This window comes from Salmo salar, chromosome 28, assembly GCF_965601325.2.
Source record: "Salmo salar chromosome 28, fSalSal1, whole genome shotgun sequence".
In the NCBI taxonomy this organism is placed as follows: domain Eukaryota; kingdom Metazoa; phylum Chordata; class Actinopteri; order Salmoniformes; family Salmonidae; genus Salmo; species Salmo salar.
In genome coordinates, this window is record NC_138318.1 from 18,652,541 (window position 1) to 18,724,629 (window position 72,089).

At 45.0% G+C, this 72,089-nt stretch overlaps 2 protein-coding genes across 6 annotated transcripts; one reads left to right on the top strand and one right to left on the bottom strand.

The window, feature by feature from the left end:
* The first annotated feature begins 19,272 nt into the window (after positions 1 to 19,272).
* Positions 19,273 to 48,968, top strand: LOC106589592 (putative sodium-coupled neutral amino acid transporter 10). Of its 5 annotated transcripts, none has more exons than XM_014179750.3 (17): positions 19,273 to 19,499; positions 19,699 to 19,971; positions 20,304 to 20,467; positions 20,618 to 20,711; positions 25,536 to 25,679; positions 27,981 to 28,105; positions 36,156 to 36,258; positions 36,441 to 36,623; positions 36,744 to 36,855; positions 37,962 to 38,068; positions 38,339 to 38,498; positions 41,197 to 41,391; positions 41,608 to 41,988; positions 42,096 to 42,206; positions 44,205 to 44,225; positions 46,190 to 46,327; positions 46,487 to 48,968. In XM_014179750.3, the coding sequence occupies exons 2-17, from the start codon at positions 19,876 to 19,878 to the stop codon at positions 47,620 to 47,622; spliced, it is 3,270 nt and encodes a 1,089-aa protein (XP_014035225.1). In that variant the 5' UTR covers positions 19,273 to 19,499; positions 19,699 to 19,875; the 3' UTR covers positions 47,623 to 48,968. The 5 variants fall into 5 exon arrangements, with proteins under 5 accessions (XP_014035225.1, XP_014035224.1, XP_014035227.1 ...); XM_014179749.3 differs by lacking the exon at positions 27,981 to 28,105 and adding an exon at positions 29,593 to 29,717; XM_014179752.3 differs by lacking the exon at positions 27,981 to 28,105 and adding an exon at positions 29,593 to 29,717 and having other exon boundaries at positions 41,200 to 41,391.
* A 145-nt stretch (positions 48,969 to 49,113) lies between these two features.
* On the bottom strand, positions 49,114 to 51,284 carry ndufaf8 (NADH:ubiquinone oxidoreductase complex assembly factor 8). The gene is made up of 3 exons (NM_001141580.2): positions 50,979 to 51,284; positions 49,769 to 49,879; positions 49,114 to 49,673 (listed from the first exon to the last, which is right to left on the bottom strand). Exons 1-3 carry the CDS (start codon positions 51,057 to 51,059, stop codon positions 49,653 to 49,655), a joined length of 213 nt encoding a protein of 70 aa, NP_001135052.1. The 5' UTR covers positions 51,060 to 51,284; the 3' UTR covers positions 49,114 to 49,652.
* Between the last annotated feature and the right edge of the window lie 20,805 nt (positions 51,285 to 72,089).

Sequence of the window (72,089 nt, forward strand, 5' to 3'; positions counted from 1 at the left end):
ACACAGGGCCTAACCTTAAATATATTAGGAAGAGAATATCAACATTTTCACGACATTGATCTCGTTTGAGTTAACATTGTCCCGTGTGGCTCAGTTGGTAGAGCATGGTGTTTGCAACGCTATGGATGTGGGTTCGATTCCCACAGGGGACCAGCACAAAAATGTATCCACTTACTACTGTAAATCGCTCTGGATAACAGCGTCTGCTACATTACGTAAATGAAGAAAACAAACTACAAGACAATGTCTTCAGAATTTCAATGTAGGCTATAGGACAAACCCTGAGTATCTTAAGAGTTGAGCTAGAGCTGGTTCTAATTTGTCTCTTTCCTGTGGCTCAGTTGGTAGAGCATGGTGTTTGCAACGCCAGGGTTGTGGGTTCGGTTCCCACGGGGGACAGTACAACAACAAAAAATGCATGAAATGTATGCATTCACTACTAAGTCGCCCTGGATAAGAGCGTCTGCTAAATGACTAAAATGTGAATGTTAAGACATATATTGTAGTTAGATGGTTATTGCATGACTCTTTAGGAGCATAAATGGTGCTTCGATGCTGTATGTTTTACTTTTGGATGGGGGCACTTTCCGTAGCGTTTAGCTAGCCAAACAAACTATTCAGTCCCCTTAGATAAGATTGTCAGTAACCATGGCTTATTTGTTGAAAGAAAAAAATATTATGAAAATTCCAGTAGGCCCAAATTCAGTGTAATATTAATAATAATATATAAATACAAAAATAAGTATAAATATTCATATTTATATAAAACGTAGGCCTACAGTAAATATAGTATATCACACATTTAGGTATGGCTGCAAGAACACCTTCCTGTTTAGAGAAATGTAGCCTACAATGTCCTTGATATAGACCAAGCTTTGAGAATTTTATTTGTATTTCGAGTATTCAAATACTTCCAAAATGTTACATTAGGAACATATTTTGTTGTGCGTAAAGATAAAACATTATCTCGAATTCGTTGTAGAATTCAAAACATACCTACATCTAATATGTGAGGGGAAGGGGCAATTATAGCGTTGAGTCCTGCAGAATCATGTAATGAGGTAGGGCTACTGATCAACAACTTGGACATGGGCAGGAAGCTATATCCTATAAGCCCCTGCATTTAACTTGCACTAATTTACTACAAAGGCTAATAGAATATGTTTCTAAACAACTACATTTGTTTCACGAGAAGCACCGGTGTGATGAAAACACTTCAAATCAGAAAGCAAGGACTATTCAGACTCCGTAGATGTAGGCTGTCCTTAAGGCTTGCGTTCCAAACCCCCATTTTGTACTCTGGCCCTTTACGCACGATGTTTTGTAAGCTGAACGCGTCTTAAATATTGAAGAAACCCACCAGCCTCCTGAAACATTATTTGTTCATCAGGGGATAGGCCAAGAGAGCCTTATTTTACACAGCTTGGGGATTTCTCCACAAATAGGCCTATGAGCTGCTTATATGGGCGTTATACCAGCTGGCTACCATCTCGCCTCATACAACTGCACCATGTTTTGTATCACGCACAAACTTTTGACTAGAGGTTATGTGATTTTAAAAAAATAGTGGAGATAGTGTGGTCCATAGTAGAGGATAGCAGCAGCCACGTCGAAGTAGTCAACCGATTTCAGTTCAGATCATTAAGTTGCCTTATTTGCATAGATAAATCATTAGGCTACCGTCTCTGATAATCTACAATACTTCCAGTAGGCCTACTTTGCCTTGGGGACTTGGCTGCATCAGAATGTATTTCTTATTTTTCTCGACGTAGATGATAGGCCTGTACAGTTTTCTTAGGCAAGACAGGCCAGAACTACCCGTGGTCAAAGATACAAGATGCCTTCCTTCGCTACCAGTTGATTGTTTGGTGGCCAGCAAGGCAGAGTAGCTGCCTGCCTGCAGCGGGGGAAGGGGCCTCCATCGCGGCGGGGGCTTCTCTCGCCACCCCGCTGAGTTGGGACGGGCAGAGAGCGAATCCTCACCCTAGGCATACTGCGCCCAGCTAAGAAATACAATACAACGTCAATTAAATGCAGTCTCCGCTGCGATTTACTGCAATGAATTATAAATTGGTAGTCTTTCTCACATACTAGGATCTTTCAAATTGCAATAATAGGCAAAATCGTTATGTAAAATATGCATACATTTACCACATTTAGTCTCGCTGGTAAACCATCTCTCGCTTTTGTTGCAAATTCCAGTCTAAATAACCAGGTTTGTTTCAAGGCGTCAGTGTTTAAGGTCAAATTGTTTTATTGCTAGATTGCTAGTTATCCTTTTTACCAGACGTTGGAAAATAAAAATGTACACATTTGCGAATAACAAAATAATTTCGTTGCTGTCGACCGTGAAATGAGAACAGGGAAAATATGGTTTAGCGGTAAACAGTGTAAACAATAATTACAAACAGAAGGGGGGGACGTGGCCTGACAGACAGACACGCAGAGCTTCTATCCCAGGTCTGCAGGCCATAGTGCTGAAAGAGAAGCAGGGGTCTGTCTACCTTCTAGACCTCAGGTATTTTAGAAGTAGACCTACATACGATATAAACTCGTACTTATTTAATGAAATAACTTCGATAATGGAACAGAATGACATGGTTTCATCATTCTGGTTTCAATCTTGTAAACTATGGATTTCACAAGCTGTTGTTGCAAGTAGGCTTCCATGGATCCAACCATGCACATTCAATAGCCGTTTCTTCTATGTGCGTATACATACTAGGCAACTATAAAGCATTCATTTGCAGATGTACCATGATATGTTCACGTACAAGCCTTACCCAATTACCTCGTCGGTGTAGAAAAATGTGATAAAACAACAACATCGATTCAATGTTTCCCTCCTTCAGCCTTTCATTTCGCAGACACATTCATGTTAACAGGGCGAGACGAGGCGTGTTGGGAACTGTGAAGAGAAATATTATTAAGGTACATTTATTGAGGTAGCTAGAATATAGGACAATTGCGCACGTGCGTCAGAAGCATATCTCCATCGTGGATCTTGGCACGTGAAGTCCATGCCTGGTCAAGTGATTTTACCTTCTATTTTAAAAGTAGGACTGTTTTATGATTCAATTTCAATGGGTCAAATGTCTGTTTTAATCGTGTATTTAGAGATAAAAATGTCGATTTATAGTTAAAGAAAAAAAAATCTGATTAAACAATCTAAAGTCACAGCAATAGCCTGCCACCTTTTCTATAATTTACATTCCTTAAATGAACAATGTTGATGTTGGTATGTACAAATTGATGCCCCTGTCAGTTTCAATGCCTTTTATGTTTTATTTTTTTTTGTACGATTTTTTAATCTGTATTTGAGCCAAATATGAATTCTTGATTTTATGATGTTTTCAATTTACATAATACAATTCATCAAATCTTTTACTAAAGTATGATGGGGACAGAAAGTAATTTAATGATAGTCTGGACATTTATATAGTAGCTAAGTCATTTCAGGATTTCCTATATAAACTGTAAATGGAATTGAATTTATTGAGGCTATGACAAATGTTTTGTCAGACTTGTACCTATGGACATGCCTCTTCTTCCCGATCTCTTTCTTTGCATTCCCTCTTTCTTTCTTTCTTTCTTTCTTTCTTTCTTTCTTTCTTTCTTTCTTTCTTTCTTTCTTTCTTTCTTTCTTTCTTTCTTTCTTTCTTTCTTTCTTTCTTTCTTTCTTTCTTTCTTTCTTTCTTTCTTTCTTTCTTTCTTTCTCTCAATCTCCCCCTCAGCGGTATGGGCCATGGATGAGAGGCGTTTTATACCTCTCCTCTCCTCCACCCTCCATCCTGTATTAAATCCCACTACAAATGTTTTGACAGCAATAAAAATCATTTTAAAAAGATCAGCACACGCAAATCCTCTGTTGCTGAACCTTTAGCTCTCTGTCTCTATCCTGCTCTCCCGTCTCTCTCTCTCTCCCTCCTCCCTCCCTCTCTCTTTCTCCAGGGTGTAGGAGAGTCGGGTGTGGGGTTGTAGGGAGAAGAGCAGTGGTGCTTATTTAATTAGTTGTGGACCTCCCAGAGTTTCAGTATTTCCAGTGAATGGTTAGAACCCCCTCTGATAACTATTCTATGCTGATCTATTATAATGTACGGTTTGAATTGAAATGTGCCAACTTCTCATGTCATTTTGTGCTGTTGTGTTACAATGTAATGTACAATGTTATCATAATATCCAATAATAAAGAGATGAACTCACATTTGGCATTGTACTCATTGCCTTTCTTTGCACTGACACATATGTAGGCCTACACACACCAACAGACAGAAGCAGACATAAACGTTTTCTATCCTAGTGGGGACCTACAATCTTCCCTAACCTTAATCCTAAACCTAACCATAACCCTAAACCAAAACCTAATTTTAGCCCTAACCCCTAAACTTAAAATAGTCTTTGTCCTCGTGGGGATGTGGGAAATGTCCCCACAAGCGAGAATTTTCCTTGTTTTACTGTCCTTGTGGGGACTTCTGCAGATTTCAGGTCCACAGGAGGATAGAAGAACAAGACCACACACACACACACACACACACACACACACACACACACACACACACACACACACACACACACACACACACACACACACACACACACACACACACACACACACACACACACACACACACACACACACACACACACCACCAGGGGGCAGTGTCAGATGTTAAGGTCATGGGGGACCTTAACACACCTACCTATCACACACCTACCTATCCCAGGCACCAGACCCCAGGCAGGGATAACCAGACCCCAGCCAGCAGCAATGCAAGCCAGGGCCCATGGCTGAGACTGACAGGCCAGAGGACCACTGGGGTAGACGAAGGGGGCAGGTGTTCTGCTTTCAGAGGAAGGAAGGAGACAGGGGAGGTCAGCAGGGCCAGCAGAGGAAGAGAGGAGGGAGATGGCTGGGGAAGAATAAACGAGGGGAGAGAGAAGAGGTGAAGACAAAAGGGAGAGAGAGGGAGAGAAAATAAGAAAAAGATAGGAGAGAGTGAGGGAATGGTAGGGGGTCTTCCCTAATGTGTGTATCCGGTGTGGGATAGTCCATTTATTACCCTCACGTGCTGGGGGTTTACTTTGCCAATGATCGAGAGTGGAGAGACCAGAACACTACGGGGAGAATTAATGTGTGTGTGTATGTAGAGGGGGGAGGGGAATGGTCTGGGCCCCCTCGAACAGAGACACAGACATTCAAGTTCGAGTTGCGTCTTCTTTTGTACAGGGGTGCAGTCAGTGTGGCTAGCTCTGTTGGACCACATCCCTCCCTCCCTACCAAAACTAACCCCCCCCCCCCTTGCCTGCCTAACGGCTAGGCGCACAACTGCATTACCGTGGTGGAAACAGGGCGCTTGTTGCTAGCCTTCTGTCTCAGTATGCTGAGTGCTTGACCATGGGATGTTTTTTTAATACGCAGACAATGAAAATAAATACAAATTCCTCCCTCCTGTCTGTTGTCACTTTTTAAAAGCTCTGCCCTTCTACATTTCCCTCTTTTTTTCTTCACACTTTCTTCAGCTTTATTCAACCCGCTTGAATCTTATGGCACAGCTGAAAACATTTCATGGCATTTGGCATTGAAAAAGTTAGCACTGAAAAGTTTAGTGTTGAAATTTGAGTATTTTTCCCTAGTTTGACATCAACCAAAATGATTGTGCAAAGGTTAAGGTTGTCATTATACTTGAATGTTTTTTTTCTGATGACTAGCTTGAAAAGCTGATGCAACAGTGTATGTATCATTCATGGCTTCATTATAACCTATACAGCAAGACTTCTAATTCTCTAATAGAAACAGTGCTGCCAATCTGCTTTTAATTGTTTAACAGTGTTCTTTTACCTCCAACAATGTGTGTAGGTTGCGGTCGTGGGGGGTTTAAGATGGATCTTCCCTATGAAACCGGACACTTAATAAGTCCTATTTAGTATTAATATTTGTAACTTCACAGTTAGTGTTTGCGAGGGGTGAGGAGAAAGCGATTAGGAGAAAGGGGGAGGGGGTACATCAGTAGAGAGGGAACGATGGCCAAACCAGATGTTTAAGAGGGGGTTGTGTGTCTTTCCCCCTCCCCTTCCCTACCTGCCGATGAAATGGATGACAATAAACACTGTCACACACGTAGTTGTTTATGGAACCTATGTACAGAAACCTTAACCTAACCATTACTTCTCTCTCTCTCTCTCTCTCTCTCTCTCTCTCTCTCTCTCTCTCTCTCTCAAATACACACACACACACACACACACACACACACACACACACACACACACACACACACACACACACACACACACACACACACACACACACACACACACACACACACACACACACACACACACACACACACACACACACACACACACACATCAATATGACATCATGGCAGAAGATCACACTGTTGCAGCCACAGCCCTCTCCAGGAACTGACTCTGTGTTTGCAATGACATCAGCCTGAAAGAGTGTGTATGTGTATGTGTCTGTGTGTCAGAGAGAGTTCAGGGTGAGATCAGGTGACATAACAGATGACTTGGTTGGAATCTCAAACAATCCAGCGTTGCCATGACAAACAGAAGATTATGCAACAGGCTGGAATGGGATGAGAAACAGAAATGGAGGGAGGAGTAGGGAGATGAAGGTGCCTCTAGATACTGATCTTAGGTCAGTTTCCCCCACAGCTTCCCCTCCCCCAATCCTAAACTTAAACATTAATTAACGTGAAAGCACAAAACTGACCTTAGAACAGGATCTATGAGCAACCTCACTCTGTACTTCAATGATATCACTCTCTGGATGAGACTGAAAGGATGCTTTGGGGCCCCCCCTACTGGTAAATACACAACACTACATGTTGATGCAGGAAGAAGGCAGCAGAGGAGTATGGATAGTGTGTGAACAATATAATGTTCTAACGGTGGCAAACAGATATTTGTAAAATATTTAATGATTATCATTGGTCTACCAGCTGATCAACATACAGATCTACTACAATTACTACCGAAACTGTTGATCAATCTGCATGGTGGTCTGTGAGTCTGCATTGGGATGTCTGGCAGCCAGCTGTAGAATAAGAGGACGGTTTCTCTTCAGTTTGTGGAGGAGGGAAAGAGGTTCATATCAGTAAACTGTAACACCTGTAGGATATACAGCATATGATTGGTCATAACATAGACATGTGCACACACTCAGAAAGAGGCACGTACGCACACACGCGCGCAAAGAGGCAAACGTGCAAGCACACACACACACACAAACACACACAGACACAGGGACACACACACACACACACACACACATACACACAGGCATGCACACACACAGGCATGCACAGGAGGCAAACATCTGTAAGGGATTTGTACAGTGAGATGACACCCAATAATAAATAATGCCAACATTTGAAACTAATTTTGGTCCCCCTCTGTGTGACCTCAAACAGGGTCAGAGGTGTGTGTGTGTATGTGTGCGTGTGCGTGTGTGTGAGTGACTTCAAGAGAAATGAAGGATGATCTTTATGTGGTAGTTTACTTGCTTTTGAATGCAGGTTACTCTGAACCCCAGGGGAGAGGGCTCCAAATACAGCATGTACTTACCAGAGGGAAGGGCAGCCAGGCATACAGAAACTAAATAGGGCTACATAACGTTACAGAGAGTTGAATAGAATAACCCATAGCTACATAGTATTTTGTATTGGATAGACACACACACACACACAGACACACACACACACACACACACACACACACACACACACACACACACACACACACACACACACACACACACACACACACACACACACACACACACACACACACACACACCACACACACACACACACACACACACACACACACACACACACACAGCAGGATTGGCCAAAAAACCCTCCATGGCCTAACTACTAACTATGTGGCGTCTGGACAGGAGGGGACACTGATCAGCGGCTGGATAGCAGCTAAGGATTTAGGGAGAGGGGTCAAATCAAATCAAATTGTATTTGTCACATGCTTCGAAAACAACAGTGAAATGCTTACAATACAGGCCCTTCCCAACAACGCAGAGAGAAAAATATAGAAACAAATAATAACACGCTGAATAAATACACGAGTAGCAATAACTTGGCTATATGCACATGGTACCAGTACTGAGTTCATGTGCAGGGGCACGAAGTAATTGAGGTAGACATGTATATATAGGTAGGGTTAAAGTGACTAGGCAACAGGATAGTCACTTGTGGCTCAGTCGGTAGAGCTTGGTGTTTGCAACATCAGCATGGTGTGTGCAACGCCAGGGTTGTGGGTTCAATTCCCATGGGGGGCCAGTACAAAAAAGAAAAAAGAAAATGCATGAAATGTATGTATTCAATACTGTAAGTTGCTCTGGATAAGAGCATCTGCCAAATGACTAAAATGTAAAAATATAATAAACAGTAGCAGCAGTATGTGATGAGTCAAAAGAGTTTGTTCAAAGAGGGTCAATGGAGATAGTTTGGGTAGCTATTTGGTTAACTATTTAGTAGCCTTATTGCTTAGCGGTAGAAGCTGTTCAGGGTCCTGTTAAATCCAGACTTGGTGCATCAGGACCGCTTGCTGTGCGGTAGCAGAGAGAACAGTCTGTGACTTGGCTGGCAGGAGTCTCTATAGGCGGTCTCATCATCGTTGGTGCTTAGGCCTACCACCGTCCTGTCGTCAGCAAATTTAATGATGGTGTTGGAGTCGTGCACGGCCACACAGTCATGGCTAAACAGAGAATACAATAGGGGACTAAGAATGCACCCATGAGGGACCCCCGTGTTGAGGCTTAGTGTGGCGGATGTGTGGTTGCTTACCCTCACCACCTGGGGGCGGCTCGTCAGGAAGTCCAGGATCCAGTTGCAGAGGGAGGTGTTCAGTTTCAGAGTACTTAGCTTAGTGATGAGATTGGAGGGCACTATGGTGTTGAACGCTGAGCTGTAGTCAATGAACCGCATTCTCACATAGGTGTTCCTCTTGTCCAGGTGGAAGGGCAGTGTGGAGTGCAATAGAGATTGTGTAATATGTGGATCTGTTGGGGTGGTATGCGAATTGGAGTGGGTCCAGGGTGTCTGGGATGATGGTGTTGATGTGAGCCATGACCAGCCTGTCAAAGCATTTAATGGCTACAGATGTGAGCGCTACGGGGCAAAAGTCAATTAGACAGGTTCCCTTCACGGTCTTGGACACAAGGACTATGGTGGTCTGCTTGAAACATTTAGGCATTACAGACTGGTTCAGGGAGAGGTTGAAAATGTCAGTGAAGACACCCGCCAGCTGGTCAGCGCATGCTCAGAGTACGCATCCTGGTAATCCGTCTGTCCCCACGGCCTTGTGAATGTTAACCTGTTTAAAGGTTTTACTCACATCAGCTACGGAGAGCGTGATCACACAGTTGTCCAGAACAGCTGGTTCTCTCATGCATGGTTCAGAGTTGCTTGCCTCGAAGCGAGCATAGAAGGTATTTAGCTTGTTTGATAGGCTGTCACTGGGCAGCTCGCAGCTGGTTTTCCCTTTGTAATCTGTGATAGTTTGTAAGCCCTGCCACATCCGACGAGCGCCAAACCCGGCGTAGTAGGATTTGATCTTAGTCCTGTATTGCCGTTTTTTCTGTTTTCTCCTGTTTGATGTCTCGTCGGAGGTCGTAACAGGATTTCTTATAAGCATCCAGATTAGTGTCCCGCTCCTTGGAAGCGGCAGCTCTAGCCTTTAGCTCAGTGTGAATGTTGCCTATAATCCATGGCTTTTGGTTGGGATATGTATTTACGGTCACTGTTGGGACGATGTCGTCAATGCACTTTATTAATGAAGGTCGTGACTGATGTGGTAAACTCCTCAATGTTATTGGATGAGTACCGGAACATATTCCAGTCTGTGCTAGCGAAGGACTCCTGTAGCGTAGCATCCGCTTCATCGGACCATTTCCGTGTTGAGCGCATCACTAGTACTTCCTGTTTGAATTTTTGCTTGTAAGCAGGAATGAGGAGGATAGAGTTATGGTCAGATTTGCCAAAGGCAGGGCGAGGGAGAGCCTTGTATGCATTTCTGTGTGGAGTAAAGGTGATCTAGGTGTGTGTGTTTGTTTCCCGGGCGAAGGGGGACAGAGGAGGTACAGGTCATATATAAATGCACCCACATGTTGCAGGAGGATACACATCTCTCTCCCCTTTGGGGTTTTTCCTTGTGGGTGGGTGATTGGGGGGTTGGATATCAGAGGCATGCATGTACGCATGACTCCGTACTCCAACACAGAGGGATCCGACAAAGAGACTGTGAAAGAGAGAGAGAAAGAGAGAGACGGACATAGAGATAGAGACAGAGAGAGAGAGAGAGAGAGAGAGAGAGAGAGAGAGAGAGAGAGAGAGAGAGAGACAGGGAGACAAGAGTCCCTGGCAGAGGCTGCATTCAGGAAAGTAAATAAAAGTCCCCATTATGTGGGCCTACAATAGCTAGCTGCTCCCTTGTTTCTCTTCTATTCAAAAAGAGGGGCAGAACATGTAACCACAAAGGGAACCCGTGTCTTTTCTTCTTAAACCACAGCGGTACTGCTCTCCTCTTCTCCCCCTCTCGCTCCCTTTCTCCTCTATCTCATTTCTCTCTCTGATCTAAAATAACCCTTTAAGTTGATGTTTTTCAAATATGTAGGAAGCAGATCAATCAGGTCCACCGACAGTGAATTAAACAGCTGAATTTTGATGAGAGAAGAAGAAAGGAAGGAGACTAGAACTAAGTATGGGAGAAGAGGGGAGGGGGGATGTGTGTGGATCATCTGGACTGTAAAGTGTTTAGTGTGGTCAGGGTTGTAGGCGACAAATATTTATTGAGTGAGGAGTACACAGACAAAACACAAATAGGATCTGGGCAGGAACCAGGAACACACATTCAGTGTTAAGTGTACACATCTCAAGTTATGATTCAGACCTTAATGATTTAGACCTTATTGCACAATTTCTAATACTTTACACATTCCCTTATAATGAAGATCCACAGTCTCCATCATGATCTGTTTACATTGCTGAACATAATGTTCACTGCTGCTTCACATTTTTGTCATGAAGCAGGACAAGCAGCCATGTTATGAGGTCAGGGTTCGCCTGGGATAATGAATGGCTGCGTCTGTGTTCTATTTACTGGTATTAAAGAGATATTTCCTGTTTATGAGAACCTTAATGTTTTTTTCCCCAGAAGCAACTGCTTCTCAGCCACCAGCTGCTGTGGGGCCATCCACACGCATAGTTGAGTGACAGAGGAAAGGGGGCAGAGGAAGGAGAGAGTGAGAGAAGGAGAGTTTGGAGAATGAGAGAGCAAGGAGGAAGACATATAGAGGAGAGAGAGAGAGAAAGAAAGTATGAGGGGCTGTGGGATGATGCAGAATAGTGAGACAGAGGAGGAAAAAAAGGAGAGAAAGGAGGATAGGTGTGCAAGTTAAACTAACTAATGAATCCAGTTCATCTACCGGTAACTCATAGTTGATGAATATTGTCTATACAGTCAATGGGCTTAACTGGAAACCAGCAAAGATGAGGGGTCAACAACAGGACCAAGATGGCATCGACTTCTCTTAGCTCAGTAAGAGTTGAGGTCAACTTCACCTCAGAAAAGACAGTAAAGTCTAATCACAGAGTGTTGGTAGACTCAGTTATGAAAGAGAGAAATGGAAGGATGGAGTGAAGGATGGAAGAAGGGATGAAGGGAGTGAGTGGGGGTGGTGTCAAGTAAGGAGAAATATGGCAGGGTTCATTTCCGCCAATCACTGAGTGACTTCAGTTTTACCCCGGACAGTCAGTGTGAAAGTGAAAACCCTGTGTAAATGATCATCCCTAGATCCCTGATTTTCTACATTTCAAACTCCACCAAACAGAATTATATCTCCATTTAAATGTGAAGGAATTTCCTCCCTACACTGAACTACACTCATCACCACACACACACACTGACACACACGGGCTGTAGATCATAGGTGTGGGCAGGAGTGTCAGCACTCAAACACACACTGTACCTTATAGCCTGGTTTAATAGAGGAGACCCAGCATGAATCCACACAGACGCTCTGTTCCATTCACTCACACAGGTAACAGTCTCCGCCATTCACACTGCACGCTGTCCCCGGAGGGTAATATACCGTCTGTGCGTGTGTGTGTATATACATCGTTCTGTGTGTGTGACTGTGTGTATGTATCTGTACGTGTGTGCATCCCTATGTGTGTTCCCATAAGTGTGTATCTGTGTGTGTGTGTGTGTGTGTGTGTGTGTGTGTGTGTGTGTGTGTGTGTGTGTGTGTGTGTGTGTGTGTGTATCTGTGTGTTTGAGCCGATGTAGACAGTGTAGAGGGGCCATCAGTGCAGCGTTTCCACCTCTCCTCTTTATGAGTCTGGCCTTTTAAAAACACACTGGATTTATGGTCAGTTTAGGCGGTATTTCATAGAAAGAGGGTGTGTGTGTGTGTGTGTGTGTCCAGGCCTAAAATAGGTGACGGTTAGAAAGAGGCACCATTCGTATAGGAGAAGAGTGTTAGAGGGAGGATTGAGCTGTCCTCCTTACCAAAAATGTTACACTGACACTTTTACTGTCCCAAGCTCCCGCTCCACACACAGAAAATAGATTTTATTTTGACAGGACCATAACGGAACTTTATTAAGACATTATAAGAGTGTATATATTTGATATAACAACTTCATCACAATGCATTAAACCTGCCAACATTAAGAAAAGGATTAAGGATTCCACGGTTACGGAATTACGCTTTCAGTCAGTTTTTTTTCACTTTAAAATGTATGCCAAACAAAAACCATTGATTTCAAAGTTTAACAAACAATACAACTCCGTGCACAATAACTATTTTTAACAATTTCCACTGAAAAATTTCCACACAAAAACGAATTTAGTGGAACTGTGCAATGCTAACTTTTTTTACAGTAAAATTCCCTTACTCTACTGTACCGTGCACTACCTTTCTTTACATTTGACATTTACGTCATTTAGCAGACGCTCTTATCCAGAGCGACTTACAAATTGGTGCATTCACCTTATGATATCCACACTACCTTTCTTTACTGTACTGTACACTACCTTTCTTTACTGTACTGTATTGTACTGCTGTATTGGACTGTACTTTACTGTGCTCTACTCACTGTACTGGTACTGTATTGTACTCTACTGTGCTTTACTCACTATACTATCCAAACTTGTGAAACATACATCTATGATTGATTTGATTTGACCAAATCTGAACCTATCAAATGAAATGAAAGTCTGTGGATGTTAACATCAAGGCCAGGGTGGACTGACCGAATGTCAACTACTTTCCAACGTCCATGGATGTCCGGTGTCGATAGGTGCTCAGTTGGTTTTGGTTACAGTAAATGGGAAAAGAGGGAGCCCATCGGTAGGTGTCAGTAAGAGCTGGGAGAGATTACATTAACTGGAGAGTGAGAGGCAGAGAGGGAGAGAGAGTATGGAGGGTTGTCCAGACTCACACTCTTGGTTTGACCACCAGAAAACAGAAAGACAAAGAAAACAGTTATGAGCTGAACATAACAGTATTCCAGTAGAAGGGAGGACAGTAGCAGGTGACCAAACTGTGATTTGTGAATATTATGATTTCCCATTGTAGCCAATTCAGTTGCAGTAACTCCATTATTGATTTTGGGGTAATTCTGTTGATTTGGTAACGGAGTTACGCGTCTGAATAAGTTAACAATTCTTAACCAAAATAGATATAAAAAATAATCACTGTAACTAATTGGTAGGTCTACCATTACTTGTTACTTCTGTGAACTTACATTATCCTCCCTCCTCATGAGGGAGAGAAATTAGAAAATATCCTAAAGATATGTGGGGTTTGGTAACGGAATTACAAGGCAATATTTCTTAAACTTACAGAAGGTAAAACATTTCTCCAAAACTAAATATAAGTGTTGCTATTACACTGAAAAAATATATAAAAGTGACATGTAAAGTGTTGGTCCCATGTTTCATTTATCTGAAATAAAAGTTTCCAGAAATGTTCAATACGCACAAAAAGCTTATTTCTCTCAAATCTTGTGCACAAATGTGTTTACATCTCTGTTAGTGAGCATTTCTCCTTTGCCAAGATAATCCATCCACCTGACTGGTGTGGCATATCAAGAAGCTGATTCAACAGCATGATCATTACACAGGACAATGAAAGGCCACACTAAAATGTGCAGTTTTGTCACACAACAATGCCACAGATGTCTCAAGTTTTGAGGGAGCGCGCAATTGGCATGCTGACTGCAGGAATGTCCACCAGAGCTGTTGCCAGAGAATTGAATGTTCATAATGCACAGCCTCATGTCATAAAGATCTGTACACAATTCCTGGATGCTGAAAATGTCCCAGTTCTTCCATGGCCTGCATACTCACCAGACATGTCACCAATTGAGAATGTTTGGGATGCTCTGTATCGACGTGTATGACAGTGTGTTCCAGTTTCTGCCAATATCCAGAAACTTCGCACAGCCATTGAAGAGGAGTGGGACAACATTCCACAGGCCACAATCAACAGCCTGATCAACTCTATGCGAAGGAGATGTGTTGCACTGCATGAAGCAAATGGTGGTCACACCAGATACTGACTGGTTTTCATATCCACACCCCTACCTTATTTTAAAGGTATCTGTGACCAACAGATGCATATCTGTATTCCCAGTCGTGTGAAATCCATAGATTAGGGCCTAATGAATGAATTTCTATTGACTGATTTCCTTATATGAACTGTAGCTCTGTAAAATCTTTGAAATTGTTGCATGTCGCGTTTATATATGTGTTCAGTATAGTTGGCAGGGGTCTTCACGTCAACATTATTGTATTTTGCTGTATTTCTGATGTATTACCTTTTAAGACTTTTTCTGCTATATGTTTTCCCTGCCAACATCTGTTTATCCAGAAATCAAAGCACTTACAGTACTACCTAATTTTTAAGCTGAAAAATGGTTGAAAATGTATTCTATGCCTTAATTTAAAAACAAATATGGACTCTTATTTGACACCCAATTTGATATGTTCCTCTAAACTTCACATGTTGGTGCTCATGGGTCCTTTTACATGGAAATGCCCATAACTAGCTTTTTCATGACCCAAATACTTAGAACATAACCCTCCATTTTTCAAAGACAGAATCAACTAAAATGAACTGAAGTTGCATTTTAAAGCTTCATTCCGATTTTACATGGCCTCCCCATTTCAACAACAACAACACCAGACCTAACCATCCAGCCCAGAAGACATCTTTTGTCCATTCCTTCATTCTATCTGTAGTCTAGTAGCCTATTAGCAGAGTGGTCATTAGAGCCTCTAGCCCCCAGTGTATTACTGATGGTCAAATGACAGGGGGTTAATAGAATGTTGAGGGGCCAGAGGCACAAAGGTAGGCAATGTTCAGTTGGATAGGCAGGGCCATGCAGTCTCTCTCTCTGTATAGGAGGCTGGTTGAAAACCCCATTCATGGCCAGGGCTAATGCTGCGTTGTAATTAACTGTGATTACTGGAGCAGAGGGCTCTCTCTCCCTCCCTCCCTCCCTCCCTCCCCCCTCCCTCCCTCCCTCCCTCCCTCCCTCCCCCACTGGTTTCCTGGGCAGACTTAGGACCTCAAGCCCCCGGTGCTCATGGGAAATCGTGTGCATGCCTGGCCCCAGAAAGGCCTCCATTCAGCCGTCCGCATGCTTGACCTCTCAGGGGTCAGCGCTCTGCTTTGTGTCCCGCGACCCCACCACGACCTGGGGTCACCTACAGAGGTCAGTAGGTCAAATCCAGATGCCTGTTTCTAATTTCACCCCGACTGGATTATCCTCCCAAATCTGCCCTGAAATGTGTCCCCAGAAAAATGCCCCTAACTACAACTGTACCTGGTCCTGCCTCCGCCAGTCTTAGCAAGGCAACTGCCTTCCATACCTTCATGCACCCATCTCCTGCCGGCCTCATTGCACGCAAGCACACACACACACTCCCTCAGACCCCAGCCATATCCCAACCGAGGCCATGGGCCTACCTTGAGGGATTAGGTGTGGACAGCCAGGACCCTCCAGCCAATCAACCAGTCTGTCACATTGATTTTGAGGGGTCACTGGAGCACAATGGCCAGGCTTTTCGTGTCTTAACCTCCCCATACCTCCGTGACGCGCACACACACTTGCGCATGCACCCACACACACACACTCTTTCCCCTTCCCTCTCCCACCATCGAAAGCTCCATCGAATCCCTGCCTGTCAAATCCCCCTTCCCCAGAGCCCTTACTGGGGTAAAGTGCTCGGGCCATCCCCCTCCTCTGGTCCCACACCTTCCTGGTCGTCAGATGACACAATAACCACTAGGGCTCAGGGAAGTTACCCTAACCACAGATCTAGCCTAGCATCATCTTCCTTTCCCCCAGTCATAACTGTAACATTTGGAAGAAATACACAAAACTGAAGCAAAGAACATCTATTCTTCTTTAAAGTTTTATGGCATACTAGACCTATTGGTGTATTGCCGCCACCTACTGTATGGGTTCTTCTTCTTTGATATTACTGTGGTCTGCAAACAAATGTTATAGGTGCATGCCTCCACCTACTGTTTTGGCTGTATATCAGCAAAAAATAATTAACATAAAAGTAAATTAAATAAACTAAACTAAACTCAATGTACTCCTTTATTCAGATTTAACTGCCAATGCCCATCCCTACAGGCTCTGGTGCCTGAGAAGGAAGAGCATCTTCAAATCAAATCAAATCAAATTGTCTTTGTCACATGCGCCAATTTTTTTAATTTATTTTTATTTCACCTTTATTTAACCAGGTAGGCAAGTTGAGAACAAGTTCTCATTTACAATTGCGACCTGGCCAAGATAAAGCAAAGCAGTTTGACACATACAACAACACAGAGTTACACATGGAGTAAAACAAACATACAGTCAATAATACAGTAGAAAAATAAGTCTATATACAATGTGAGCAAATGAGGTGAGATAAGGGAGGTAAAGGCAAAAAAAGGCCCTGGTGGCGAAGTACATACAATATAACAAGTAAAACACTGGAATGGTAGATTTGCAGTGGAAGAAAGTGCAAAGTAGAAATATAAATAATGGGGTGCAAAGGAGCAAAATAAATAAATAAATAAATACAGTAGGGGAAGTGGTAGTTGTTTGGGCTGAATTATAGATGGGCTATGTACAGGTGCAGTAATCTGTGAGCTGCTCTGACAGCTGGTGCTTAAAGCTAGTGAGGGAGATAAGTGTTTCCAGTTTCAGAGATTTTTGTAGTTTGTTCCAGTCATTGGCAGCAGAGAACTGGAAGGAGAGGCGGCCGAAGGAGGAATTGGCTTTGGGGGTGACCAGAGAGATATACCTGCTGGAGCGCGTGCTACAGGTGGGTGCTGCTACGGTGACCAGCGAGCTGAGATAAGGGTGGACTTCACCTAGCAGGGTCTTGTAGATGACCTGGAGCAAGTGGGTTTGGTGATGAGTATGAAGCGAGGGCCAGCCAACGAGAGCGTACAGGTCGCAGTGGTGGGTAGTATATGGGGCTTTGGTGACAAAACGGATGGCACTGTGATAGACTGCATCCAATTTATTGAGTAGGGTATTGGAGGCTATTTTGAAAATGACATCGCCGAAGTCGAGGATTGGTAGGATGGTCAGTTTTACGAGGATATGTTTGGCAGCATGAGTGAAGGATGCATAGTTGCGAAATAGGAAGCCAATTCTAGATTTAACTTTGGATTGGAGATGTTTGATGTGAGTCTGGAAGGAGAGTTTACAGTCTAACCAGACACCTAGGTATTTGTAGTAGTCCACATATTCTAAGTCAGAACCGTCCAGAGTAGTGATGCTGGACGGGCAGGCAGGTGCAGGCAGCGATCGGTTGAAGAGCATGCATTTAGGTTTACTTGTATTTAAGCGCAGTTGGAGGCCACAGAAGGAGAGTTGTATGGCATTGAAGCTCGTCTGGAGGGTTGTTAACACAGTGTTCAAAGAAGGGCCAGAAGTATACAGAATGGTGTCGTATGCGTAGAGGTGGATCAGAGACTCAACAGCAGCAAGAGCGACATCATTGATGTATACAGAGAAGAGAGTCGGCCCAAGAATTGAGCCCTGTGGCACCCCCATAGAGACTGCCAGAGGTCCGGACAATATATAATACAACAGGTGTAGACCTTACAGTGAAATGCTTACTTACAAGCCCTTAACCAACAATGCAGTTTAAAAAAATGTACTTGGCTCTAGATCTTCGGACAGTAATGTTGCAATGTTTCGGTAGTGAAGTCCTGGAAACCCAAAAACCTTTCAGCCACAGATACTATTATGTCTAGTTTGTTGGACTTTTTGATCGTGTGTGCAGGACAATTAATCACATGCACAATAAACACCAGAAAATAAGATTGTCTATTCTCTGCCTGAAGGTTTTTCATATGGTCGCGGCTGTGCAAACACAGTTCATTGGTTGGATCTAGGGACGCTACTTTTCCGGAATGCTGCAACACGCCTGGTCGCTAGAGGACGGCCAAGCGCATCATGAACAGTCTTGTCACGATGCAATGACAAAAGAGATAAGAATCCCAATTGGCAATGAACAAGACCGCATAACACCCCACCCAGCAGACTATCGACCAATTGTGTTCACGTTGTCATGCTGCGTCACGCAATCCCTTCTCAAAGTCAGGAGTCGAGAAACTTCACTATTTTTCACGAAAGTACGTAATGCCACGATTCCAAAGCTATACGTTATTATAGAGAATGGGTTAGTTATCTTACATCTCGGAAAAAAATTGTAATGTTGTACTCCTTGTTCCCAAATTTCATGCTAATGTTGGGTTTCTAAGCAAGCGCCCAATTGACGCCCATTGCCTCTTTGAAGGAGAACTCGCCTTGTCCCAAAGTAGCACAGAATGCATCGTGCGACGCATGGACAACTTACACAATCGGCGTTAATACGATTTTAAAGGACTTTCCCATGTCATCAAAAGTATCTCTGGGTATAATAAGAGCCAGATGCATTGGTAATAAACTGCACAGCTCTAACAAAGAACAAATCAGAGAAAATAGGAATCGTTGTGAGTGCGGGACTCCTCGATTGTACAGCAGAGGCATTACAAGGAATCCTGTCGATGAATGTTCCTTCCACACAGGCACCTGGAGTGGGGTGGGGATTTGGGGGATTTATTTTGTTTGTATTGTATATGACGTTGGTATTTTTATTTTTCGTTCAGTACCCGTACAGTAGGTGGCGGCAATACACCAATAGGTGTAGTCTGCCATAAAACCTTAAAGACGAAGAAGAGTAAGAGCCACATTCATACTTCCTGTTTACACATTCAGGAAATAGTGATTTCCGTAGCTTTTGTAGTTGTTTATCTCATGGTAAATATGAAAATAAAACTTTATAGCTTTATGTGATGGATATAAATTGATAACGGTCTATTTTAACCAAGTGGACGGGTCACCGATGATACACATAAGCTTCAACATCAAGGGAATCGAATACTGTAAGGTTAGGTGTGTGTTGAACAAAGTTTTTGCAACAACAAAAGCTCGATTTCCTTTCAGCTGTCAATTTTTCCTTTTGAACGTGCATGCACGATGCAGATAAACGTATTTTATTTCGTGACATGAAATATATATAGCTACATGTATTTTAGCTGAATGATCTAGTTTGCCTGTCGGTATGTTTTTGTTTCTCTTGCTATCCTACTAGCGCCACGTCACATAACTCTGGAAAAGGATACGCTTTGGAAAAAGCAGAATCAGACGGATTCAACTACTGTCATCATCGTTACTTGGACCAAATAACGGCCGCCACTTTACCGTGGTCATTTCTCTACGTAGTGTTGAACGGTTCTTTTGTGTGGTGAAGAAAAACGAACCATTCAAAATGACTGCGGCGGCTTCAAACTGGGGTTTGATCATGAACGTGGTCAACAGCATCGTTGGAGTGAGCGTTCTGACCATGCCGTTCTGTTTCAAACAGGTACGGTTTCCGCTATCTTACACCGGTCACACGATTATTCCATTGCAGAGGTCGTTTATCTTATCGTGTGTAGCGACTTTGAACTCACGATCAGCTACTAGTGTGATGGCAGTTAATGAGTGAACATTTGTTCCGTGTTTACCTTTCCACGCGCCTTAACAGGTGCATTATACAGGCAGTGCACCTCATGCTTTATGCTGATCTAGACATCTTTGTACCGAATTGCAGTTTTAGGCCCCCATCATGCCCTGTCAATATGAAATGTGTATGACAAAGTTTCCATATTTGCAGTTTTGAAATAACCCCCTCTGTCTCTGCTTCTCTCGCTCTAGTGTGGGATAGTGCTGGGGACTTTGTTGCTGTTCTTCTGTTCGTGGATGACCCACCAGTCGTGTATGTTTCTGGTCCACACGGCTAACAGCACCAAACGCAGGACCTATGCTGGCCTAGCTTTCCATGCCTATGGCAAACCAGGCAAAACACTGGTGGAGACCAGGTATGTGTCCTTTCCTTTGAGAGCCAATACTGTTGTGATGTATATCTTGTGTCTTTAGAGCCTTGATCAAATGCTAATATCTGAATGTCTCTCCCTCTTCCTCCCTCTCTCTTGGTCTCTCTCACTCTCCCCCTCGCTCTTCCTCTACAGTATGATAGGTCTGATGTTGGGGACCTGTATTGCCTTCTACGTCGTCATCGCTGACCTGGGCTCTAATTTCTTCGCCCAGTTGTTGGGCCTCCCGGTAGGAGTCATGAGTTTTGAATTACAGAAGCAATCAGAGAATACAATAGAGAATACAATCTGGGCTGCATGATTTGCACAAAATATCTAAGTGCACATTTTTTGGGCCAGATATTGCGATTATGAATTGAGATTTTTAAAAGCGTGGTAATTCCATCAGCCATGGTTAATACAAGTGTCTGGGTAGAGAACATCACTTCTAAAATGAGATCATATGAATTAATACATACCGTGCTAACTGAATAAAAAACAAATTAAACAAATATTTTCCAATATTGTTATACATATGATGGCAGATAGGATTATTACACCTACATATTAACCGATGGAATAGAAAGCTTATGATTGTGTAATTATGTATAAGTATGCCCAATCATTGTTATAATTTAAATGATGTCAAATTGCTTTAAAAACATCGAACACATAGCCTACTGATTGCAAGGTGCAGCCTATGACCAAAACATTGGAGTCTGGTCCAGTTATCAATGTGATGGCCTTTACCGTGTTTGGTCCAGTCATCAACCTGATGGCCTTTACCGTGTTTGGTCCAGTCATCAACCTGATGGCCTTTACCGTGTTTGGTCCAGTCAACAACCTGATGGCCTTTACCGCGTTTGGTCCAGTCATCAACGCGATGGCCTTTACCGTGTTTGGTCCAGTCAACAACCTGATGGCCTTTACCGCGTTTGGTCCAGTCATCAACGCGATGGCCTTTACCGTGTTTGGTCCAGTCAACAACCTGATGGCCTTTACCGTGTTTGGTCCAGTCATCAACGCGATGGCCTTTACCGTGTTTGGTCCAGTCATCAACCTGATGGCCTTTACCGCGTTTGGTCCAGTCATCAACGCGATGGCCTTTACCGTGTTTGGTCCAGTCAACAACGCGATGGCCTTTACCGTGTTTGGTCCAGTCATCAACCTGATGGCCTTTACCGTGTTTGGTCCAGTCAACAACGCGATGGCCTTTACCGTGTTTGGTCCAGTCATCAACGCGATGGCCTTTACCGAGTTTGGTCCAGTCAACAACGCGATGGCCTTTACCGCGTTTGGTCCAGTCAACAACGCGATGGCCTTTACCGAGTTTGGTCCAGTCAACAACGCGATGGCCTTTACCGCGTTTGGTCCAGTCAACAACCTGATGGCCTTTACCGCGTTTGGTCCAGTCATCAACCTGATGGCCTTTACCGCGTTTGGTCCAGTCAACAACGCGATGGCCTTTACCGCGTTTGGTCCAGTCATCAACGCGATGGCCTTTACCGCGTTTGGTCCAGTCATCAACGCGATGGCCTTTACCGTGTTTGGTCCAGTCAACAACCTGATGGCCTTTACCGCGTTTGGTCCAGTCATCAACGCGATGGCCTTTACCGTGTTTGGTCCAGTCAACAACCTGATGGCCTTTACCGTGTTTGGTCCAGTCAACAACCTGATGGCCTTTACCGTGTTTGGTCCAGTCAACAACCTGATGGCCTTTACCGTGTTTGGTCCAGTCAACAACCCGATGGCCTTTACCGTGTTTGGTCCAGTCATCAACCTGATGGCCTTTACCGTGTTTGGTCCAGTCATCAACGCGATGGCCTTTACCGCGTTTGGTCCAGTCATCAACCTGATGGCCTTTACCGTGTTTGGTCCAGTCAACAACGCGATGGCCTTTACCGTGTTTGGTCCAGTCAACAACGCGATGGCCTTTACCGTGTTTGGTCCAGTCATCAACGCGATGGCCTTTACCGCGTTTGGTCCAGTCAACAACCTGATGGCCTTTACCGCGTTTGGTCCAGTCAACAACGCGATGGCCTTTACCGTGTTTGGTCCAGTCAACAACCTGATGGCCTTTACCGCGTTTGGTCCAGTCAACAACCTGATGGCCTTTACCGTGTTTGGTCCAGTCATCAACGCGATGGCCTTTACCGTGTTTGGTCCAGTCAACAACGCGATGGCCTTTACCGTGTTTGGTCCAGTCATCAACGCGATGGCCTTTACCGCGTTTGGTCCAGTCAACAATGCGATGGCCTTTACCGCGTTTGGTCCAGTCATCAACGCGATGGCCTTTACCGCGTTTGGTCCAGTCATCAACGCGATGGCCTTTACCGCGTTTGGTCCAGTCATCAACGCGATGGCCTTTACCGTGTTTGGTCCAGTCATCAACGCGATGGCCTTTACCGCGTTTGCGCCGTTATTGTAATTCAGACTTGCTGCTCCTCATTCAGGCCCCGGGTGACTAAAGCTTCTCTCAACCCCAGAGTGATGTTTTGTCATGTGTGATCTCTGGGGAAGAAGCCTACGATGTTTGCAAGCACCGACCTTTCAGTTGGAACTACTCATCAAGTGGAGTTTTTAAAGGAATGTAGGGCTCGGTTGTAAACAACGTGTGAACTCTGTTTCAACTTCTCCCTTCATTTTGTTATATAGTGTTGGCATGGCGACTAGGGAGAAAAATGTGAGAAATGCAGTCTTTTATCTCCTGTCCAGCTTTTTTTTTATAATCTTCTTGAAGCCGTCTACAGTTACATGCACACAATAATATGATTATTGTGAATAGTCAGATTTAAACATTTACATTATTTGAAAGAATACTGATTTCCCTAATGATCCTGTTTACATGGATACATCTGAAATCAGGGTAGCCTATTTGATTCTGAGTTCGGACATGTAAAGTTTCTATATGAAAACAATTTCGAAGATTAATGCATTCAGTTTTTCCCAACTCACTTCATTCTTGGTTTGAATGTTCATGCGTCACATGCACAAAAGAAGAAGGAAGCTTGTGCTTTTAATCGGTGTACGCTTACTTTGAGTATGATTTACGCAGATTAAGATACACAGAGTAAGGTGTTTACGTGTCTAATGCCATACTCGGCCTAGTGCCATAATCAGTTTAATATAGAATAACTAGTGTGCATGTAAGTGTAGATATGAGTCATGTCTTTGGCTATATGACAGATGGGTGACAGCCTCTGTGATTTCTGTGTCTGCGGGTTGTGTTTTCGTAGGGTGTTACACTTTAAAATGCATTAGCAAGCAATGCCTGCTTAACGTACAGTGCATTCGGAAAGTATTCAGATCCCTTGACTTTTTCCACATTTTGTTACGTTGGTCTTATTCTAAAATGGATTAAATATTGTTTTCCTCATCAATCTACGCACAATACCCCATAATGACAAAGCGAAAACAGGTTTTTAGACATTTATTGCTAATTTTATAAATGTTTTAAAAATACCTTATTTACATAAGTATTCAGACCCTTTGCTATGAGACTCAAAATTGAGATCAGGTGCATCCTTTTTCCATTGATCAACCTTGACATGTTTCTTCAACATGATTGGAGTAAATTATTTCTATTGGACATGATTTGGAAAGGCACATATCTGTCTATATAGTTGACAGTGCATGTCAGCACATAAACCTAGCCATGAGGTCAAAGGAATTGTCCGTAGAGCTCCGAGACACGGTTGTGTCGAGGCACAGATCTGGGGAAGTGTACATGTCTGCAGCATTGAAGGTGCCCAAGAACACAGTGGCCTCCAACATTCTTAAATGGAAGAAGTTTGGAACCACCAAGACTCTTCCTGGAACTGGTCGCCCGACCAAACTGAGCAATCGGGGTAGAAGGGCCTTGGTCAGGGAGGTGACCAAGAACCCGATGGTCACTCTGATAGAGCTCCAGAGTTCCTCTGTGGAGATGGGAGAACCTTCCAGAAGGACAACCATCTCTGCAGCACTCCACCAATCGGGCCTTTATGGTAGAGTGGCCAGATTGTAGCCACTCCTCAGTAAAAGGCACATGACAGCCCACTTGGGGTTTGCCAAAAAGCACCTTAAGGACTTTTAGAACATGAGAAACAAGATTCTCTGGCCTGATGAAACCAAGATTGAACTCTTTGGCCTGAATGCTAAGCATCACGTCTGGAGGAAACCTGGCTCCATCCCTACAGTGAAGCATGGTTGTGGCAGCATCATGCTGTGGATGTTTTTCAGCGGCAGGGACTGGGAGACTTGTCAGGATCGAGGGAAAGATGAATGGAGTAAAGTACGGAGAGATCCTTGATGAAAACCTGCTCCAGAGCACTCAGGACCTCACACTGGAGCAAAGGTTCACCTTCCAACAGGACAACAACCCTAAGCACACAGCCAAGTCAACGCAGGAGTGGCGTTTGGACAAGTATCTGAATGTCCTTGAGTGGCCCAGCCAGAACCCGGACTTGAACCCGATCAAACATCTCTGGAGAGACCTGAAAATAGCTGTGCAGCGACACTCCCCATCCAACCTGACAGCTTGAGAGGATTTGTAGAGAAGAATGGGAGAAACTTCTTAAATACAGTTGTGCCAAGCTTGTAGCATCATACCCAAGAAGACTCTAGGCTGTAATCGCTGCCAAAGGTGCTTCAACAAAGTACAGAGTAAAGGGTCTGAATACTTGTGTAAATGTGATATTTCATATTTTAATTTTTTTATAAATTTGCTAACATTTCTAAAAACCTGTTTTTGCTTTGTCGATATGGGGTATTGTGTGTAGATTGATGAGGGGGAAACAATTTTATCCATTTTAGAATGAGGCTGTAATGTAACAAAATGTGGAAAAAGTCAAGGGGTCTGAATACTTTCAGAATGCACTGTGGGTAGCTGGCTATGGCTCAGTCTTCATAAAATAGGGGATGGTTCTTCTTCAAGTGATTGAATACATCTGTCGTGTTGCCTCTTGTTGTCTCCACAACTCAAAGGTACTTTTTGCACAACACTTGGTTTCCTTGTACTGTTGCTGATTTGTTTGAACTGATTGTTTGTGTGATATGATTGGTTAGAGATTGTGTCCTTTTTCACCCTCCACAGGTGTCATTTGGTTTCCGCGTGCTGCTGCTGATCACCGTGTCTCTGTTCATCGTTCTGCCTCTCAGTCTGCAGAGGAACATGATGTCATCTATCCAGTCCTTCTCTGCCATGGCCCTCATGTTCTACACGTTCTTCATGTTCACGGTGAGACCGCAACCACACAGGGAGGGGAAGGGGTACAGTGCTGCCTGCAGCAGGTGTAAGAGGGCCATACTCAGATGGGTAAAATGTTAAGAGTTTTGCTAATATACATTTTACTCGATAGGCTTTTACAAAGAACTATGGCTCTTCTATCATGATGATATACACTGCTCAAAAAAATAAAGGGAACACTAAAATAACACATCCTAGATCTGAATGAATGAAATAATCTTATTAAATACTTTTTTCTTTACATAGTTGAATGTGCTGACAACAAAATCACACAAAAATAATCAATGGAAATCCAATTTATCAACCCATGGAGGTCTGGATTTGGAGTCACCCTCAAAATTTAAGTGGAAAACCACACTACAGGCTGATCCAACTTTGATGTAATGTCCTTAAAACAAGTCAAAATGAGGCTCAGTAGTGTGTGTGGCCTCCACGTGCCTGTATGACCTCCCTACAACGCCTGGGCATGCTCCTGATGAGGTGGCGGATGGTCTCCTGAGGGATCTCCTCCCAGACCTGGACTAAAGCATCCGCCAACTCCTGGAGAGTCTGTGGTGCAACGTGGCGTTGGTGGATGGAGCGAGACATGATGTCCCAGATGTGCTCAATTGGATTCAGGTCTGGGGAACGGGCGGGCCAGTCCATAGCATCAATGCCTTCCTCTTGCAGGAACTGCTGACACACTCCAGCCACATGAGGTCTAGCATTGTCTTGCATTAGGAGGAACCCAGGGCCAACCGCACCAGGATATGGTCTCACAAGGGGTCTGAGGATCTCATCTCGGTACCTAATGGCAGTCAGGCTACCTCTGGCGAGCACATGGAGGGCTGTGCGGCCCCCCAAAGAAATGCCACCCCACACCATGACTGACCCACCGCCAAACCGGTCATGCTGGAGGATGTTGCAGGCAGCAGAACGTTCTCCACGGCGTCTCCAAACTCTGTCACGTGTGCTCAGTGTGAACCTGCTTTCATCTGTGAAGAGCACAGGGCGCCAGTGGCGAATTGGCCAATCTTGGTGTTCTCTGGCAAATGCCAAACGTCCTGCACGGTGTTGGGCTATAAGCACAACCCCCACCTGTGGACGTCGGGCCCTCATACCACCCTCATGGAGTCTGTTTCTGACCGTTTGAGCAGACACATGCACATTTGTGGCCTGCTGGAGGTCATTTTGCAGGGCTCTGGCAGTGCTCCTCCTGCTCCTCCTTGCACAAAGGCGGAGGTAGCGGTCCTGCTGCTGGGTTGTTGCCCTCCTACGGCCTCCTCCACGTCTCCTGATGTACTGGCCTGTCTCCTGGTAGCGCCTTCATGCTCTGGACACTACGCTGACAGACACAGCAAACCTTCTTGCCACAGCTCGCATTGATGTGCCATCCTGGATGAGCTGCACTACCTGAGCCACTTGTGTGGGTTGTAGACTCCGTCTCATGCTACCACTAGAGTGAAAGCACCACCAGCATTCAAAAGTGACCAAAACATCAGCCAGGAAGCATAGGAACTGAGAAGTGGTCTGTGGTTACCACCTGCAGAACCACTCCTTTATTGGGGGTGTCTTGCTAATTGCCTATAATTTCCACCTGTTGTCTATTCCATTTGCACAACAGCATGTGAAATTATTGTCAATCAGTGTTGCTTCCTAAGTGGACAGTTTGATTTCATAGAAGTGTGATTGACTTGGAGTTACATTGTGTTGTTTAAGTGTTCCCTTTAGTTTTTTGAGCAATATATGTTAAGTTTCTAATTCCTGTTTCACACTGTTAGAATAATGGCTGATGACACTGTGACTCCCTTGCCTTTTCTTTGACCCTATTGTGAAATGTATTGATGTTGGGAGTATTGTTGTGATTGTTGTTGATGTTATTGTCGATGGCTCTGTGTATTTCTGTAGTATCTGCACTGCTTACACAGTTAGCCTTTAGCACTGCTACTGTAGTATAGTGTAGCCTCTTTGTGCTATCCTGTGCTCTGCCCCAACCTCCTGTAGTAAAACCATGACATCTCTACTGAACACCACTGTGAGTTGGAGTACTGTCGTGTCTGGGATTAGACCCAGTCCTGGCCCTGACCTCCACCCACCTTGGTCCAGACCACTAACCCTCTAACTGATGTATCTCCCTTCCTCTTCTACTTCTTTCTCTATCACTGCCGTTCCTGACCCCCCCCCCCCCCCCTTCCTTTCTGACACCTCCTTTACGATTCTCTCTACCTTCCTCTCCCTTGTGATTGTTTCTCTCCTCTCCTGTGTTGCTGCTGACTGCTGTCTGGCTGACTGCTGTCTGGCTGGCTGCTGTAGATAGTCATGTCTTCTCTGCGTTACGGCCTGATCTCAGGCTCCTGGTTCGAGCGTATACACCTGTGGCGGGTCAGGGGCGTCATACAGTGCCTGCCCATTATCGCCACCACCTTCTGCTGTCACCCGTAAGTAACCTTGGAAACAATCATTGAACTCCGACCTGGGGGAAGGTATCAACTCCGACGCTAAGGGGACAAAATTCAATCCTCGACCCACCTACCACCTCCCAAAACTAATAGCATCCTCCCTCTCAATCTCCAATCCTCGCATTTCCATTTCCTCTCCCCTCTTCAAATTCATGTTTGTCTTTAGGTTGTTTGTGTGTCTATGGTTTGGAGGCAAGGGGGTGCACAATTATTGATTGCTCAACCCCTGCCCCCCCAAACCAAACTGCCATCCTCTGATGTGGAGGATGCTCATGGAGCTCTCTTTCTCTGGTCCTCTGGAGCTGGATATGGGAATCAACTACAGACAGTAAATGCCGTACCGATCAAAACATCTGCCCCTCAGAAATATTTATTTATTTTCTTGATCAGTCTTTAAATTCTGCATTTTAGTTGGTTGGGCTGCACGAAATGGGCAAAAAAATCTAATTGCTATTTTTGTACCAAATATTGCTATTTTACTTGCGATTATTGATCAAAATACTTGGTTAAACTGTTGGAATCATAGAAATTGAATAATGATTTTAATTTTATGGTTGGAATACAGTGGGCACTTGGAATGCAGTTTTGTTTCGCATGACAACAAATGAAAAGTAAGGGAGGAGATGGTTGTGACAGCAGGAACCAAAGTGTTGGTCAGTCTTTCCCATGGGACCCTAATTAGATTTAAATGGATAGGTACATTCATACAAAGATTTTACAATATTCTTCACCTTTTCCTCTCTGATTAAGAACAAGCTGTCTCTCATTAATAACAAGTGGATTAGCATTAGGGGCTAACAGGAAACCTTTAGGCATATTTGCAGTTTCCTAAGGCCAACTAAGAGCAAGTTACACAAACAAATAGTATAATATAGAAAATATGTGGATTTATATTAAGAAGTAAGGTGGAAAGTTGCATTGTTCTTGTTTGGGAAAAATCTGTTGACTGCATGCTGTTTGGTCAATGCATGCAGAGTGAATCTCGAGCACAAGAAACTGCCTGGTTGAGTGACGGAGCGGAGAGAACTCTGTCAACTCGAGCAATAAATCCAAAGTAAAAATACGGGCCTTACAGATGGCTGTTTCAAAATATCGCAGCCTCTTGTCGAATGGATATTGCGCATGTCAATATCACAATTTAGATTACCATTCAATGAAATGTGCAGCCCTACTAGTTGGGAATTGAGCATGTGTAAATCTTTAACAGGTTCGAGAGGATGATTTCTGATATCGTCACAGCCTTATTTGGGCAGGAGGAGACTTTTTTATCAACATGGCATATTCTGTCTCATTTTTTAAATGTTGTGTTCAAATTCATTTTCTCCGGTTCCTCCCCTCTTCATTCTTTCACTCATGATCTGACAGGCCTTCAGAATGGGCTTCTCTCCTCCTCTTCAACCCTCCTGTTCTTCTTTTGGTTCAAGCCATAACTCCCCCCTGCTCTCCCCCCTCCCTCCCTCCCTCAGATGGTGCTGTCCTCATTCAAACACGGGCTACTCAGTGGCTTTTGGCTGGGGCGGGTCAGTTTGGTGCGCTGGGACGGTGTCTTTCGCTGCCTCCCTATCTGTGGCATGGCCTTCGCCTGTCAGTCGTAAGTACCTCCCAGTCCCTTCCCGCCCCCCCCGCGCAGTCCCTGAAAGGGTGATAGGATATGGGTTGTGTTCATTAGGCACAAAAAGAAGTCCGAGACACTTTATAACATTTTTTCAAAAAACATAATAATAATCTAAACTTGTCCAATAAGTTTTCAAAAGTTTCCTGTTTCGTGCCTATTGAACATGACCAGGATGTAGAGTCTAGAGACAGAAATAGAATGGGTAGAATGGACATTATAGTTCATCTGGTCTTTCTTTCATGCTGCTCCTAATATGTTGTAAATGTGCTATTGTTGCATGTAGAACACTGATAAATGTACTGAATGGAGCATGACTACCTGCATTCATAAAGACAACACAAAGGCTATAGGGTTAGTCTGCAAGATGACGGAGACAGAGTTTTGGGATGGAGAGTTAGGGGCGGGGGATGTTTGTAGGGGGAGTTTGCTGTTTCACCTTCACGGCTTCACACTTAACCAATCGGCTACTTCATTCCCTGTTCTATCGCCAGGTACTTCTACTTCTAGACGCAGTCGCCTGCTGTAGTTGTATCTGTCTAACAAAAGTGCATCATGTTGTTTCGGTGTGGGTTTTTTAATGTGTTGCCAGGAACTGCATTCTAGCCCTGGGAAAATATGTTATTTATCACAACAGCACTGCTTGCATACCGGCTGTTGAAGCCTGGAGACGAGATGTTGATTGGAGATCTTGAGGAGTAAAGAGTAGGATCTACAATGTAACTAGCGAGAGATGGACCAAGAGAGCATTTTCTTCCTCTACATTTGACATTTGAGTCATTTAGGAGACGCTCTTATACAAAGCGACTTACAGTTTGTGCATTCATCTTAAAATAGCTAGATCGGACAACCGAAAGGCAATAATTTGTTGTATTCATTTGGGGAGGGGTAGGGGTGGTGCGAGGCAGGGTGCTGTGGGATTATTTAAGATACTCTTTGAAGAGGTAGGGTTTCAGATTGTTTTCTGAAGATGGGCAGGGACTCAGCGGGAAGCCAGGACAGAGAAGAGCTACTCTACTGTAGGGGTGGGAGGGCTAAGAGACCAGAGGTGGCATAACAGAGTACTCGGGTTGGGGTGTAGGGTTTGAGCCTAGCCTGAAGGTAGCTGCTCCATAGGCAAGTACGATGGTCTTGTAGTGGATGCGAGATTTGACTGGAAGGCAGTGGAGTGTGCAGAGGAGAGGGATGACATGGGACAACTTGGGAAGGTTGAACACCAAGTGGGCTGCAGCGTTCTGGATAAGTTGCAGGGGTTTGATGGCACAAGCGGAGAACCCAGCCAACAGCGAGTTACAGTAGTCCAGACAGGAGATGACAAGTGCCTGGATAAGGACCTGCGCCACTTCCTGTGTGAGGTAGGGTCGTACTCTACGGATGTTGTAGAGCATGAACCTGCAGGATTGAGTCACTGCTTTGCTGTTTGCAGAGAATGACATGGTGTTGTTCAGGGTCACGCCAAGGTTCTTTGCACTCTGGGAGGTGGACACATGGAGTTGTCAACCGTGATGGAGAGGTCTTTGAACAAGCAGGCCTTCCCCGGGAGGAAGAGCAGCTCCTTCTTTTTGAGCTTGAGGTGGTGGGCCGTCATCCCAGCTGAGATATCTGCGTTTCGCTACCTGGGTGTCAGTAGGGGGGGAAGTTGAAAAGTAGTTGAGTGTCATCCGCATACAAATGATAGGCGAGACCATGTGAGGAAATGACAGAGCCGTGTGACTTGGTATATAGAGAGAAGAGACGGCCTAGAACCGAGCCCTGTTAGAGAACGTGGTGCAGACAAAGATCCTCTTCACCTGATAGGAGCGGTGTGTCAGGTAGGATGCGATCCAAGAGTGTGCAGAACCTGAGACACCCAGTCCTGACAGTGTCAAAAGGCAGCGGATAGATCTAGGAGGATGAGAACAGAGAGAGAGTTAGCTTTGGCAGTGCAGAGAGCCTCCGTGACACAGGAGAGTAGTCTCAGTTGAATGACCCGTCTTGAAGCCTGACTGGTTACGGTCAAGAAGATCGTTCTGAGAGAGCTGGTGAGAAAGTTGGTCAGAGTGTTTTGGGATGAAAAGAAACAAGGGATACCGGTAGGTCGTTTTTGACGGCAGAGGGGTGGAGTGTTGGTTTCATAAGGAGGGGCGCAAACATTTTGAAGTCAGAGGGGACAAGCCAAATAAAATGTTATTTGTTACATGTTTCGTATAACAACAGGTGTAGACTAACAGTTAACTCGTTACAGGCCCTTCCCAACAATGCCGAGAGAAAGAAAATAGAGAAATAATAGAGAAGTAATAATAAATACACAATTAATAACAATAACTTGGCAATATACTAGGACTGACCCCAATTATTCGACTGGTCGATTGTTTGGTCGATAGGCTGTTGGTCGATCCAAGATTTTCTTTAGTCGAGCAGAGGCAAATATTTACACTACCGTTCAAAAGTTTGGGGTCACATAGAAATGTCCTTGTTTTTGAAAGAAAAGCACATTTTTTGTCCATTAAAATAACATCAAATTGATCAGAAATACAGTGTAGACATTGTTAATGTTGTAAATGACTATTGTAGTTGGAAACGGCAGATAATATATATTTTTAATGTAATATCTACATAGGCGTACAAAGGCCCATTATCAGCAACCATCACTCCTGTGTTCCAATGGCACGTTGTGTTAGCTAATCCAAGTTTATAATTTTAAAAGGCTAATTGATCATTAGAAAACCCTTTTGCAATTATGTTAGCGCAGCAATAAAACTGGTCTTCTTTAGACTAGTTGAGTATCTGGGAGCATCAGCATTTGCTGGTTCGATTACAGGCTCAAAATGGCCAGAAACAAAGACCTTTCTTCTGAAACTCGTCAGTCTATTCTTGTCCTGTGAAATGAAGCCTATTCCATGCGAGAAATTGCCAAGAAACTGAAGATCTCATACAACGCGGTGTACTACTCCCTTCACAGAACAGCGCAAACTGGCTCTAACCAGAATAGAAAGAGGAGTGGGAGGCCCCAGTGCACAACTGAGCAAGAGGACAAGTACATTAGTGTCTAGTTTGAGAAACAGACGCCTCACAAGTCCACAACTGGCAGCTTCATTAAATAGTACCTGCAAAACACCAGGCTCAACGTCAACAGTGAAGAGGCGACTCTGGGATGCTGGCCTTCTAGGCAGAGTTGCAAAGAAGAAGCCATATCTCAGACTGGCCAATAAAAATAAAAGATTAAGATGGGCAAAAGAACACAGACACTGGACAGAGGAACTCTTCCTAGAAGGCCAGCATCCCGGAGTTGCCTCTTCACTGTTGATGCGCACCTGATTACGCATAGAATAAGGCCTATAGGCTACCTGGCCTGCTCGCAAATGTAGGCATATAAAATGGGCCCCTCACAGGATTTCATTTGGCGATAGAGGGGAGAAAGAGGTCAAGATGTAGGGTAGTTCTGTGTGAGTGGGATCAGCGGTATCAGTAGGCTGAGTGAATGAGGAGCGTATGTTGTCAACCTTCTTTTCAAAGTGGTTGGCAAAGTTGTCCGCAGAGGGAGATGGGTGGAGGATTAAGGAGGGGGAGAAGGTGTACGAGTTTCCTAGGGGTAGAGGTAGAAGCTTGAAATTTAGAGTGATAGAAAGTGGCTTTAGCAGTGGATACAGAGAGAAGATAGACAGGAGGGAGTGAAAGGATGATAGGTTCTCCAATAGTTTAGCTTCCTCCATGCCCGCAGTCCTGTTCTGTAAGCTCGCAATGAGTCACTCAGCCACGGGGCAGGAGGGAAGGGCCGAGCCGGCTAGGAGGAAAGGGGATTGTGCGAGTCATAGGATGCAGAAGGAGAGGAGAGTAGAGTCGAAGAGGCAGAATCAGGAGGGAGGATTTAGCAGAAGGGGGAGATGATAGGATTGAAGAGGAGAGAGAGGGAGAAGATTGCAACGGCGCACAACCATCTGGGTAGGGGCTGAGTGGGTAGGGTTGGAGGAAATGGAGACTGAAAAGGAAACAAATTAGTGATCAGAGACCTGGAGGGTGGTTGCAGCGAGATTAGTAGACAAAAAGCCTCTAGTAAAGATGTCAAGCCTATTTCCTGCCTTATGAGTGGGATGGGACTGGGAAAGAGAGGTCAAAAGAGGCAAGGAGGGGAAAGAAAGAGGTGGAAAGAAATTAATTTTAAGGCAGACGTTGGGAGGTTGAAGTCACCCAGTATGAAGAGCGGTGAGCCATGTTCAGGAAATTAGCTTATCAAGGTGTCAAGTTCATTGAAGAACTCTCTAAAGGCACCTGGTGGACCATAGATGACAACAATATTAAGCTTCAGTGGACAAGTGACAGTAACAGCATGGAATTCAACAGCATAATCTACCCATCCCTCCCTCTATCCAATCCCTCCATCTTCACCTCCATCTGCATGTTCTGTCGCTGCCTCCTCTCTTCTGTCATTGCCATGGTGCCTGGGATGAAAGGGGAAGGGAGGGAAAGGTTTTGGGTGGGTGGTGGGGTTAGGGGTGTGTTTGGGGTTGGACTGGGTTGTGTGTTGGGATTTTGGGGTTGACTTTGGTACATATGCTGACGGTTTGCATGTATGAAGTGTCTTAAGGGAGTTTGATGTGAGTTTTTTGGAGGTGATTGGGTAAGGTTTACTGGGTGAGGTTTTTTTGAGAGGCTGACTGGTGCTGAGACTGGAACAAGAATAATTATCCCACTGAGGTAACAATACTCTCGTGTGTGTGTGTGTGTGTGTGTGTGTGTGTGTGTGTGTGTGTGTGTGTGTGTGTGTGTGTGTGTGTGTGTGTGTGTGTGTGTGTGTGTGTGTGTGTGTGTGTGTGTGTGTGTGTGTGTGTGTGTGTGTGTGTGTGTGTGTGTACGCACGCACGCACGCACGCACGGGCCTGTCCGTGTGTGTGTACACACACTAGCGGTGATGAATGTTATTTGGCAGGGCCCTCTGTTGGCCAGTGGTCAGACAGCGAGCGGAGCGCTGCTCGACTCCATGCTGCTTCAGCCAAACCACTAATCAGACCAATGGACGGCTGCCATCTAATGTATTCACACACTGATTAAACAGCTTTCAACACATACGCTTTTTATTACCTTTTATTAAAGCTGTTTACGTTCATTTATAACATGACTTAATATCACCATTAACCAGGCCAAGACTACAGTTCTGAAACTGTGCAGTCATAGAATAGACAAACACTAATGAAAATGTCCCTCTGTGATACTGCCGTGGAGTCAAACAAACGAGATAAGCAATGTCTGTCCCTCTACCCACACATGCTAGAGTGTTAGTTTCAGTTTGACGTCAAGAAGTATTTCAAATAAATAGGTATTGAACACTGTTTTACAGACCGTATAAACCGAATAAGAAAACATACATTGTACTAACATTGGACTATTTTACAGATGGTGTAAACTATAAATAGAATGAAAAAACATTGGAATGAGGGATACTGAGAGAATGTACAGTACTCTACAGGTTTGAGATCTAGTTCCAGTAAGCTGTTTTATTTGAGCTCAGCTGTAAGTTGGAATAGTTCCTGAGTTTAAACAGGCGTCAAAGAAAAGCACCGTGGGACAGTGCTGCACACCCATAAAAAAAACAGAGAAAGAGAGAGTGAATGAAAGGGAGAGAATGCGGTAGAGGTACGGTAACTGTATGCTCTCTCTTTCTCTCTTTTTCCCACACACACACAAAAGTGAGTGCAAAAAAGACAGCCAAGAAAGGTTATAATGCTCTAACCCTAGTCTAACACTAGCTGTTATATAGAAGGCCTGTAAATTCCCCTTTTAATGTGCTGCTGGCCTGTTCTTTTACAGTGCTGCTTGATGACAGACAGCCCGTTCTGTCGCTTCTTTGTTTCTGAGAGATAATAACCAGCACTTTACTGCACCCCTCCCTGACTGACAGACAGCCTCAGTCACTCTCATTCTCACACACACACATACACTTGTGCATGGCATCGCACGAAACACACACATGCACACACACGGTGTCGCACACACTGTGCGGAAACCACAACTGCCTTTTTGTGAAATGAGCTGTTTTTCTCTCCCTGAGGTCTGTATACCATGCGTGTTCATCTAATATGATACCAATGCTGATCCTCGCTGTTCAATCTCACCATCTATAATGAGTAGAGATCTAGACCGTCAGATAAACCTTTTTTACCCTCTCATGACCAATTTGCCTCGACCAATGTCTTATTCTTTGATTCAAATATACAAATTTGATTTTGATTTGATTATGATCTTTAAAAACCCCAAAACATTGAATTATCCCCAGTTAATGTTGACAGCTGTTGCATCTTCAGTCTCCTCTCTCTAGACTACAAAGTTTGTACTAAAACTTTAGCTTTTTCTAGTAGAGCACAAAGTTTGCCCTGACATTTGACCTGTCTAGTCCTGTCTGATGTGGCAGCTGTAGTTTGTGCGCTGGTGGTTTGTTTACAGGCAGGTGTTGCCTACCTACGACAGTCTGGACGAGCCTTCCATCAAACGCATGAGCACCATCTTCACCACCTCCCTCAACGTCGTCACCACCTTCTACATCACGGTGAGTGGGGCACGCTGATGTCACTTCCTGTCTCGATGTCTTCACCGCATAGTACATTGTTCTATCCTGCATGATGGTTTAGGTGTGTATGCGTGTGCGTGACTTTTGAATTGATCACTTTGATATTCCCCTCTTCCCTCCTTCCTTCCTCTATTCCTTCCCTCGTCTCCTCCTCTCTCTAGGTGGGCTTCTTTGGTTACGTCAGTTTCACGGACGACATAGCCGGTAACGTTCTGATGAACTTCCCTTCTAACCTGGTGACAGAGATGATCCGGGTGGGCTTCATGATGTCAGTGGCTGTGGGCTTCCCCATGATGATACTGCCCTGTAGACAGGCCATCAACACCATGCTGTTCGAACAACAGGTGACTTTATACACAAATACAGGTTAACACACACAGTAAATAGTGATAAGATATTATCATTCCCTAAACAGAAGAGCTTTACTGTAGAATACTGTTATAATGAATATTTTTGTCCCTCAGCAGAAGGACGGGACGTTTGCTGCAGGGGGGTACATGCCTCCACTTCGTTTTAAGATGATCACCCTCGCCATCGTCTTCGGAACCATGCTGGGAGGCATCCTCATCCCCAATGGTGTGTGTTTGTATGTGCGTGTGGTGCAGGCGGGCATTTACGTGTGTGTATTCACATGTGTGTTCACGTGTGTGTCTGTTCACCTATGTGTGTGTGTGTGTGTGTGTGTGTGTGTGTGTTCACGTGTGTGTGTGTGTGCGCGACTGTTCTGTGTGTTCTTATGTTTGTATGTCCGCAGGCCTTTAAGATGCATGTGTTGTTTTATGTATGTGTTGTAGCTCAAGCTTTTTACGACGTGTTTGAATATGAGTTTATGACTCAGTGACTGTCACACTCTAACACACTCCTTAAATCACACCTCTACTTTTATCTCCTCTGGACGAACAGACAGGAAGATAGCGCTATTATTCTCCCTTCCTCACACCCCCCCCCCCCCCCGGCTCATACACCCCCACAGCGGAGCATTTGTTCTTTAGCAGTCTCCGTTAGTCTGTGTGCTGTAATAATGATCTAGATGTGAAGGTTGGGGTGAGTTTGAATGTTTTATTCATCTTGTGTGGTAAGGCTATTTGTTAGGGTTGTGTTTGGGTAGGGGCACACACACACACTGCTGTGTTTGGCTGGGGTGTGTGTATCTAATCAGGCTAATAGAGAGGAAGGGGGAGGAGGGACTCCAGGGGGAACAGACACTAAATCTGAGGGACACAATATAGCCTGGGTTCCCAGGATGAGAGATGGGGCCTGGGCCCAGTGCCCAGACAGACCTGCCCAGGGGAGGGAGGGGTTGGGTCGGGAGGAGGATGGCACTGGTACTGGCTTGAAACACAGGTTCTGGAAGTGAAGCTTGTACTAGATTAGATCAGGGGGGTGTAGGTTTGTGCTTCATTTGGGACAGGGCCATGGGCAAGATGGGTTAAAAGATGGTATGGAGATACTGACTTCTGATTGAACAGGAAGGCTAAGCTCTGTCCCTGTACTGTATGTATGGTGTGGAGGTGCAGGAAGAGGTGGAGAGAAAGATGAGAGCGGATGAGGAGGATGAGGACTGTTAGCCTGGCTGACGCACAGACCCACGTGGTACACTGTCAGCTAGAGTATGTCGCTTTAGCCAACCAACAGATTGTGTGTGTGTAACTAAATGTTTCTCTATGCTCTTATGTCTGTAGTGGAGACCATCCTGGGACTGACTGGAGCCACCATGGGGTCCCTCATCTGCTTCATCTGCCCCGCCCTCATCTACAGAAAGATACAGAAGAATGGACTCACTGCACAGGTACCACACACACACACACACACACACACACACACACTATCCCTACTAACCGCATCACTGACCAACATCCCTCTCTCTCTCTTTCATTTTCTTTTCCTCTCTGGTGGTCTTCTGTAGCTCAGTTGATAGACCATGGTGCTTGCAACACCAGGATAGTGTGTTTGATTCCTGGGACCACCCATATGTAAAATGTATACACACTTTTGGATAAGCGTCTGCTAAATGGTATATTTATTATTATATAATCTTTCTCTCTCTCTCCCTCTATAGCTGGTGTTATGGGTGGGGTTAGGCATCCTGCTGGTCAGCACCCTTACCACGTTGTCAATCTCAGCCAGTGACTCCACCCCCAAGCAGGCCCCTCCTCCCCCTACATCGGTCAAGAGTGCCATCTTTGGAGTCCTTCCTGATAGTCCTGATTTACGGAACGGTACAGACCATATATTACCATTATAGCCACAGGCCATGTTCCATCGCCAAGTGAACTTTCCATTTTATTCTGTTCTTTGTTATTCTATTCTAATCAGTTCCAAATCTGCAATGCTCCAAACTCCAAAGTTCACATTTTGATGTCATTGTTGGAGAGAGAGGTGCAGAAAAGTGAGAGTATAGAGAGCAAGAGCCAAAAGGTGAAAGCAATCTTAAAACAAAGAAAAATGGAACCGTGGATAAATGGGGGAATATATTGGGTTTTTGACTGACAGACAGCTAGACAGACTGACAGACGGGGGTAGAGGATAACCACTTGATAATATCGAAGAGAAGCAGCGTTTGACATTGATGGAGCCAGAATGATGCCCTTCAAACTCCAGTGGTTTCTCATCTTCCCCTTATCTCCCCCACTCTCTCCCCCTTTCCTTCTCCCTCTTTCCCCCTCACCTACTCCCTCTCCTCTTCCCCCTCTCCTGGGCAGCTGAAATGCCTGCTAGCTCTTTCCTGTAACAGGGGTATCAGATGGAAGTGGTATGGAGGGAGGGGTTGAGAGGTACAGACAGAGGAAATGAGGGGAGAGATGAGTGAGACAGGAGGGCTGGGGTTAGGGGCTTGAGGGGTTTGGGTAAGAGGAGAGGAGGGGGATCGTAAAAATTAGAAAGAGCTCCACACATAGGAGCAAGGACAGTTCACACAGCCCCATCCTGCCTTCCGTTTTCCTCTTTCTATCACTCTTTCTTTATCTCGCTGTCTCCCTCCCTCTGACTGATAGTCGCCAACTTCCTTCCACACCTGTTTCCTGTTTATTGCAGATTAGTGAGGCCAGTAGAACAGAAGCATGGGTCTCTCGCTCTCTCTGTACCCTCTCGTCATTTTCTCTCCATTCTCCCCTGATTCTCTCTTAGACTGTACTGTAGCAGGTATTTCAGCATTAGTGTTGCATCTTTTTTATAGTTTAGATCTCTGCTACCATCTAGTGGATCTCACACTCACACATATTGGTATATACAGTGCATTCAGGAAAGTATTCAGACCCTTTGACTTTTTCCACATTTTGGTACGTTCCAGCATTATTCTAAAATGGATTAAATAAAATTGTTCCTCATCAATCTTCACACAATACCCCATATTTACTAAGCGAAAACAGCTTTTTAGACATTTCTGCAAATTGATTAAAAAAAAGATACCTTATTTACATACAGTACCAGTGAAGTTTGGACACAACTACTCATTCAAGGTTTTTATTTTATTTTAACTATTTTCTACATTGTAGAATAATAGTGAAGACATCACAACTATGATATAACACATATGTAGTAACCAAAAAAGTGTTAAACAAATCCAAATATATTTTACATTCTTCAAAGTAGCCACCCTTTGCCTTGATGAGAGCTTTGCACACTCTTGGCATTCTCTCAACCAGCTTCATGAGGAATGCCTTTCCAACAGTCTTGAAGGAGTTCCCACACAAATTCAATTGATTGGACATTTATTGGAAAGTCCCACAGTTGACAGTGCATGTCAGAGCAAAAACCAAGCCATGAGGTTGAAGGAATTGTCCGTAGAGCTCCGTGACAGGATTGTGTCGAGGCACAGATCTGGGGAAGGCTACCAAAAAACATCTGCAGCATTGAAGGTCCCCAAGAACACAGTGGCCTCCATCATTCTTAAATGGAAGAAGTTTGGAACCACCAAGAATCTTCCTAGAACTGGCCGCCCGGCAAAACTGAGCAATCTGGGGAGAAGGGCCTTGGTCAGGGAGGTGACCAAGAATCCGATGGTCACTCTGACAGGGCTCCAGAGTTCCTCTGTGGAGATAGGAGAACCTTCCAGAAGGGCAACCATCTCTGTAGCACTCCACCAATCAGGCCTTTATGGTCGAGTGGACAGACGGAAGCCACTCCTCAGTAAAAGGCACATGACAGCCCACCAAAAGGCACCTAAAGGACTCTTAGACCATGAGAAACAAGATTCTCTGGTCAGATGAAACCAAGATTGAACTCTTTGGCCTGAATGCCAAGTGTCACATCTGGAGGAAACCTGGCACCATCCCTACGGTGAAGCATGGTGGTGGCAGCATCATGCTGTGGGGATGTTTTTCAACAGTAGGGACTAGGAGACTAGTCAGGGAAAGTTGAACGGAGCAAAGTACAAAGAGATCCTTGATGAAAACCTGCTCCAAAGCGCTCAGGGACCTCAGAAGGGGGCGAATGTTCACCTTCCAACAGGACAACGACCCTCCGCACACAGCCAAAACAATGCAGGCGTGGCTTCGGGACAAGTCTCTGAATGTCCTTGAGTGGCCCAGCCAGAGCCCAGACTTGAACCCGATCAAAAATCTCTGGAGAGACCTGGAAATAGATGTGCAGCGACTTTCCCCATCCAATCTGACAGAGTTTGAGGTGATCTGCAGAGAAGAATGGGAGAAACTCCCCAAATACAGGTGTGCCAAGCTTGTAGCATCATACCCAAGAAGACTTGAGGCTATAATTGCTGCCAAAGGTGTTTTTGCTTTGTCTTTTATGGGGTATTGTGTGTAGATTGATGAGGGGAAAAACTATTTTATCCATTTTAGAATAAGGCTATATAACGTAACAAAATGTGGAAAAAGTCAAGGGGTCTGAATACTTTCCAAATGCACTGCATTCTCTCTTTTGTCTCTATCTCTCCATTTCTCTCCCCCCTCTCCCTCCCAGCAGTAGAGAAGCCAGTGAAACAGCCTGAGGTGAAGCCTGTGTTGGAAGAGAGGCCTAATGCCCCTGCTGCAGTAGAGCCAGACCGTCCAGTGGAGAGACAGCAGGAGCAGGCTGAGCCCCCCCAGATCAAAGGACCTGAACAAGGAGTAGCAGACATGAAAAAGAAGGAGGTACAGCTGGACCGCCCCGACGCAGGTACGGAACTAGGGAGAACCTTTCAGAACTAGGGAGAAAGTTTCAGAACCTAGGAGAACCTGTTAGAACCAAGCAAAATTCACTAGACTGCAACATACAAGAAAACCAGTAATCTATAAGTGCTAGGTTTAAAAAAAAAAGTCAGGAATACTATTTACATCAACACCTGTAGACCCATGTGTTATACCTGTGTGTCCCCCTCATCCCTCCCTTCAGGTGTGGCGGTACCTGATGGGGAGGCCCATCGGCACGAGCCGCCCATCCCTCATGACGAGGTCCAGATAGAGAAGAGGAAGAACGACGCCGAGCTGGAGGAGGAGAAGAACCAACCTGCAGCGGGAGGAGAAGAGGGGCAGTCTGAGGGAGGAGAGAAGGAGGAAGTGGTGGCGAAAAAGGAGGAAGTGGAAAAGGCCGCGGTACAGTTCAATGAGGTGCTGGAGAAGCCTGACCCGGGGGTGGGGAAGAAACAAGAAGTCCTGCCCCTAAAGGAAGTGGAGAAACTTGGCCCAGTGAAAGAGGTGCTTGCTGTGAAGGATATGGTGGCTGAGCAGGCGCTGATTGAGGATTCGGCCAAAGCCCCAGATGCTGCTGGGAAACGTGCGTATGACTGGTCTTTATTCAGAACATTCTATCAACTCAGATTCTCAGGGATTTGATTGGCTGTAGATGTTTGAAGTCACCCGACCTTTGACCCTGTGGTTTAGGTGAGCCGGCGGCCCCAGTTCCTGTAGCAGTGGTTCCTGGGGCAGCGGAGGTGGCTGCTGCTCCAGAAGCAAAGGAAGGGAGGGAGGGAGCAGTGGAGGACAAAATGGATGGTAAGTGGAAGAGTAAGAAGAAGTAAAGAATTGAAGTACAGCTCAAGGACCAGGGTTAGCAGCTCATAGACTGGCAGAATGGATGGATTTATGATAAATTCTTGTTATAGTGGATATACAGTGAAGTCGGAAGTTTACATACACCTTAACCAAATACATTTAAACTCCGTTTTTCACAATTCCTGACATTTAATCCTAGTAAAAATGCCCTGTCTTAGGTCAGTTAGAATCACCACTTTATTTTAAGAATGTGAAATAATAGTAGAGAATGATTATTTCAGCTTTTATTTCTTTCATCATATTCCCAGTGGGTCAGAAGTTCACACACTCAGTTAGTATTTGGTAGCATTGCCTTTAAATTGTTTCATTTGGGTCAAACATTTCGGGTAACCTTCCACAAGCTTCCCACAATAAGTTGGGTGAATTTTGGCCCATTCCTCTTGTCAGAGCTGGTGTAACTGAGTCAGGTTTGTAGGCCTCCTTGCTCGCACAGGCTTTTTCAGTTCTGCCCACACATTTTCTATGGAATTGAGGACAGGGCTTTCTGATGGCCCCTCCAATACCTTGACTTTGTTGTCCTTAAGCCATTTTGCCACAACTTTGAAAGTATGCTTGGGGTCATTGTCCATTTGGAAGACCCATTTGCGACAAAGCTTTAACTTCCTGACTGATGTCTTCAGATGTTGCTTCAATATATCCACATAATTTTCCTTGCTCATGATGCCATCTATTTGTGAAGTGCACCAGTCTCTCCTGCAGCAAAGCACCCCCACAACATGATGCTGCCACCCCCGTGCTTCACGGTTGGGATGGTGTTCTTTGGCTTGCAAGCCTCCCCCTTTTTCCTCCAAACATAACAATGGTCATTATGGTCAAACAGTTATATTTTTGTTTCATCAGACCAGAGGACATTTCTCCAAAAAGTACAATCTTTGTCCCCATGTGCAGTTGCAAACCGTAGTCTGGATTTTTTAATGGCGATTTTGGAGCAGTGGCTTCCTCCTTGCTGAGCGGCCTTTCAGGTTATGTCGATATAGGACTCGTTTAACTGTGGATATAGATACTTTTGTACCTGTTTCCTCCAGCATCTTCACAAGGTCCTTTGCTGTTGTTCTGGGATTGATTTGGACTTGTCGAACCAAAGTACGTTCATCTCTAGGAGACCGAACGCGTCTCCTTCCTGAGCGATATGGCGGCTGCGTGGTCCCATGTACTATTGTTTGTACAGATGAACATGGTACCTTCAGGCATTTGGAAATTGCTCCCAAGGATGAACCCGACTTGTGGAGGTCTACGCTTTTTTTCTTCTGAAGTCTTGGCTGATTTCTTTTTGATTTTCCCATGATGTCAAGCAAAGAGGCACTGAGTTTGAAGGTAGGCTTTGAAATACATCCACAGGTACACCTCCAATTGACTCAAATTATGTCAATTAGCCTATCAGAAGCTTCTAAAGCCATGACATTTTCTGGAATTTTCCAAGCTGTTTAGAGGCACAGTCAACTTAGTGTATGTAAACTTCTGAACCACTGGAATTGTGATACAGTGAATTATAAGTGAAATAATATTTTGGAAAAATCACTTCTGTCATGCACAAAGTGGATGTCTTAACCGACTTGCCAAAACTATAGTTTGTTCACGAGAAATTTGTGGAGTGGTTGAAAAACAAGTTTTAATGACTCCAACCTAAGTGTATGTAAACTTCCCACTTTAATTGTACCATTCCATGCTATGTCTGTATTCTTTCTCTGACTTGTACCGCTTCTTTGTCTGTCTGATTCTCTCTATCTCTGTCATTCTCACTTTCCATCTCAAGTGTGTCTTTGGCAACAAGCTTTTGGCTGGTTGTTTTTGAAGTGGGATTCTCTCATTACTTTCTCGCTCTTTGGCTTGATTCACTCAGGACACTCCGCAGCACATTTTTGGTTTCTCTCTTCTGACTCACTTTCTTTTCTCTCTTTCTCGCTCCTTTTCTTTTCCTCTGCCGGGCTCCTGTCACAGTGATAAAAAAGATGGTTGCAGGTATGAACTCCTCTCTCTCCTACTGTATTCACATCTGGTCATTCAATCAACTAATGAAGTCTGGAGATGAGAGCGTAGTACCCAGTTTAGTCATATTTTCTAGTTCTGCCATAACCCCCAAGTCCTAACCCACCTCACACCCTCTCACACAGTACCCCCCCCCCACCTTGTCTAAACTGCTCACATCTTGATTGTAGCAACCATACCCTACATTAGTTTGACTGAGTTATCCCTCCTCCAGCCCCCCACCCTTGAATACATTCCTATGCTGTTTGTCTGGAAAAATCGAATGCTCCTTCTCCCTCCGATGTAGATACCAATACTGCTTAATATACAGTGCATTTGGAAGGATTCAGACCCCTTGACTTTTGCACATTTTATGTTACAGCCTTATTCTAAAATGTATTCAATTGTTTATTTTTCATCATTTATCTACACACAGTACCCCATAATAGGAAAGCAAAAACAGGTTTGTCAAAAATGTTGCCAAATAATTTGTTAAAAACTGATCACATTTACATAGGTATTCATACGCTTTACTCTGTATTTTGTTGACGCACCTTTGGCAGCGATTACAGCCTTGAGTCTTCTTGGGTATGACGCTACAAGCTTAGCACACCTGTATTTGGGGAGTTTCTCCCATTCTTCTCTGCAAATCCTCTCAAGCTCTGTCAGGTTGGATGGGGAGCGTTGCTGCACATCTATTTCCAGGTCTCTCCAGAGATGTTTGATCGGGTTCAAGTCCGGGCTCAGAGACTTGTCCCGAAGCCACTCCTGCTTTATCTTAGCTGTGTGCTTAGGGTTGTTGTCCTATTGGAAGGTGAACCTTCGCCCCAGTCTGAGGTGCTGAGCACTCTGGAGCAGGTTTTCATCAAGGATCTCTCTGTACTTTGCTCTGTTCATCTTTCCCTCAATCCTGACTAGTCTCCCAGTCCCTGCTGTTGAAAAACATCCCCACAGCATGATGCTGCCACCACCATGCTTCACCGTAGGGATGGTGCCAGGTTTCCTCCAGACATGACGCTTTGCATTCATGCCAAAGAATTCAATCCTGGTTTCATCAGACCAGAGAATCTTGTTCCTCATGGTCTGAGAGTACATTAAGTGCCTTTTTGCAAACTTCAAGTGGGCTGTCATGTGCCTTTTACTGAGTGGCTTCTGTCTTGCCACTCTACCATAAAGGTCTGATTGGTGGAGTGCTGCAGAGATGGTTGTCCTTCTGGAAGGTTTTCCCATCTCCACAGAGGAACTCTAGAGCTCTGTCAGCGACCATCCGGTTCTTGGTCACCTCCCTGACCAAGGCCCCCCGATTGCTCAGTTTAGCAGGGCGGCCAGCTCTAGGAAGAGTTTTGGTGGTTCCAAACTTCTTCCATTTAAGAATGATGTAGGCCACTGTGTTCTTGGGGACCTTCAATGCTGCAGACATTTTTTTGGTTGCCTTCCCCAGCTATTTGCCAAGACACAATCCTGTCACGGAGCTCTACAGACAATTCCTTCAACATAATGACTTGGTTTTTGCTCTGACATGCACTGTCAACTGTGGGACTTTCCAAATCATGTCCAATCAATTGAATTTACCACAGATTGACTCCAATCAAATTGTAGAAACATCTCAAGGATGACCAATGGAAACAGGATGCACCTGAGCTCAACTTCGAGTCTCATAGCAAAGGGTCTGAATACTTTATTTTTAATACATTTGAAAGAAAAATGTTTATTAAAGATATTCGCTTTGTCATTATGGGGTATTGTATGTAGATTGATGATTTAATACATTTTATAATATGTAACATAACAAAATATGGAAAAATGGAAGTTGTCTGAATACTTTCCGAATGCACTATATGATTTATGAACTTCACCCCATCGCTGTGCCATTTGGTACATTCCAACCCCTCTCACTTGTAATTGACTCCCCCTGTGTGTGTTTTGGTATGTTCTAACCCTGTCTCCCCCCCATGTAGAGGGTCAGTTGGACCATGCCGTTCTGCTGCAGGTTATAAAGGAGCAGCAGGAGCAGCAGAAGAGACTGTTGGACCAGCAGGAGAAACTGCTGGCTGTCATACAGGAACAGCACCAGGAGATGCACCCCAAAAAGACAGGTGTGTACACACACACACTCACTCGTGCTCAGAATGTGCACTCTCGTACATGTTCTAAGTTTATATTCTGATGCATGTCTAAGTGCTGAGTATGAGTAATTGAAATGGTAGGTCAGTTAAAGGGAAAGTAAATGATCTTTGTATCTTGTGTTACATCAGATGGAGCTCCAGAGGCTGATGCAGAGAAGGGAGTACAGGAGGAGGGGGGAGCATCCAAGCCCAAAGACCCAGATCAAGATGGCCCTGCCCTGGCCTCAGACGCCAAGGAGCCTGGGGAGCCCGCAGGAGCTGGAGCTCTACAGGCCGGAGGGGCTGAGCCTCACATCCAGCCCCAGAATGAGGTCCTCCCTGTGGAGAAGAATGCAGAAGAGCAGGTCGTCAAAGTGGTTCTCCCTGTGATCCCCAAGGAAGTAGTCCAGGAAGTCCCTAAACAGGCGATTGTGGCAGGAGCAGCAGTGGTGGCAGGGGCAGTGTTTGAGGCCCCTAAGGAGAGGGAGCTGGGAGCTAGAGGGGTACCGCTGGGTCAGAAGGTGGCAGAGGGGGTGAAGGTAGAACCAGACCAACCCAAACACAGAAAGGAGCAGTCACCACCTGCTAAAGCTGAGGACGGGCCAGGGAAAGGATCGGTAGAGGCAGTAGACAAGGACAAGGAGAGGATGGAGAAAGAGACACTGGAGGAGGAGAGGATCAATAGAGAGGTGCAGGCGAGAGTGGACAAAGAACGGTTAGAGAGGGAGAGGAGAGGGAAACTGGCGAGAGAGCAGGAGATGGAAAAAGGCCAAGTAAAGAAGGAGAGAGCGGAGAAAGAGAGGCTGGGAAAGGAGCGAGCAGAGCGGGAGAGGGCGGATAAGGAGAAAGCGGAGCGAGAGAGGATCCAGTGGGAGAAGGAGAAGACTGAGAGAGAGGTGATGGAGAGAGCGAAGAGGGGAGGAACAGGGGAGGAACTGGCTGTAGCTGGGCCAGGACCTGTCGAACCAGGAGTAGGAGAACTAGGGGCTGTGAAGAAGAGTGGACGGGACCTGAAGGAGAGGGCAGCCGTCCAGTCAGACTCCAGGGACTTTGTGGAAGCCCAGCCCCAGGTGATCCACGAGAAGGAGAAGGCCAGGGACCAAGGAGACATGGACCTGAGGAGGAGAAGGAGAGCCCTGGGGGTAGGAGGGGCAGGGGAGTCCAGGGAGGGTGAGCTGGAGCCCTTCTTGGACATGGGGGGGTCAGATCTCCATGCAGCCCTGGGGGGAGCACTGGTTCACACACGCCAGATTAAACAGACCTCTGAGCTTGAGAGAGATGAGTAACTGGGACTGGGTAACGTCATACATGCACATGAATACGGTATAACATACACTCACGGACCATTGGGTTGGACTGTGCGAATCCCTATATTTAAACAAACACACACTGGGTCAGACTGCTCTAACCTTGTACACATATTCATACTAATCACAATGCATACACACGCTCTTTCTCTCCCCCACACAGTCATGTACCGTGGATCACACTCTATTGCCTTACCACCTGCCTTCACGATACCTGACCAGTACAGGAGGAGTGTGAGTGTGTGAGATGCATTGATGTGATGGGGAACATTCTGGCTGCGTTTACACAGGCAACCCAATTCTGATCTTTTTCACAATTAATGGCATAAGATCTGATCTGAGTTGGGCTGCCTGTATGAATGCAGCCACTGTCTTCATGTGACCTTAGTCTGTGGGCTTCTATTACCAAATACTAGTGCTTTCTTTAGTGCTCCTTCCATGATTCCAGAAGATACAGGATAATAGTGATGATAAAGATAATGTAGCAATGATCACGTTATTCTATCAGAATATGCTGTATTATGCTGCCATAAATCTGAAGTCTTTACTAGAAGTATATTTGTATGTAAATGTTAACTTATTTTTTGTTTTCTCTGGGGTGAGATTTGGACTAGAATGTATATTAAGCTATGCAATACCACAGTTTTCTTTTTTCCTGTGTTTGAGAGAGCAATGTACCATCTATCCAATGACTTGTATTTTAGTCATTTTAAATCCCTTGATACTTCTAAGTGGTTTGGCATTTTCATTTTGGTTCTGGAAAGGTTACTTGCTGGTGTTTTGTTACTGTAGTGGTTTTGTTAAACCCAATGTATGTTGGTTATTGTGTGCTGTAAATAGTGTCTATATGTTCTCTGAACTGTAGCTAAATGTCCTCGTACTGCTTTTTACATATTTTTGGAAAGCGTTCAAAGAACATTTTAATTAGGGATCAATTGGTTAGCTTCAGCGCTTCTTCGACTCTTGATTTTGAAAACAGAATCATATTTTGGATTAATAAAAATAAGATAATGTAGTGCTGTATAAATGTGTATCTTTATCATACACGTACGGTACAATTCCAATAGGATTTTATATAGAAATTCTGAATCCATAACTCTGTGATTCTACATTCCATGTTGTGGTTCTTCTCCCTCAGCCAGTGCCTTACATGTGCTCCAGCAGTGTTTTTTTTGTGACTTAAAAGGAGTATGGTTCTTTTGTTTTGTCATATCCTGTGTGTGAGGGCTCTACTGCTTTGTGCCTCTATCCTAACTTGGGGTGAAATTAATGGGTCGAAGTGAATGCCTGTATTGAGATATAAATGTATAATTTCCACAACTCGACTGCAATTAGTCGTCATCTCTCGCTCTCTATTCTTGTAGCATTTGAAACAGTGGCTTGGACTTCTACAATGGTACTCTGTGCTGTGGCTACCATAAGAACAGGGAATGAAATGGACTTCAGAGAGGGAGGACATCGACAGTGGCTTCATAACTTCTTTAATTCTGGGTCGACTCATATCCATGAAAATGTCAAAATATGAAATGTTGGTTGTCAATGTGTGTTGTGTACATTAACCAAAGAGCCCCCTATACCAATTCACATATTTATACATTACATTATAAATACACAGTCCTGCAAGTCTTCGGTGGTGGGCTACATGTTATTACATAGTCAAACGGTATGACCTTGACGCACTATTGAAGAGTAGAAACACCATGCTAGCATTACCTCTGGGACCAACAACAGGTCAAACATATGCTTGTGGGACTAGTCAAGATATCTTTCAGCACCTGCCATTGCATTACTGATACAGTTCTGCTTGATGTTCGTGGAACAACGGGGACATTAGGTCCACTGCCTGGGGTGTAATCATTAGTGCAAACAGATGCAAACCGAAAATGTTTTACAATGTAATTGAGAGTTTCTATTGAACAAATTCAGGTAGGCCCCTCCTGTTTCCTTCCGTTTAGTTCCTAGTGAATACACCCGTTGATGTCCAGCAGAGATGTGTTGGGCAGAATGGTCTACTTCACTCCCTTCTTGGCCTGTAAGACAAGATGATCAAGTCAATTGAATTTATACATCAAAGACAGAAAAAATGTAATAAAAAATGATGGAACACCTGTAATATTCCACTTACTGCTGTAACGAAGCAAGTCTTCAGAGCATCAAACTCTTTACCACACAGGTCCTTTCTCAACTCCTGTCTGCCTGTGGTAGTAGCTGTCACACACTTCCCATAAGCTGCAGCCTGAGGACATGATATTCAAAAGTCAGTATTTAGATCAAACTTCTGTTGGAGGATGATTGCAGAAACACAAAAGATACATTTTTGTTCAAGGCAGTGTTTCCCCCCCCCTTTTTTTTTTTGCGAGCTTCCCCCCCCCAAAAGCATCATCCAGGGCCACAAGCCAAATTCCTTGGTGGGCCGCCCCAGTTATACAATGGTAGGAGAAACACTGGGACAAGTTCTCACATTGGCAGAATGACAACTTAACTTGGCTTTATGCTTTTGGATATTGTATGGCAAACAGTGGCCATCTATACTGAACAAAAATGTAAACATGTAAAGTGTTGGTCCCATGTTTTATGAGCTGAAATAAAAGATCACAGAAATGTTCCATAAGCACAAAAAGCTTACTTCAATTTTTGACACATTTGTTTACATCACGCTTAATGAGCATTTCCCCTTTTCCAAGATAACCCATCCACTTGACAGGTGTGGCATATCAATAAGCTGATTAAAGCAGCATTATTATTACACAGGTGCACCTTGTGCTGGGGATAAAGTCACTGCAGTTTTGTCACAACACAATGCCACAGATGTCTCATGTTGAGGGAGTGTGCAATTGCCATGCTGACTACAGGAATGTCCACCAGAGCTGTTGCTAGAGAATGTGACTTTAATTTCTCTACCATAAGCCAACTCCAATGTCGTTTTAGAGAATTTGGCAGTATGTCAACCGGCCCCACAACCACAGATCACGTGTAACCACGCCAGCCCAGGATCTCCACATCCAGCTTCTTCAACTGCGGGATCGTCTGAGACCAGCGACCTGGACAGCTGATGAAACTGAAGAATATTTAGGTCTGTAATAAAGGCCTTATGTGGGGAAAAACGAATTCTGATTGGCTGGACCTGGCTCCCCAGTGGGTGGGCCTATGCCCTCCCAGGCCCACCCATGGTTGCACCCCTGCCCAGTCATGTGAAATCCATAGATTATGGCCCAATTTATTTATTTCAATTGACTGCTTTCCTTATATGAACTGTAACTCAGTAAAATCGTTGAAATTGTTGCATATTGCGTTTATATATTTTTTCTGTATGAATTTGTTTGGTGGCTACGCACCTCACCAGAACACTGGGCAAACAGCTCTGGGAACCGTCTCATCCTCTCCCGACTGCGAGTCCACACATTTGTCCCCGACATGATCAGTTGAGTGAGCAGCAGCAGAGATGGAGACTCGTTCAATGCTCTTTGACAGTGGAAAAACAACGAACACAATCAATTGAATAACAATCTAATGCCTCAGCATTAGCTCTTGAACAATATTAGCCAAGTGTCATAGAAATAAAAGGCATTCGTAGGAAAATATCCACTCAAATCATTGGCTCGCCCAGACCATGGACGGCAGAATTTTGTTGACCCTGAATCAGGAAATGACACGCATGTAATCTACAAACGTGATTTGTTAATTTCCACGTCCATCTTCTTCTGTGGGGGTTTATCGGCGATTGGCAACCAACGTTATGGTGCATTACCGCCACCTACTGTACTGGAGTGTGGGTCGGAGACGGAGGAACTGAATCATACCTGCTAGCCCGTTTAAAATAACAACATATTTGATACTATATCTAATGACGTTCTACTCAGTATACTCTTTAAACGAATTTCCTGTATACCCTTCTCCCTCATACTGGATCTCAGCCTCTCTCTTCCGGCTTATACTGCCCACAGTGTATCAGTACATGCTCCACTGTCTCTGTTTCCTGGCAATAATCACACTTTCCTGCTGGATGCTTTTCTATCACATTTATAGTCTTATTCAACCGGCTGCTACATGAGCTAAAGGACTGCAGACTCATCAATACTGCACATGAATAAGAGCAAATAACTTCTCTGTCTGCCTTGACTTCCTCCACCCACTGCAAGGCCAACAGTACAGCCATCAGCTCTGCCGTCTATACAGCCAGATGATCTGTAATACGTTTCCTGACTGCCACCCCACATTCTTGCACTGCAAATGCTGACCCAGTATGTCCTTGGATGTCCGTGGTCCTTGGCTGCCTAACCATACGCTATACTGCCATAGTCTATTACAGATTAGAACAATGCAACATACAGTACATGTTCTTCAATGAGGATCGGCCAGCCCCCCACTCAATCACCGTCAGACAGCACATCACATCTAGCACCTTCTTACAGTTTTCCACCATTCTCTCAATGTGTTCTGCCCTGGTCAGCCTAGTGTCAAAGTACACTCCAAGGAACCCGAAGGCCCCCACCCTCTCCAAGTTTCTCCCATGGATATCATAAGGTGAATGCACCAATTTGTAAGTCGCTCTGGATAAGAGCGTCTGCTAAATGACGTAAATGTAAATGTAATAACCTCAAGCGTACCTCATCTACCACCTTCCTCCTGGTGAAGAACACTTTACTTTACTGACTTTATTGCCCCCCATTGGGAAATTTTGTTGCAGTGTCATGTACACGTTTAAAGTGGCATTTAAATAACAAAACAAATTGACAATACAACTTTCATAACAGTTACATACCAATAAAAAGAGACTAGCCTGCTGACCTCACTGGGTGGATAGGAACATTAGCCCGAGCTATTTAGGAGGGATTTCACACCTGGCACAAATTATTGTCTAGTTCTGTTTTTCCTGCCGACGGGTGCCCTAAACCTGCTCCCAGAGGGGAGTAGTTCCAAGTCCAGGTACAGGGGGTGGCTTGGGTCTAAAATGATTTTGTGATCCTTGCTGAAGGCCTTGACCTTAAAGATCTCATCCAGGCCTGCCTGTTTGACTCCAAGTACCTTGCTTGCTGTGGTGATAATCCTTCTCAGCATATTTCTCTGGCTGACAGTGGCATTGCCAAACCAACAAACAATACAAAAAGTTAAAATACTCTCAATGAAAGATTTGTAAAACAGAGTCAGTATAGTACAGTCAACATTAAAAGATCCCAGCTTTTTGAGAAAGTACAGTCTCTGTTGACTCTTTTTGTAGATCAGGTCTGTACATTTACTCCACTGAAGCTTATTGTCCAAGAGGACACCCAGATATTTGTATTCCTCTACAATCTCTATGTTCTGACCTCTGATAGATGTTGCAGAGGTAAATGTTGTATGCTTCCTGAAGTCTACGCACATCTCTTTGGTCCTATTGGCATTGAGGACAAAGTGAGATTGGTCACACCACTCTACAAAGTCATTTAGGACCGGGCCATGGTGTTCCTCGTCATCATGCAACAGGCTGATCAATGTGTGTCATCAGTGTCATCAGCGAACTTAACGAGGTGTCTATCAGGATGGGAACTTGTACAACTATTAGTGTACAAGATGTACAGAAGTGGGGACAAAACACATCCCTGAGGAGAGCCTGTGTTGGTGTTGCGTGTGTCCGACACGTGGGGACCTATTTTGACCCACTGTGACCGTTGACTCAGGAAGTCCAACAGCCACAAAACCAGCCCCCCCATCTAAAGATAAGTCCCGAATGAGTCTCTGTGCCAGAATGTAAGGCTGGATTGTGTTGAAGGCAGAAGAAATGTCAACAAACAAAACCCTGACATGGGATTTGGAACCCTCTAGATGTCTGTAGACCATGTTGAGGAGAGTACACCCTCTAGATGTCTGTAGACCATGTTGAGGAGAGTACACCCTCTAGATGTCTGTAGACCATGTTGAGGAGAGTACACCCTCTAGATGTCTGTAGACCATGTTGAGGAGAGTACACCCTCTAGATGTCTATAGACCATGTTGAGGAGAGTACACCCTCTAGATGTTTATAGACCATGTTGAGGAGAGTACACCCTCTAGATGTCTATAGACCATGATGAGGAGAGTACACCCTCTAGATGTCTATAGACCATGTTGAGGAGAGTACACCCTCTAGATGTCTATAGACCATGTTGAGGAGAGTACACCCTCTAGATGTCTATAGACCATGTTGAGGAGAGTACATCCTATAGATGTCTATAGACCATGTTGAGGAGAGTACACCCTCTAGATGTCTGTAGACCATGTTGAGGAGAGTAAGAATGGCATCATCAACTCCTCTGCTGGGCCGATAGGCAAACTGAAATGGGTCGAGGAACTTCTGGGTGGCTCTGAGAATATGACTTTTCATAATTTTCTCAAGGCATTTCATTACTAAGGATGTCAAGGTGAAAGGGAGGCAGTCATTCGGCACAGATGGATTAGATGTGATTAGACACCGTCTGAGTTCTCTACAGAGAACCTGAATCCTGACATTAATGCCCATCGTTCTACCTCATTAATTGCTTCCTGTCACAGGCGTCGTAGTGAACAGACCAAGACACACCGTGTTGAGTGCTCATCTTTTATTTTTGAATGAAAAAAGCACTTCACAAAGAAAAACAAACGACAGCCAAACAGTTCTGTCAGGTATCCTAACATACTAAACAGAAAACAACCACCCACAAAACCCAAAGGAAAACAGGCTGCCTAAGTATGGCTTCCAATCAGAGACAACGAAAGACACCTGCCTCTGACTGGAAACCATACCCGGCCAAACATTGAAAACGAAGCATAGAAAATGAAAACTAGAACAAATTCCCCTTGAACCAAAAAACCCCAAAACACACAAAACAACCCCCCTGCCACGCCCTGACCATTCTACTATGGCAAATGACCCTTTTACCTGGTCAGGAAGTGACACTTCCTGTACCTTCCTGACTATGTATGGCACATTTCTTCCCCTCTTCTATAAGGCCCCTTAATCTGAAAATAATGACCTCCCAATATCTGTCCGTACTTGAGAGTGAACATCATTGATCATGATTGAGAACAACAGAGGACTAATCAGGCTCCCATGCGGGGTACCGTCATCCACCAGGTAGCTGCCTGATAGAGACTTCTCCACCCTCACCTTGATAGACCTTCAGAACAGGAAGTCCTTTATCCAGTTGTATGTTCGTCCTCCTACCCCCATAATATCAAGCTTGATTAGCAACCCCTCCTTTCACATCATATCATAAGCCTTCCCCACATCAAAAAAGACAGCTACAACAGTGTTCTTGTTCACCTGTGCCTTCAAGACCTCTGCTTGCATGTCAATCAATGGGGAAAATGATTATGTTATTTTTTATTCCCCAATGGTTCACATAACACAAAAGTATTGGGCCAATGATGTTGTATGAGTAATTTTTTCCTAACTGAATATTGTATGTGTATGTATATTACTGTAAATATTGATCACAATCCCTGTGTATGACCATATATTTTGATACATTGAATGTTAATATTGTGAAACTATGTTATACATTTTTTACCTCCTGTTTCAGGAAGTGATGTCACTGAGTACTTCTACCCCAACCTGTGATATGGATGCCTGATGAAGACCTAAGGGTTGAAATGTTGTTATAAATAAATATCACCTGGGAGCATGAGCAGCAGTGTGCTCGTTTTCCTTTCTGTTTTCCATTGTATGAGTACTACCCATTGTTGTTTGATTGGCTACCTGTCATTACAAGCCCCGCCTCTCTTGTCTGTCCCTCAAGATGGCGCCGACAGAGAAGGCCGGCTCAAATCGAGTCCTTAGGAAACTTTTCACAAACGTTTTGCTACACTCGCAATAACATCTGCAAACCATGTGTATGTGACCAATACAATTTGATTTGATTTGATTTGATTTGAAGAGAAGTGCAGCCTCCAGTCAAGATTGCAAAATGTACGAGATTTGATGTCAGACGAGTGAGTTACAGGGTGTGTTGAGTGATCGTGTCCCGTCCTTTCAGGCTTTTGGGCTGAGGTAGGACTAGATACTGTAGTTTTAAATAGTGGAGTATGGTGATGGGTTTTTAATGAGTGTAGGGTTAGATGGTAGGGTATTTGTTGACTTATTTCCCTTTGTCCAAGGAAAGTATAAAGGAGTTTTACTCCAGTCTAGTTGGTGGCGGTAATGCAACATTTATTGGATGCCAACCGCCGTTAAACCTCACGAAGAAGAAGAACTAATATTTTGATATAATGTGTATATGTCACATTTTGCGGAAACAGTAAATAGTTTTGTATATTCCATTAAGCCCACTGTTTACTGTACCACTACAGCAGCCTAACTAACGTTAGCACATTATATGACATCACACTCTCTGAACAGAAATCGTATGTCATCGTCAGACTAGACTTGAGCTTTACAGCCCGTTGATATGATTTCTTCCCACACTGTATCACACTGGACCCACCCTGTGTGTCCTGTTTGTGCTAAAGACAAAATTGATGCTTTGGCCTCCCAAGTGCTTGAGGTGTCACTACAGACCTGGGTTTGATCCCAGGCTGTGTCACAGCCAGTCATAACCAGGAGAGCCATGAGGCGGCGCACAATTGGTCCAGTGTTGTCTGGGTTAGGGGAGGGTTTGGCTGGCTGGCTGGGATTTCCTTGTCCCATTGCGCTCTAGCTACTCCTTGTGGCAGGCCGGGTGACTGCAAGGTGACCTCATCGCAAGCTGAACGGTGTTTCCTCCGACCCATTGGTGCGGCTCACTTCTGGGTTAAGTGAGAAGTGTGTCAAGAAGCAGTGTGGCTTGGCAGGGTCGTGTTTCAGAGGATGCATGGCTCTCGACCTTCGCCTCTCCCGTGTCCGTAGGGGAGTTGCAGCGATGGGACAAGACTGTAACTACCAATTGGGGAGAAAAAGGAGTAAAGTAAAACTTTGTTTTTTAAATAATTGATGCTATGACATGACAGCAATCCTTGCTAAATCTTCCATTCTGGGGTTCACTTGGCAATGCCTGATGATCTATCTCTCAGGCTCCCACTCTGATGAAAGCAACAGCAGATGATGAATCGCCTTGGAAGATCTTCATCCATCTCTGTAGCCACGGATCGCCTCACTTTCTGACAGAACTTAGACGGAACTCCACCTTCATCCAGCAGGCCTCAGGTGAGATGATGAACATGACGATGATGATGATATGACCACTAACACACCTCACTGTCTTCGTTTCATCTTTCTATTTACGACAGTAGCATTTCAGAGAGCTATGAGTGTTATACTGAATGTGGGTTTTTCCCTTCAGTTTACAGTGGTCCCCCTGAACCCATCCATGGCATTGCTCTGTATCAGAAAGTGAGGGCCACAGCACAGGTGGCCAAGAGAATGATAGACAATGTCTAAGCCTATCACTATCCCTCTATGTATCTCACACACAATGCTAATCCTGTCATTATCTGTCTCCAGGACACAGCCAGGTTACTTTTCACAGGCACAGCCTCTCCCCAGAGCAGCACGTCTCCATGCAAACTAGCCATGCCCAACATGGGTGAGTACATTATATTGTTGTTGTTCCATGTTCTGTATGTCTACCTTACATTTACATGTTAGTCATTTAGCAGGTGCTCTTATCCTGCACTACTAACAATTAGTGCATTTATCTTAGGATAGCTATGTTAGACAACCACATGTCTCAGTCATAGTAAGTAAGATTTTCCTCAATAAAGTAGCTATCAGCAAGGTCAGAGTTAGTAAGGGGGAGCTGTGCGATTATTTAAGATAAAATCAAATCAAATTCTATTGGTCACGAACACGTGTTTAACAGATGTTACTGCGGGTGTAGCAAAATGCTTGTGTTTCTAGCTCCGACAGTGTAGTAATATCAAACAAGTAATATCTAACAATTTCCCAACATATACCCAATACACAAATCTAAGTAAGGAATGGAATTAAGAATATATAAATATATGGACGAGCAATGTCAGAGCAGCATAGACTAAGATACAGTAGAATAGTATAGAAAACAGTATATACATATGAGATGAGTAATGTAGAATAGAATAGAATACAGTACAGTGAGGGAAAAAAGTATTTGATCCCCTGTTGATTTTGTACATTTGCCCACTGACAAAGAAATGATCAGTCTATAATTTTAATGGTAGGTTTATTTGAACAGTGAGAGACAGAATAACAACATAAAAATCAAGAAAAACGCATGTCACAAATGTTATCAATTGATTTGCATTTCAATGAGGGAAATAAGTATTTGACCCCTCTACATCAGAAAGATTTCTGGCTCCCAGGTGTCTTTTATACAGGTAACGAGCTGAGATTAGGAGCACACTCTTAAAGGGAGTGCTCCTAATCTCAGTTTGTGACCTGTATAAAAAACACCTGTCCACAGAAGCAATCAATCAATCAGATTCCAAACTCTCCACCATGGCCAAGACCAAAGAGCTCTCCAAGGATGTCAGGGACAAGATTGTAGACCTACACAAGGCTGGAATGGGCTACAAGACCATCGCCAAGCAGCTTGGTGAGAAGGTGACAACAGTTGGTGCGATTATTCGCAAATGGAAGAAACACAAAAGAACTGTCATTCTCCCTTGGCCTGGGGCTCCATGCAAGATCTCACCTCGTGGAGTTGCAATGATTATGAGAACGGTGAGGAATCAGCCCAGAACTACACGGGAGGATCTTGTCAATGATCTCAAGGCAGCTGGGACCATAGTCACCAAGAAAACAATTGGTAACACATTACGCCATGAAGGACTGAAATCCTGCAGCGCCCGCAAGGTCCCCCTGCTCAAGAAAGCACATATACATGCCTGTCTGAAGTTTGCCAATGAACATCTGAATGATTCAGAAGACAAGTGGGTGAAAGTATTGTGGTCAGATGAGACCAAAATGGAGCTATTTGGCATCAACTCAACTCGCCGTGTTTGGAGGAGGAGGAACGCTGCCTATGACCCCAAGAACACCATCCCCACCGTCAAACATGGAGGTGGAAACATTATGCTTTGGGGGTGTTTTTCTGCTAAGGGGACAGAACAACTTAACTGCATCAAAGGGACAATGGATGGGGCCATGTACCGTCAAATCTTGGGTGAGAACCTCCTTCCCCCAGCCAGGGCATTGAAAATGGGTCGTGGATGGGTATTCCAGCATGACAATGACCCAAAACGCACGGCCAAGGCAACAAAGGAGTGGCTCAAGAAGAAGCACATTAAGGTCCTGGAGTGGCCTAGCCAGTCTCCAGACCTTAATCCCAAAGAAAATCTGTGGAGGGAGCTGAAGGTTCGAGTTGCCAAACGTCAGCCTCGAAACCTTAATGACTTGGAGAAGATCTGCAAAGAGGAGTGGGACAAAATCCCTCCTGAGATGTGTGCAAACCTGGTGGCCAACTACAAGAAACGTCTGACCTCTGTGATTGCCAACAAAGGTTTTGCCACCAAGTACTATGTCATGTTTTGCAGAGGGGTCAAATACGTATTTCCCTCATTAAAATGCAAATAATTGTATAATATTTTTGACATGCGTGTTTCTGAATTTTTTTGTTGTTATTCTGTCTCTCACTGTTCAAATAAACTTACCATTAAATTTACAGACTGATCATTTCTTTGTCAGTGGGCAAACGTACAAAATCAGCAGGAGATGAAATAATTTTTTCCCTCACTGTATATACATATGAGATGAGTAATGCAAGATATGTAAACATTATTAAAACCTGTTGAGGACAGACGTTCCGCTAGCGGAACGCCTCGCCAATATCCAATGGTAGAGCGTGGCGCTAAATACAAATCTCAAAAATGCTATAATTTCAATTTCTCAAACATACGACTATTTTACACCATTTGAAAGATAAGACTCTCGTTAATCCAACCACATTGTCCGATTTCAAAAAGGCTTTACAGCGAAAGCAAAACATTAGATTATGTTAGGAGAGTACACAGCCAAAAATAATCACACAGCCATTTTCAAAGCAAGCATATATGTCACAAAAACCCAAAACACAGCTAAATGAAGCACTAACCTTTGGGTGGCTAGGAAAAACTCCCTAGAAAGGCAGGAACCTAGGAAGAAACAGAGGGGAACCAGGCTCTGAGGGGTGGCCAGTCCTCTTCTGGCTGTGTCGGGTGGAGATTATAAAAGTACATGGCCAAGATTTTTAAACGTTCATAGATGTCCAACAGGGTCAAATAATAATAATCACAGTGGTTGTAAAGGGTGCAACAGGAGTACATGTCAGTTGACTTTTCATAGCCAATCATTCAGAGAGAGAGTCGAAAACAACAGATCTGGGACAAGGTAACACGTCCAGTGAACAGGTCAGGGTTCTATAGCCGCAGGCAGAACAGTTGAAACTGGAGCAGCAGCACGACCAGGTGGACTGGGGACAGCAAGGAGTCATCAGGCCAGGTAGTCATGAGGCATGGTCCTAGGGCTCAGGTCCTCCGAGAGAAGAGAGAAAGAGAGAGAGAATTAGAGGAAGCATACTTACATTCACACAGGACACCAGATAACACAGGAGAAATACTCCAGATATAATAGACTGACACTAGCCCCCCGACACATAAACTATTGCAGCATAAATACTGGAGGCTGAGACAGGGGTGGGTCCGGAGACACCGATGTTACCCCCGGAGAGGGCCAACCATGCAGGATATAACCCCACCCACTTTGCCAAAGCAAAGCCCCCACACCACTAGAGGGATATCTTTAAACCACCAACTTACTACCCTGAGACAAGGCCAAGTATAGCCCACGAAGATCTCCCCCACGGCACGAAACTGAGGGGGGGCACCAACCTGGACAGGAAGATCATGCCAGTGACTCAACCCACTCAAGTGACACACCCCTTCTAGGGATGGCATGGAAGAGCACCAGTAAGCCAGTGACTCGGCCCCCGTAATAGGGTTAGAGGCAGAGAATCCCAGTGGAGAGAGCGGAACCGGCCAGGCAGACAGCAAGGGCAGTTCGTCGCTACAGTGCCTCTCCGTTCACCTTCACACCCCTGGGCCAGACTACACGCAATCATAGGACCTGCTGAAGAGATGAGCCTTCAATAAAGACTTAAAGGTCGAGACCGAGTCTGCGTCTCTCACATGGATAGGCAGACCATTCCATAAAAATGGAACTCAACAGGAGAAAGCCATGCCTCCAGCTGTTTGCTTAGAAATTGTAGGGACAATAAGGAGGCCTGCGTCTTGTGACCATATCATGAGTCGTTAATCATGAAACATACACCCCTGCCCTTCTTCTTCCCGGGGAGATATTTATTCCTGTCTGCTCAATTAACTGAGAACCCTGCTGGCTGGACAGACTCAGACAGTACATCCCGAGAGAGCCATGTTTTCGTGAAACAGAGAATGTTACAATCCCTGATGTCTCTCTGGAAAGAAACCCTCGCCCTGAGCTTGTCAACTTTATTATCCAGAGACTGAACATTAGCGAGTAATATACTCGGAAGCGGTAGGTGTGTGTGCGCCTTGGACTAGAAGACCACTCCAAGTACCTCTCCTCCGCCGGCGTTGTTTAGGTTCGGCCTATGGAATCAGTTAAATTGCCCTGGGGGGTGCGAACAAAGGATCCGCTTCGGGAAAGTCGTATTCCTGGTCGTAATGCTGGTAGTGCTGGTGAGTTACCGTTGCTCTGATATCCAATAGTTCTTCCCTGCTGTATGTAATAACACAAAACATTTTCTGGGCTAACAATGTAAGAAATAATACATAAAAAAAACTAAATACTGCAAAGTTTCCTAAGAGCTAGAAGTGAGGCAGCCCTCTCTGTAGGCGCCATTTTCACGCTACTCTTTGAAGAGGTAGGATTTCAGATGTTTTCGGAAGATGGGCAGGGACACTGCTGTCCTAGCTTCAGGGGGAAGCTGGTTCCGCCATTGGGGTGCCACTGCGTTGATGTTTGCAGAGAACGACAGGGTGTTGTCCTTTGCACTCTTCAAGGGAGACACCGTGGAGTTGTCAACCGTGATGGAGAGGTCTTGGAGCGGCCAGCCTTACCCGGAATGAAGAGTAGCTCCGTCTTGTTGAGTTTGAGGTGGTGGGCCAACAACCAATCTGAGATATCTGCCAGGCATGTCAGAGATTCGTGCTGCCACTTGGTGTGAGAAGAGGGGAAGGAGAAAAGTACTTGTGTCATCCGCATGACAATGATAGGAGTGTTGTTGTTTTATGTGTTGTTGTAGCTCAAGCTTTTTACGACGTGTGTGAATATGAGTTTATGACTCAGTGACTGTCACACTCTAACACACTCCTTAAATCACACCTCTACTTTTATCTCCTCTGGACGAACAGACAGGAAGATAGCGCTATTATTCTCCCTTCCTCACACACACACACACACACACACACACACACACACACACACACACACACACACACACACGCACACGCACACGCACACGCACACGCACTCACGCACACACACACGCACACCCCCTCTGCGCTCATAGACCCCCACACACACACCCTCTGGCTCATAGACCCCCACAACACACCCTCTGGCTCATAGACCCCCACAACACACCCTTGTTCTTTAACGGTATCCGTTAGTCTGTGTGCTGTAATAATGCCCTAGATGTGAAGGTTGGGGTGAGTTTGAATGTTTTTTCATCTTGTGTGGTAAGGCTATGGAGGGAGGGGTTGGGTCGGGAGGAGGATGGCACTGGTACTGGCTTGAAACACAGTTTCTGGAAGTGAAGCTTGTACTAGATTAGATCAGGGGGGTGTAGGTTTGTGCTTCATTTGGGACAGGGCCATGGGCAAGATGGGTTGAAAGATGGTATGGAGATACTGACTTCTGATTGAACAGGAAGGCTAAGCTCTGTCCCTGTACTGTATGTATGGTGTGGAGGTGCAGGAAGAGGTGGAGAGAAGGATGAGAGCGGATGAGGAGGATGAGGACTGTTAGCCTGGCTGACGCACAGACCCACGTGGTACACTGTCAGCTAGAGTATGTCGCTTTAGCCAACCAACAGATTGTGTGTGTGTAACTAAATGTTTCTCTATGCTCTTATGTCTGTAGTGGAGACCATCCTGGGACTGACTGGAGCCACCATGGGGTCCCTCATCTGCTTCATCTGCCCCGCCCTCATCTACAGAAAGATACAGAAGAATGGACTCACTGCACAGGTACCCACACACACACACACACACACACACACACACACACACTATCCCTACTAACCGCATCACTGACCAACATCCCTCTTTCTCTCTTTCATTTTCTTTTCCTCTCTGGTGGTCTTCTGTAGCTCAGTTGATAGACCATGGCGCTTGCAACACCAGGATAGTGTGTTTGATTCCTGGGACCACCCATATGTAAAATGTATACACACTTTTGGATAAGCGTCTGCTAAATGGTATATTTCATTATTACACTGCTCAAAAAAATAAAGGGAACACTTAAACAACACAATGTAACTCCAAGTTAATCACACTTCTGTGAAATCAAACTGTCCACTTAGGAAGCAACACTGATTGACAATAAATGTCACATGCTGTTGTGCAAATGGAATAGACAACAGGTGGAAATTATAGGCAATTAGCAAGACACCCCCAATAAAGGAGTGGTTCGGCAGGTGGTGACCACAGACCACTTCTCAGTTCTTATGCTTCCTGGCTGATGTTTTGGTCACTTTTGAATGCTGGCGGTGCTTTCACTCTAGTGGTAGCATGAGACGGGGTCTACAACCCACACAAGTGGCTCAGGTAGTGCAGCTCATCCAGGATGGCACATCAATGCGAGCTGTGGCAAGAAGGTTTGCTGTGTCTGTCAGCGTAGTGTCCAGAGCATGGAGGCGCTACCAGGAGACAGGCCAGTACATCAGGAGACGTGGAGGAGGCCGTAGGAGGGCAACAACCCAGCAGCAGGACCGCTACCTCCGCCTTTGTGCAAGGAGGAGCAGGAGGAGCACTGCCAGAGCCCTGCATAATGACCTCCAGCAGGCCACAAATGTGCATGTGTCTGCTCAAATGGTCAGAAACAGACTCCATGAGGGTGGTATGAGGGCCCAGCGTCCACAGGTGGGGGTTGTGCTTACAGCCCAACACCGTGCAGGACGTTTGGCATTTGCCAGAGAACACCAAGATTGGAAAATTCGCCACTGGCACCCTGTGCTCTTCACAGATGAAAGCAGGTTCACACTGAGCACATGACAGACGTGACAGAGTCTGGAGACGCTGCCTGCAACATCCTCCAGCATGACCGGTTTGGCGGTGGGTCAGTCATGGTGTGGGGTGGCATTTCTTTGGGGGGCCGCACAGCCCTCCATGTGCTCGCCAGAGGTAGCCTGACTGCCATTAGGTACCGAGATGAGATCCTCAGACCCCTTGTGAGACCATATGCTGGTGCGGTTGGCCCTGGGTTCCTCCTAATGCAAGACAATGCTAGACCTCATGTGGCTGGAGTGTGTCAGCAGTTCCTGCAAGAGGAAGGCATTGATGCTATGGACTGGCCCGCCCGTTCCCCAGACCTGAATCCAATTGAGCACATCTGGGACATCATGTCTCGCTCCATCCACCAATGCCACGTTGCACCACAGACTGTCCAGGAGTTGGCGGATGCTTTAGTCCAGGTCTGGGAGGAGATCCCTCAGGAGACCATCCGCCACCTCATCAGGAGCATGCCCAGGCGTTGTAGGGAGGTCATACAGGCACGTGGAGGCCACCACACACACACACACTACTGAGCCTCATTTTTCACATTACATCAAAGTTGGATCAGCCTGTAGTGTGGTTTTCCACTTTAATTTTGAGTGTGACTCCAAATCCAGACATCCATGGGTTGATAAATTGGATTTCCATTGATTATTTTTGTGTGATTTTGTTGTCAGCACATTCAACTATGTAAAGAAAAAAGTATTTAACAAGATTATTTCTTTCATTCAGATCTAGGATGTGTTGTTTAAGTGTTCCCTTTATTTTTTTGAGCAGTATATATAATCTTTCTCTCTCTCTCCCTCTATAGCTGGTGTTATGGGTGGGGTTAGGCATCCTGCTGGTCAGCACCCTTACCACGTTGTCAATCTCAGCCAGTGACTCCACCCCCAAGCAGGCCCCTCCTCCCCCTACATCGGTCAAGAGTGCCATCTTTGGAGTCCTTCCTGATAGTCCTGATTTACGGAACGGTACAGACCATATATTACCATTATAGCCACAGGCCATGTTCCATCGCCAAGTGAACTTTCCATTTTATTCTGTTCTTTGTTATTCTATTCTAATCAGTTCCAAATCTGCAATGCTCCAAACTCCAAAGTTCACATTTTGATGTCATTGTTGGAGAGAGAGGTGCAGAAAAGTGAGTGTATAGAGAGCAAGAGCCAAAAGGTGAAAGCAATCTTAAAACAAAGAAAAATGGAACCGTGGATAAATGGGGGAATATATTGGGTTTTTGACTGACAGACAGCTAGACAGACTGACAGACGGGGGTAGAGGATAACCACTTGATAATATCGAAGAGAAGCAGCGTTTGACATTGATGGAGCCAGAATGATGCCCTTCAAACTCCAGTGGTTTCTCATCTTCCCCTTATCTCCCCCACTCTCTCCCCCTTTCCTTCTCCCTCTTTCCCCCTCACCTACTCCCTCTCCTCTTCCCCCTCTCCTGGGCAGCTGAAATGCCTGCTAGCTCTTTCCTGTAACAGGGGTATCAGATGGAAGTGGTATGGAGGGAGGGGTTGAGAGGTACAGACAGAGGAAATGAGGGGAGAGATGAGTGAGACAGGAGGGCTGGGGTTAGGGGCTTGAGGGGTTTGGGTAAGAGGAGAGGAGGGGGATCGTAAAAATTAGAAAGAGCTCCACACATAGGAGCAAGGACAGTTCACACAGCCCCATCCTGCCTTCTGTTTTCCTCTTTCTACCTCTATCACTCTCTTCCTATCTTTATCTCTCTCTCACTCCCTCTGACTGATAGTCGCACACTTCCTTCCAAACCTGGTTCCTGTTTGTTGCAGATAAGTGAGGCCAGTGGAACAGTTTCTCTCTCTCTCTGTACCCTCTCGTCATTTTCTCTCCATCCTCTCCTGATTCTCTCTTAGACTGTACTGTAGCAGGTATTGTATTTCAGCATTAGTGTTGCATCTCTTTATAGTTTAGATCTCTGCTACCATCTAGTGGATCTCACACTCACACATATTAGTATATAGATAAAAATGATGTTCTGCATTCTCTCTCTCTTTTGTATCTATCTCTCCATTTCTCTCCCCCCTCTCCCTCCCAGCAGTAGAGAAGCCAGTGAAACAGCCTGAGGTGAAGCCTGTGTTGGAAGAGAGGCCTAATGCCCCTTCTGCAGTAGAGCCGGACCGTCCAGTGGAGAGACAGCAGGAGCAGGCTGAGCCCCCCCAGATCAAAGGACTTGAACAAGGAGTAGCAGACATGAAAAATAAGGAGGAGGAGGTACAACTGGACCGCCCAAAGCAGGTACGGAACCAGGGAGAACCTGTTGGAACCATGGAGAATCCGTTAGAACCCTATAGAACCAGGCAGAATCCACTAGACTAGAACATACAAGATAACCAGTAATCTATAAGTGGTAGGTTTTTACAGTTTTTTTCCAGAAGACCGGAATACTATTTACATCAACACCTGAAAACCCATGTGTTATACCTGTGTGTGAATTCCCCCTCCTCCCTACCTTCAGGTGTGGCGGTACCTGATGGGGAGGCCCATCGGCACGAGCCGCCCATCCCTCACGACGAGGTCCAGATAGAGAAGAGGAAGAACGACTCTGAGCTGGAGGATGCTGCACAGCTATTTTCAGGTCTCTCCAGAGATTTTAGATCGGTTTCATGTCCGGGCTCTGGCTGGGTCACTCAAGGACATTGAGACTTTTCCCGAAGCCACTTCTGCATCGTCTTGGCTGTGTGCTTAGGGTCGTTGTCTTGTTGGAATATGAACCTTCGCCCGCAGTCTGAGGTCCTGAGCACTCTGGAGCAGGTTTTCATTAAGGATCTCTCTGTACTTCGCTCCGTTCATCTTTCCCTCGATCCTGACTAGCCTCCCAGTCCCTGCCACTGAAAAACATCCCCACAGCATGATGCTGCCACAACCATGCTTCACCGTAGGGATGGTGCCAGGTTTCCTCCAGACGTGACGCTTGGCATTCAGGCCAAAGAGTTCAATCTAGGTTTCATAAAACCAGAGAATCTTGTTTCTCATGGTCTGAGAGTCCTTTAGGTGCCCTTTGGCTAACTCCAAGCGAGCTGTCATGTGCCTTTTACTGAGGAGTGGCTTCCGTCTGGCCACTCTACCATAAAGGCCTGATTGGTGGAGTGCTGCAGAGACGGTTGGGATTCTGGAAGGTTCTCCCATCCCCACAGAGGAACTCTGGAGCTCTGTCAGAGTGATCATCGGCCCTTCTCCCCTGATTGCTCAGATTGGCTGGGCGGCCAGCTCTAGGAAGAGTCTTTGTGGTTCCAAACTTCTTCCATTTGAGAATGATGGGAGGCCACTTTGTTCTTGAGGACCTTCGATGCTGCAGGATTTTTTGGTACCCTTCCCCAGATCTGTGCCTTGACACAATCCTGTCTTGGAGCTCTACGGACAATTCCTCCAACCTCATGGCTTGGTTTTTGTCCTGACATGCACTGTCAACTGTGGGACCAACTGCACTGGTCAGAACTGTGGGAAGTTTTTGCTGTCATTATGGGGTATTGTGTGTAGATTGATGAGGAAAAAAGACGTGTTGGGTGGAATGGTCTACTTCACTCCCTTCTTGGCCTGTAAGACAATAAGATGATCAAGTCAATTGAATTTATACATCAAAGACAGACAAAATGTAATAAAAAATGATGGAACACCTGTAATATGCCACTCACTGCTGTAACGAAGCAAGTCTTCAGAGCATCAAACTCTTTACCACACAGGTCCTTTCTCAGCTCCTGTCTGCCTGTGGTAGTAGCTGTCACACACTTCCCATAAGCTGCAGCCTGAGGACATGATATTCAAAAGTCAGTATTTAGATCAAACTTCTGTTGGAGGATGATTGCGCTGGTTAGAATATGTACATTATTGTTCAAGGCAGTGTTTCCCCTTGATTGTTTTTCTTAGTGAGGCACAGAGGCCCCCAAAGCATCATCCAGGGCCACAAGACAAATTCCTTGGCTGCCACAAGCCAAATTCCTTGGCGGGCCACCCTGGTTAAACAGTGGTAGAGGAAACACTGGGACATCTCATCCTCTCTTGACTGCGAGTCCACACATTTGTCCCCGACATGATCAGTTGAGTGAGCAGCAGCAGAGATGGACACTTGATCAATACTCTTTGACGGTGGAAAAACAAGGAAAATAATTGAATAACAATGTAATGCCTCAGCATTAGCTCTTGTACAAGATTAGCATAGTATCATATAAATAAAATGCAGTCGTAGAAAAATATTTACTCAAACCATTGGATTATCCAGACCATGGACAGCGACATGTTCGTTAATTTGTGATTTGTTAATTTGCAAATTAATCTATGGAGAAAAGGGATTATGATATTTTTTATTCGCCAATGGGTACCCTAACTCAAAAGTATTGGACCAATGGTATCGTATAAATCCTACCCATGGTTGTTTGATTGTCTACCTGTCATTATAGGCCTCGCCTTCCTTGTCTGTGCCAAGGAAGCAATGTGCAGACGCATGTTGCTGTAATTGTGACAGGAATCGCGTTCCCGAGTTCCCTGTAAGGATGAAGGATGTCGCGGTAGCTAGGATCAGAGCTATCCAGCATGTCTCCTATGTGGAGGCAGTGGAAATAGCTGGAGTGAGTAGAGATGCGATGGTAGTGTGACCCACAGTCTGCAGTGAATGTCATGCAGGAGAAGGATCCGACGCACTAACAGTGAAAAATGTGAACTTTGTTGCGTTTATAGCGCAAGTGATACATTTCACTAGTCTATCTAATATCAAATCTAAGAAGCTAGACATCATTGTGAAGGCACAAATATATTTCTGGATGTCCAGGGCTTTACAGCCGAAATGTTACAGGGTGTACTGAATGAAGAGATTCCCCTCCCAGGTTCCAGGGCCTGTGTAGGGATATGAATAGACATTTAAATCCAGCTGGAGTACCGTTTTTTTGTTTGAAATTCAGGGTAGTAGCGTGAATTTGGTTAGTGTTTTTGGTAATTGGTGTGAATTTGTTCATTCAAAACACACACACACATTATATATATATATATATATACACATATATATATATACACACATATAATTTTTTTGTTGCTACCCTTTACAGTAGGTGGCGGCAATACCCTTTGAGTGTTGTCTGCCAATAAACCTCAACGATGGCAAAACGATGGCAACATTCATGGAACGACTGTCTTTCCTTCAAAAAGTAGGTGCTATTTACAAATATAAACACTTGGAAATAAAATGTTGATGTGTCTCTGAACAGAAATCGTATGTCATCGTCAGACTAGACTTGTACCAGACTTGAGCTCTACAGTCCGTTGATATTTTTCTTCCCACACTGTATCTCCCTGTGGCTCAGTTGGTAGAGCATGGGGTGTGCAACACCAGGGTTGTGGGTTCGATTCCCACGGGGGGCCAGTACAAAAAAATGCATGAAATGAAATGTAAGCATTCATTACTGTAAGTTGCTCTGGATAAAAGCATCTCCTAAATGACTGAAATGTAAAAAAATGTATCATACGGTTTGCTATAAAGCCAAAAATGATGACATGACAGCAATCCTTGCTAAATGGTCTGAGGTTCACCTGTTGGCCAATCCATGCCTGATGATCTCTCTCTCAGGTTCCCACTCTGATGAAAGCGACAGCAGATGATGAATCGCCTTGTCCTGGCATCCTCTTTGAAGTATCCTTTTAACCCCATCACCTCCCACTGTATGATGATACAGTACTGTGTTCTGATATGAAAGATCATTTAGCAAGTTTCACCTCTTTTCAATGTCAACCCGAAGACAGTACAGTTTGCATCTTTTACCCTCCTGCTGTGTAGAAATCTCCCAGGAGTCCACTGGGTGTGGTCAGTTCCTGTTGGAGTACCTGTTGAAGAGGCTGGAGGTAGAATCCTGCCAAGTCAAAATAAAGGTGAGCTCAGCTAGCCAGGTTAGCAGGCTTTCACCTGTATTAAGAAACCCCAAACACTGAATTTTACCAGAGTTTGTTAACTGAGGCTGAAGAGGAATCATGTAGAAGAATGCAGCTAATCTTCACCATAGATAATATAATCTATTAATCTGTTCCTCCTGAGACGTATCCCTCTTCCCTTTCCATCGTTTCTGTCCTTCCAGGTTCTGAAGATCTTCGTCCATCTCTGTGGCCACGGATCGCCTCACTTTCTGACAGAACTTAGACGGAACTCCACCTTCATCCAGCAGGCCTCAGGTGAGATGATGAACATGACGATGATGATGATATGACCACTAACACACCTCACTGTCTCCGTTTCATCTTTCTATTTACGACAGTAGCATTTCAGAGAGCTATGAGTGTTATACTGAATGTGGGTTTTTCCCTTCAGTTTACAGTGGTCCCCCTGAACCCATCCATGGCATTGCTCTGTATCAGAAAGTGAGGGACACAGCACAGGTAAGCCAAAAAAATGATAGACAATGTCTAAGCCTATCACTATCCCTCTATGTATCTCACACACAATGCTAATCCTGTCATTATCTGTCTCCAGGACACAGCCAGGTTACTTTTCACAGGCACAGCCTCTCCCCAGAGCAGCACGTCTCCATGCAAACTAGCCATGCCCAACATGGGTGGGTACATTATATTGTTGTTATTCCATGTTCTGCATGTCTACCTTACATTTACATGTTAGTCATTTAGCAGGTGCTCTTATCCAGCACTACTAACAATTAGTGCATTTATCTTAAGATAGCTAGGTTGGACAACCACATGTCTCAGTCATAGTAAGTAAGATTTCCTCAATAAAGTAGCTATCAGCGAGGTCAGAGCTAGTAAGGGAGAGAAAAAAAAGTTAAGTGGTGGGGTTCGGAGGTGGTGCGAGTCAGGGTGCTGTGGGATCATTTAAGATACTTTTTGAAGAGGTAGGGTTTCAGATTGTTTTGGAAGATGGGCAGGGACTCTGCTGTCCTAGCTTTAGAGGGAAGCTGGTTCCACCATTGGGGTGCCATGACAGAGAAGAGCTTGGACTGGGCTGAGCGGGAGCTGCCCTCCTGTAGGGGTGGGAGAGCCAAGAGACCAGAGGTGGCAGAACAGAGAGCTCGAGTTGGGGGTGTAGGGTTTGAGCCTAGCCTGAAGGTAGGGAGGGGCAGTTCCTCTTGCTGTTCTGTAGGTAAGCACCATGGTCTTGTAGTGGATGCGAGCTTTGACTGGAAGCCAGTGGAGTGTGCTGAGAAGCGGGGTGACATGAGAGAACTTGGAAGGTTGAACACCAAGTGGGCTGCAGTGTTCTGGATAAGTTTCAGGGGTTTGATGGCATAAGCGGAGAACCCAGCCAACAGCGAGTTGCAGTAGTCCAGACAGGAGAGGACAAGTCTAGGATACGGACCTGCGTGTGAGGTAGGGTCGTACTCTACAGATGTTGTAGAGCATGAACCTGCAGGATTGAGTCACTGCTTTGCTGTTTGCAGAGAATCACATGGTGTTGTTCAGGGTCACTTGAAAATAAGGGAGAGCCACACACTCTAGGAGCTCAGATGCAAAAATGTAATATCCAACGTTTCGACAGCCAAGCTGTCTTCATCAGGGTATCATCAAACACTGCGAGATGACTTGTTTATATAGTGTCAGAAGACACACAGGTGTCTGTAATCATGGCCAAATGTGGCCTAATATCATTGGTTAACAACATGGTGTTGTTCAGGGTCACGCCAAGGTTCTTTGCACTCTGGGAGGGGGACACGTGGAGTTGTCAACTGTGATGGAGCGGTCTTTGAACGATCAGGCCTTCCCCGGGAGGAAGAGCAGCTCCGTTTTGTTGAGCTTGAGGTGGTGGGCCAACATCCAAGCTGAGATATCTGCCAGGCACACAGAGAATCGTGCTGCCGCCTGGTGTCAGAAGAGGGGAAGGAGAAAAGTAGTTGGGTAGCAATGACAGGAGAGACCATGTGAGGAAATGACAGAGCCGAGTGACTTGGTATATAGAGAGAAGAGACGGCCTAGAACCGAGCCCTGGAGGGAAACTATCTCTGCCCTAATACTGCTACTAATGACAAACCTCTGGCTACTGAATTGATTACAATCAAGTTAACCCAATCCTCCTGACAGAGAGTTTGATGAAGAAAAAGGGAGGGAGGGTGGGAGGGAGGGTGGAAGAGGAGATGAAGCAGGGAGGAGTGAGGGAGAGGAAGAGACGGGGGGGGAAAGAGGGAGTGGATCGGAAGAGAGGGTGGAGAAAGGTGGGAGGAGATTGACAGTGGCCATAGCTCCTCCCACAACTCATGTCAGGGGAACGCAGACCACAGCCAGGCCTCAGGGGGTGGGAGCAGCAAGTCGTATGGCACCGGGAGCCAATCGGAAGCCAGTAGGGACAGCTTCGGGGACCAATCAGAACGGTGAGTCAAA

Excerpts from the sequence above, each read along its gene's own strand:
- LOC106589592 (XM_014179750.3), top strand. The coding sequence starts at position 19,876 with ATGACTGCGGCGGCTTCAAACTGGGGTTTGATCATGAACGTGGTCAAC. Across the intron at positions 25,680-27,980 it reads ACACGTTCTTCATGTTCACG|ATAGTCATGTCTTCTCTGCG; the intron begins GTGAGACCGCAA and ends TGGCTGCTGTAG. Across the intron at positions 36,624-36,743 it reads CCATGCTGTTCGAACAACAG|CAGAAGGACGGGACGTTTGC; the intron begins GTGACTTTATAC and ends TTTGTCCCTCAG.
- ndufaf8 (NM_001141580.2), bottom strand. The coding sequence starts at position 51,059 with ATGTCGGGGACAAATGTGTGGACTCGCAGTCGGGAGAGGATGAGACGG. Across the intron at positions 49,880-50,978 it reads TTGCCCAGTGTTCTGGTGAG|GCTGCAGCTTATGGGAAGTG; the intron begins GTGCGTAGCCAC and ends TCATGTCCTCAG. Across the intron at positions 49,674-49,768 it reads AGACTTGCTTCGTTACAGCA|GCCAAGAAGGGAGTGAAGTA; the intron begins GTAAGTGGAATA and ends CTTGTCTTACAG.